The following is a 72,089-nucleotide window of genomic DNA, read 5'->3' on the forward strand; positions in this document are numbered from 1 at the left end:
CAACAATCACGAGGAGGCTCACACATTGATGATCTGCCTGGCAGCAGAGGCATCACAGTGGTGTCCTGATGCACAGCTGGTATTCTTCACTCCTGATACTGACGTCTTGGTTCTGGCTGTGGCACATTATGACAGGCTCTGCAAAAAGGCATCTATTTTGATGATATCAAGTGCAGTTGAAATAGAACCAATCTGGAGAGCTTTGGGCAAGGAAAAGGTGCAAGAACTACCTGTATTCCACACATTCATTGGAGCAGACAATGTTGGAAAATTCTCAGGAATAGGCAAAACAAAATGGTTTCAGCAGTATATGAAAGCTGAAATTCACTTAGTCAGAGCACTGATGAAACTACTGGGGGAAGGTGACCTAACACAGGAGGTGAAAGACACTTTGGCCAAATTTGTGTGCTCAACCTACTGTCCCAAGGGTATTCACATTGCAAGTATCCTGATCTAAGATGGTATCTGTTTTGTAAACACCTTGCTGAAAGCAACAACTTACCTCCTACACTCGGTGCACTTGAGGAACACATCCAAGATGTGTGGTTTCAAAGCTGAGTGTGGTGCCAAGCCAATGTTATGCAGCAACAGCCTTTTGACCCCCTGAAATTTGGTTATCATCAGGACAAAAGTGGCCAAATACTGCCAGTCACCACAAAGGTTCCTTCTGTCCCACAAGCCATCATCGAGTTGCTCAGATGCCACTGCAAAGCCAACTGTTCTGCACAGAGATGTTCATGCAGAAGGAATAACTTGCCTTGCACAGAACACAAAAACGATGCAGAATGTAATATTGAATATGACACTGAGAGTGATGAAGATGTGTAATGATGTGTCAAACTGAGGTAAGAAATACATCCATATGTATGATGTTGTCACCAGCAACAATTTGAGTGTGTGAATTTTGGTTTGTATTTTCATGAAGAAGTGCAAACTTCTCCTTTTCTTGGTTTTTGGTGTTCATAATCACTAATTTGACATCAGCTTTGGATTCGTTGGGCCTGGAAACATAGGATTAGAATTTAGAATGAAGTTTCGATGTCAATTACAAGCTGAGATATTCAGAAATTCTTATTTTATGGCGGCCATTTTGAAAATCCAAAATGGCGGCTATGCAGGCATCTGTGCAAATGTAAACATTGATTTTTATATTCCTGATGCCATAAGCTTCTCAAAAATGTCCTGGTTTGCTAATCTCCATAAAATTTGAACGAAAGTGTTTATATTGACATTGTGAACCAGACTCACAGGTGGAGGCCATTCAGCCCATCATGCCTGCGCAAACACCACACTGACCCATCGACACAAGATCCAAGGAAGAAAATACAAAAAAAAAAAGTTTTTAATTTATAAAATAAATTTTTTGTTGTTTTTGTACTTTGTTTTTTGTAATTTTATATTTTTTTGTAATTTTTTTCCTTTTCTTCCCCTCGGGGGAGGGGGCATGGGCTTGGTTAAAAACACACATCAACCACACAACCCCCCTTGACAAGACCCCCACCAACAGCACTCTGTACACAATCACCCATCAATGCTCAAAGTACCTAAAAGTCTTATCAACATTCCCATACCCCTCGATCTCCATAACTTCCAGGTACCTATCTAATTCTAATTTAAACTTATCTACTTTTTCTGCTGCCACTACCTTTCCAGGGAGACCATTCCATGCATGAACTCCTCTGTGAGTGAAAGTCCCCTGCCCAACCACCATCTTCACTCTCCTCTTCTTTACTCCAACCTATGACCCCTGGTTCTATCACTGACTACTCTGTTGAATAATTCATCTTTACTTATTTTATCTCTACCTATTATTGTCTTAAACATCTCTATCATATCTCCTCGTAACCACCTCCTTTCTAGTGTATAAAGTCCTGTCTCCTTCAAACGCTTCTCATAGCTGAGTCTAGCTAGGCCCAGAATCAATCTAGTAGCCCTGCGCTGAACCCTCTCTATGGCATCTCTGTCCTTCTGGAACTGTGGTGACCAAAACTACACACAATATTCTGGATGTGGCCCTCACTAAATTCCTTTACAATGTTAACACTACCTCTTTTAATTTATAATTGATCCCCCTCCTTATACAGCCTAAAACCCTATTTACTTTAACTGTAGCTGCCTGACACTGTGCTGCCTGCTTCCCTCCCGTATCTATCACCACCCCCAGATCCTTCTCCTGTGTGACACACTTCAAAAATTACCCCTTGCATCCTGTAATCTCTATTTTCATTGTTCTTTCCCATTCTCAACATCTTACACTTGCTCAGGTTAAATTACATCTGCCAATCTTTTACCCAATCTATACAAGTATCAATAATTTCGTGTATCTGATCACCACCTCCTCTGCTATCCACCTTACCTCCAAACTTTGTGTCATCTGCAAATTTGGAAAGCTTACTCTTTACCCCATTATCCAAATCGTTGATGTAAATATTCGAGTTTGAATTTCAGGGCGTTTCGTCAATTTTTCAAAGTTATGCCCTTTTTGAACTTTTAAACTCACATTCATTGTTGTACATGGGTCAGTGTTCAGGTGGCCTAACGTCACCCTGCTGCTTCACACCCATTGGCTGGACAGCTGGCCTGATTCCACCCCACTACTTCACACCCATTGGCTGTGCAGCTTGTCCTTGGAGTCATCTATGGGGATAACTTGCATTTTTTCACTACACATCTCCAGAGAGTGGGAAGCTCTAAAGCCAACCTTCACTAATCAGGGGAAGGAGGGGGTGAGGTGGGAGGAAGGGGTAGGGGCAGTTGGGCAACCCTGCCAGTAAAAAAATAAAAAGGCTGATGTTGAAATAAACTTGGACACAGCACAGAAGATACCAAGGACTCGTATTTAAATGGTATTTATGAAATATGTTTTATTGATGATGAAGATGCTTCGACCAGTAATGATTTCATCATTGACAGCAATTACCTTGACGGGAGTGATGATGATTACCTTTGTGATGATAATCGTGAATCTATGTTTGATAGGGAAAATGAATTTGAATTTTTTTGAATTAAAAGTAAATATACGATCTTAGCAAGGACCCACAAATCATCTATCCACATCAGAACATCACAGAACAGAACTTCCAGAACATTGTACTCAATGTACAATGTGACTTCAAGTCCTCAACTCTCCCTTCCCCCCAACCCCCAAACCCCAAGTCCTCAACCTTTACCTCCCAACACCAAGTCCTCATCTTCCCCCTCCCACCCAACAGGCATCAATCTCCTCTCCACTTCAAATGTCCTCACTTCCCCAACTCCTCAACCCCGACCCTCCCTCCCCCACAGAAAGTTCTCAATCCTCCCCCCCTTCCAAAAGCCTCAACCTCCCAACTCTATCCCATCTTTGCTCCTCAACATTACCTCGAACCTCACACTCCTCCCACTTGTAAAAACAAACGAGCATTCCCACATCAATCATTCCATATTTCTTCATCACAAAATCAAAACAGCTGAGTATTTAACTTTTTCCCCTCCCCAACATTGCTATCACCAACTTCACAGAAACCGTGGTTGAAGCAACTCCCCCACATCATGGCCCATCACGGTCGCCTGACAAACTCAATCCCGTGAGATATGCAGAAACCCCATGAAATTGTAACTCTCCAATAGTTGTGCCAATAAACGACCCTAAACAAATCAACTTCTTCCTGATGTACACTTCTGGTCAAAAGTTTTAGAACACCCCCATTTTTCCAGTTTTTACTGAAATTTAAGCAGTTTAATGTTTCAATGTTCTCTGCAATTAAAGCAAAGAACAAATAAACAATTGCAGATAAAAAAAGAAATCACGGAATCGTTTTGTTGAACAATTTTTTGAAAATTGTTGAAAATTTTTAACTCATCAAAGTAGCCACCTTTTGCAGATGCAACAGCCGAACATACTCGTGGCATTCTTTCTAAAATGGAAATCAAATATTGTTCAGAAAGTTCTTCCCAACACTGTTGCAGAAGTTCCCACAAATGTGTTGCACTTGTAGGTTGCTTTGCTTTCACCCATCTGTCCAATTCATCCCAAACCAGCTCGATGGGGTTTAAGTCTGGAGACTGTGCTGGCCATTCCATGATTTGAAGCCTACCGTCTTGTTCTTTTCTTCTGAGGTAGTTCTGATAGAGCCTGGAGGTATGTTTTGGGTCGTTATCTTGCTGTAGGATGAACCTCTGACCAACTAGGCAGAGACCAGACGGTATTGCATGGTGCTGCAAAATGCTGTGGTAGCCCTTTTGGTTCAGGGTGCTAGTCACTCTGTGCAAGCCACCGACTCTGGATCCAACAAAAGAGCCCCAGATCATCACGCTTCCTCCTCCATGTTTGACAGTTGGTGTCGCACACTGAGGAACCACCCTTTTTCCTACTCAGGGGCGTACAAAAACCATGCGTGATGAACCGAATATTTCAAATTTTGATTCATCGGTCCAGAAGACCTTCTTCCAGTTTTCAGGAGTCCACTGGCGGTGCTTTATGGCCCAGGCAAGCCTCTTTTTCTTATTTTGCCATCTTAGCAATGGCTTTCTTACTGCCACTCGACCTGTCAAACCTGCAGCTCGAAGTCTTCTCTTCACAGTTAAAACTGAGACTTCTTTACTTCGACCAGTGTTAAGCTGTGCTTGAAGCTGCTGTCCTGTGAGCTGCCGATCACGCAAGCTGTTGACTCTCAGAAACTTGTCTTCTGATTTTGTTGTGGCCTTGGGTCTGCCAGACCTCTTCCTGTCAGAGTTTCCTCCAGTTTCCAAGTGCATTTTGATGGTGTAGGAAACTGTACTCAGACACCTTGGCTTGCTTTGCAATTTCTCTAAAGGAAAGACCTATACTTTTAAGGGTTATAATAGTCTGTCTGTCTTCCTTTGTTAATTGTCTTTTTCTCACCATTATAATAGCAATAAACTACTTCCTGCAGTGCAATATTGTCCAAATAATGCTTCAGAGGGTGGAGCAACACAGTCTGTTCCAACACTACTTTTACACAGACAGAGGGTTTGCAACTAATCAACAAAAGTTGGGACACCTGTAGGAATTGTTCGCATCAACTTTCAAGGCTTAATTTACTTCCATTGCTGCAGAACAGCTGCAGTTACGAACCCATTACTTGTTCCCTGAAAAGAGGCTTTTTAACAACTCTGAAATCTACATTATTTTTTCAGTTTTGGGTAATCTAAACTTTTTTTAACCTCTGGCAGTTCACCACTTAGCTTTGTACCATTTCAGCTTATTCACTGGACTTGAACTGCTTAAATTTCAGTAAAAACTGAAAAAATGGGGGTGTTCTAAAACTTTTGACTGGTAGTGTACATATACACCATCTAAAATAAATAATGATGGATGTTTTATTTCATAATCTCACGAGATTGCCAAAAGTCAGACAAAGATCTATTTCATGATATGGCTTTACTCACGTAACCTCCACGGTAAAAAGCCCTGCTTGAGAGAATGCCACATAGTTTTTGGGTGGTGTATAAACACACCGCTGCCTCGATCGCTGAGGCCGATACCTACTGTGATCTTCACAAGGCCGTGACGCCCATCGGCCCCAACCTCTCGATATTTAATGATCCTTTTAGCAGTTGCTTTGTTCATTTTACACTGAAGGGAAAACTTATAAGGAGGGCATGGCACTTGTTAATAGGACAGCTCTGAAGATGTCTTTGGCTTGGCATATCACCAACATGGTGGCCGTATGATCTTTCTGGTTGTAATTGTGGGAGGAATCAGGCCTGCTGTCCAACCAACGGGTGTCACGGAAATTTTCCAGAGTAAATTAATTGAAATATTGTTGCTTTACTCATTCTCATCCTCCCGTTATGTTCATCCTTGTTTTAATTCAATCTTTAATTTAATTTATTTTGTCTTCCGAGCTCCGGAGATTTCCTTCCCCAGGGAGAACCCAGCAGCGGCCATGGGACCGGTCGCGGCAGTCCCGCTGGCATTGCACTCAACAAAGTTACACTAAAGTAAACAAAGTTTACAAAGTAACAAAGTTTGGCACATTCCTTCATCTTTTCTTCACTCAACATAATTCTCCAAACAATAGAAAAAGTTAAGTTTAATGCTTTGGAAATTAATTTCACATTTTCTTGTGTAAATATGGAAAAGGAGGGATCACAGCCTTGCTTGCTTAAAGTAAACACGTAAATATGCTTCTTTATAAGAATTGTTAATTTCTCTACCTTTTGAGATTTCACTCCAGATTTCGACACTTAATCAGTGTCCATGCTCCATTCCTCAAATCCGAAGACAGATTTTGATTATTTACTTTAATTAGTCCATGAGAGTACATTGTGGTTCCAAGTGAAGGCATTTTTGAGCAGGCCCAAACAAAATGGTGGCTGAAGACCCCCTTGTGAGGGGAAAACAGGCTGACCAAGGGTAAGGCTTTTTTTGTTTCTTTTCCTGATGAGTACCCCATTAATTATGTTAAAAGGGGGGGGGCGTTTAAATTAACCCAAACACCCAATTTTTCATCCACGCGTTCCCTTGGGGTTCCCTTAATGTGCATGCAAAGTTTTGGGCTACTCGGCTTTATGGTTTTGGATTTATGGAGGACACACACACACACACACACAAACACACACACACACACACACACACACACACACACACACACACACACACACACACACACACACACACACACACACACACACACACACACACACACACATCGATTTTACGTTGATAAGAACCATTGATATTAAAACGTGGAACACGATTGAAACAAATACAAATGGAAACCTGCACACAATAAATGAACAAAATGATGATTGAGTACCCCGTCCGGAAGGAAGCAAAATGCGTTATTTAATTGGTTTAAAGTCCAACACAACAAAAGCAAAATGATAACTTGCAACGAAACGTGAAGCACCTGTTCTGATAATTCAGGTATCGATAAAGCCGATGAGAGGTAAAGGTGGAGTTTCAACAAACCGTGTTTTCCACTCTTGGGAGTGAATGATGGTTTGTTATGCCTTCTGGTATTAATGGGATTATCATTGGGATCAGCTGGGATTCACTCTGCTCTGTAGTGTTTGAGAACGACATTTTAAAATAAGAACAGGTATACGGGGAACGTCACCGACGATGAATCGATATGAAAACGAAACACGTAAACCAAACTCTGTCATCCAGGTGGTGAATCGTTGGTCCCCCACCCCTCGGTCCCAACGGTCCAAGGACAAAGTTCACGAATCCTGGGGATCGATCAATCCATTTCCATGGCAATACCCAAAACAGATTTGTTTACAATGCTCTGCCCTGTGTATTCCATGGTTCCAATATTGTTGGAAAAAAACCACCACTTGGGGTGAAGATCCCTCCAAGTGTGTCCACCTAAATGGGCACACACCTTTGAAGCATCAAATGTGAACCCACACACGTCACGACAAGGTGTAAATTAACCAGCGGTAGAACAAGAAGTTAAGATGCATATTGAAGAAGCGAGAGAGAGAGAGAGAGAGAGAGAGAGAGAGAGAGAGAGAGAGAGAGAGAGAGAGAGAGAGAGAGAGAGAGAGAGAGAGAGAGAGAGAGAGAGAGAGAGAGAGAGAGAGAGAGAGAGAGAGAGAGAGAGAGAGAGAGAGAGAGAGAGAGAGAGAGAGAGAGAGAGAGAGAGAGAGAGAGAGAGAGAGAGAGAGAGAGAGAGAGAGAGAGAGAGAGAGAGAGAGAGAGAGAGAGAGAGAGAGAGAGAGAGAGAGAGAGAGAGAGAGAGAGAGAGAGAGAGAGAGAGAGAGAGAGAGAGAGAGAGAGAGAGAGAGAGAGAGAGAGAGAGAGAGAGAGAGAGAGAGAGAGAGAGAGAGAGAGAGAGAGAGAGAGAGAGAGAGAGAGAGAGAGAGAGAGAGAGAGAGAGAGAGAGAGAGAGAGAGAGAGAGAGAGACAGAGAGAGAGAGAGAGAGAGAGAGAGAGAGAGAGAGAGAGAGAGAGAGAGAGAGAGAGAGAGAGAGAGAGAGAGAGAGAGAGAGAGAGAGAGAGAGAGAGAGAGAGAGAGAGAGACAGAGAGAGACAGAGAGAGACAGAGAGAGACAGAGAGAGACAGAGACAGAGACAGAGAGACGGAGACAGAGACTCGTGAGAGTAAGGTAGACAGAGAGTAAGGTACCAGTGAGAGTACGGATTGGGTAAGGTACGAGTGAGAGTATGGATTGGGTAAGGTACGAGTGAGAGTATGGATTGGGTAAGGTACGAGTGGGAGTATGGATTGGGTAAGGTACGAGTGGGAGTGTGGATTGGGTAAGGTACGAGTGGGAGTGTGGATTGGGTAAGGTACTAGTGAGAGTACGGATTGGGTAAGGTACGAGTGAGAGTACGGATTGTGTAAGGTACTAGTGAGAGTACGGATTGGGTAAGGTACTAGTGAGAGTATGGATTGGGTAAGGTACTAGTGAGAGTATGGATTGTGTAAGGTAGTAGTGAGAGTATGGATTGGGTAAGGTACTAGTGAGAGTATGGATTGGGTAAGGTACTAGTGAGAGTATGGATTGGGTAAGGTACTAGTGAGAGTATGGATTGTGTAAGGTAGTAGTGAGAGTATGGATTGGGTAAGGTACTAGTGAGAGTATGGATTGGGTAAGGTACTAGTGAGAGTATGGATTGGGTAAGGTACTAGTGAGAGTATGGATTGTGTAAGGTGGTAGTGAGAGTATGGATTGGGTAAGGTACTAGTGAGAGTATGGATTGTGTGAAGTAGTAGTGAGAGTATGGATTGTGTAAGGTGGTAGTGAGAGTATGGATTGTGTAAGGTACTAGTGAGAGTATGGATTGTGTAAGGTACTCGTGAGAGTATGGATTGTGTAAGGTAGTAGTGAGAGTATGGATTGTGTAAGGTAGTAGTGAGAGTATGGATTGTGTAAGGTACTAGTGAGAGTATGGATTGGGTAAGGTACTAGTGAGAGTATGGATTGTGTGAAGTAGTAGTGAGAGTATGGATTGTGTAAGGTACTAGTGAGAGTATGGATTGTGTAAGGTACTAGTGAGAGTATGGATTGTGTGAAGTAGTAGTGAGAGTATGGATTGTGTAAGGTGGTAGTGAGAGTATGGATTGTGTAAGGTACTAGTGAGAGTATGGATTGTGTGAAGTAGTAGTGAGAGTATGGATTGTGTAAGGTACTAGTGAGAGTATGGATTGTGTAAGGTACTCGTGAGAGTATGGATTGTGTAAGGTAGTAGTGAGAGTATGGATTGTGTAAGGTACTAGTGAGAGTATGGATTGTGTAAGGTACTAGTGAGAGTATGGATTTGGTAAGGTATCCACACTAATTTTTTTGAACATTTCTCAGTGCAGGTCATTGTTTGCCCTGAGACTGGATGAATACATTGTTACTCTGCGCTCACGAAGCGAAAATCACGGTTTAGCGATTGGTAACGTAAGTACTTATGTCCACGTTGTACATCGTACGTGTCTGCATTTTGTTTGACTGTGGTTTGTCATCCCGACATTGCAGTTTTGATTGATCATAAATAGTTTGATTCACTCCTCTATCACACAATATAAATGGATCGATAGATATAGATCGATCATTGATCGATATATCGATTAATTATCGCCTTGTGAATAATTTGTACTGAAAGGCCAAATATGAGATATTCACATTTCGTGCTGACAAAGAAACGGTTCTCTGAGGGGAGCAAGACCAGGGTCCACAGTGTACGAGAGACTCCTCCGAATGTAAAGAGCCGTCGCACGACCCTCTGCGATGCTCCACTGTCGAGTTGTGGTCGTTGGTCGCCGTCTATATATTACGTACACAATAAATGTTTCTCCATGAATTGGTTGAAAATTACAGTGTGCTCGACATGTACATGATATTAACGTGTTGACACGTTCCTATGAACATGCAGGCCACCGAAAAGGGCTTTTGAAACCAGGGGTGTGTTCCGTTGGTAAGCTGCTTTCTGGATTCAAAACGCTCAAGCAAGCACTCTCACGGAACGGAGTGCTCGGCACCGCTTCACAACATGGCAGGATCCATTTAAACCTGTTCTGTCTGGACCGTCGTTTGGAGTTTGACTCGATCCTCTTGTGACAACTTCCAAAACGGATTTATTGTGTTGGAAGTGGCAACAAAGTCCGAGGAAGAAGGGAAGAGATTAATAAATGGAGAGTCAGAGGGAGAAACAACTTACCGAACTTGTCTGGGGACCGTACCATTGTGGATTTTGGGGAGGGGATGGTGAATATTTTAAGCCTCCAAACAACCATTTCTATGGACCGTACCATTGTGGATTTTGGGGAGGGGATGGTGAATATTTTAAGCCTCCAAACAACCATTTCTATGGACCGTACCATTGTGGATTTTGGGGAGGGAGCGTTTTCTGTCTGTTACTTCAACAAGGAAATCGAACACAGGTGGAGGCCCTTCAGCCCATCATGCCTGCGCGAACACCACACCACACCAACCCATCCACACGAGATCTAAGGAAGAAAATACAAAAAACAGTTTTTAATTCAAGATATTATCATAAAAAATTTATTTTTTTAATTTCTTTAATTTCTATTTCCTTTTCTTCCCCTCGGGGGAGTAGAGGGGGCATGGGCTTTGTTATAAACATTCAACAACCACACAACCCCCCTTGATAAGACCCCCACCAACAGCACTCCGTACACAATCACCCATCAACACTCAAACGACCTTAAAGTCGATTAAAGTCGAATCAACATCCCCCTCGATCTCCACAACTTCATGAACCGATCTAATTCTAATTTAAACTTTTCTCTTGTTTCTGCTGCCACGATCTTTCCAGGGAGACCATTCCATACATGAACTCCTCTGTGAGTGAAAGTCCCCCTGCCCGACCACCATCTTCACTTATTTTATCTGTACTTTTCATTATCTTGAATAATTCGGATGAAAAGTAGTTCTGAGTCCGACTACGGCGGCCATTTTGGTTGGCATCACGAAGCACCCCTCTTCATTGCTTGCTCCACTTGTCGAGCAGCTAGGCGAGCGGCTTGCAAAGCGGTCGATACGGAATGAATGGCTTGGAAAACGATAGTAAGCCGCTTGCTGGCGGAACACACCCCAAGCAAGGCAATGTTAGCCCCTCGTGTGTTTGGGAGTGTGGTGGTAAATTGACTTGAAGGACACCTGTATATTACACATGGTGAATGTTTTACACTGAACAAACGTCTTCAGGTCCGTATTTCAGGAAAGGATCCGCCGATCCGACAGACACACAGAGTCGAGACGAGTTTGACTCGATGAATTGTAACTGTACTTGAACTCCCCGTTGTGAATGAGACCGGGAGGTGGGGCTCTTGAGTGACGACAACGTTTGACGTCACAATGAGGCGGTCATATCACAACAACGTGTTGTCCTGGCAACCTGTTCTGACTGAGTTCGCTGTGAACGGAAAACCGTGAAGATGTTTGAGAATTCCGAACTTTATCTTCTTCAGGATTAACCAGGGATTTATTTTATCCATCAAGATGTTTCGATTCTTGAGGAAAAGACGACAAAGGTATTTCCCGTGGGTTTTCCCACAACGTTGATTGATTTTATCTTTTCATCACGAGTACAGGCTCAGTGCGCTGGCAGGATGGCCTAGGCCCCGGAGCAGGCGCAAGTTTAGTTTATTTTCACCACCCGAACAACAACAACACTGTAGTTGCTGCTGAATCCCAAGCAGCCTGCAGATGGTGATCCGTTTCTGCGTCTTGTCCGACTCCAAGGGGCTCGAAGAGCCTCAAACCAGGCCCGAGGCAGGGACACCTTGTTGTTTAGTTTTTCCCAATCTCTCAACGGTAAAAATCACTTTAATAATTCTCATCGTCGGATCCGGATCCGGATCTTCACCAAAATCGAATTAATTCGTCCTTCTCACTCACCCAACTCATTCACCTCGTTTCGTCCGAATCCGGCCACAACGTTTTGAGATATCGTGTTCACAGACAACAACAGGGGTGAAAACACAATGTCCGCTCACCTTGGGTGGAAACACTTGGTGAGAGGGTTAAACCTCACCCTGGTTGGGGGGTTTGGGGGTTACCTTTGAATCTTAACCCTGATGTAAATGGTCATGTTGGACCCTGTTGATTTACCTGAGGGGTGATAGATCAATTTAAGGGCCGTCCAATCAAAGGACATCATACTAATGAATCATTGGCCAGTGCTGGGAGCCTCATTAATTAAATTAATCAATTTATTTATTTATTATCCACACGCTTTTTTGTAATCGGCTCTGTCTGTCTCTCTTTCTGTCTGTCTGTCTGTCCGTCCATCACTCTATCTCCTAAATGGTTGGAAAAAAATTCACCAAACTTGGTCGTTATGATCATCACTTGGCAAGAAGCTGTGAGTACAGTATCATTTTTAGCTCTACCCTGATGAGGTGAGAAGGTCAAACACCAAAAAATTCAACCACGGGAACATTTTAAACATTTCTTCATGAAACTTTGTCCATGTGATCAACATTGGGGGACGTATTGTTGTGGGCCGGGGTTCGGTGGCGATAAACGACTGGTGGGTGGAGCAGTAGAGTCGTCTCCCACCGAACATCCGGAATTTCGGTCGTGTCTCTCAGATAAGTCCGAAAGGTCACGGGTCACTTAAAGACCTTGACCGCCAATTCTCTGACGGCGTGGGGTCGGGTCAAGAGCCAAATTTCAATATACTTAAGTATCCACATCGTCAAATTACGGGGGAAGTCACACCCTCAACGGACTCTGTCGATCCGGATCGCTCTCGCGACCTCGGTCCAGTGTAACTGGGCGAAATTACCAGAGTGTCGGACGCAATGACAAGTTACGGCACCGACGGTCTCACTATTTCTCAAACCCGCACCATGCTTGGCCAATGAAAGAAAACACGGACAACGAACTGGAACATTTAACACGGGGGTTTATTTATAAACAATAATCGGGGAAGGGAGCACACAAAGAGCAGAGTTATCCGAAGAAAAGAAATGCAGGCAATGTACAGTGAGCGGAAATCACTTAACACTACTTAAAAGACTGGCACGCCACACACACACACACACACACACACACACACACACACACACACACACACACACACACACACACACACACACACACACACACACACACACACACACACACACACACACACACACACACACACAGAAATGGTGGCCGCGGCTTTTAGTTGTCCCTTGAGCTCGGGAGGGAAAGGCGAGCTGAGGGTAGGAGCCTATTCTTACACCTGTCCGCCTCGTGCGGTCTGGTCGAGCTTGTCTGGTGGCAGGACTCGAACCCACTGCCACAACGCAGCACCAGGGACCAGGAATGCCGCAACGGAAGCCAGCCAGCACGGGAACGGACCAGACGAGACGAGCACCTGTGGGTAGATGAGAATGCCAGCAGGCAAGACGAGGTTTCTTCTCCTTCTCCTTCTTCCCCTTCTTTCACGACGGGGCGAACCTTCCCTTCTCCTTCTTCCCCTTTTTATGACGACGAACCTTCCCTTCTCCTTTCCCTTCCCCACGGGTGGAGGGTACCGCTCTGAGGACTCGCCCCCAGATTGGACGATGGGTTGTCGGGCGACTAGTGGCCGCGACTCATTGGTCGGGCCGAACACTCCATCTGGCTAAGGCGGAGCCAGCCCTGAGGTGGTCAGCCTCCTGATGGGACGAGGCGTCTCGGAGGGTGGATCAAGGCTTCTCGGAGCCCCCCCCCCCGAAGAGACTCCGTCGTAGCTTTCGGCACGCTGGCCTCCCATTGGCTGGGGCACGCGTGTGATGCTCGCCCTTCGCTCATTGGCTGGAGGAAACGCTCTGTGCCCTTCCTCGGAGCGGAGTCTCGATCTGAGGCGATGGAGGGTCCTCCTACGCCCCCAGCCAAAAACACGTGGACAATGGCGACCAGGTTGAGTGAGGGACGGTGCTGCTGTTGTTGTTGTTGTTGTTGTTGTTGTTGTTGTTGTTGTAGTAGATGTATTAAACCTGACTATAAAATAACTCACAGCACGCACACGAAATTCCGATTAGACACAGGGGATGGATTCTAACTGTACACGTACTTATCGAAATAACTGAATGACGGGGACTCAGGCTGTTTGTGTACAAAAGGTTTCCAAATCCGAAACAGTATGAAGTATGGAGGAAGGACTTGGGGTCACAGGAGTCAAAATAGAAAATTTTTAAACTCAGAATTTGATATCTGGTCAATCTTGGTGGAACGTTTTCCCAAATTTAAAACTTGATTTAGGTGTGAAGCGTTGGGATTTACGATGGTGTACCACATCAACCTCGCTCTCGTGTTTTGTTGTTTTATGTCGTGTTGGGTGAAGGATCCATTGTCGTGCAAGTGATTTGAAGGGAATGTTTGTATAAATGGAGATTGTGTATAATATCTGGTTTATCACATTTGGACTCACTGAGTTGTGGATAAGAGTATTGTTCTTTTTCAGGGAAACAATGAGGATTCAGTGTCACGTTCCCTCCCCTCACACCCCCTCCCCTCACAACTCCTCCCCTTTCACTCCTTTTTCCCTCTCCTCACACTTCCTCCCCTTTTCCTCCCCTCACACTCCCTCCCCTTTCCCTCCTCTTTCCCTCCCCTCACACTGCCTCCCCTTTACCTCCTCTCACACTCCCTCCCCTTTCCCTCCCCTCACATTCCCTCCCCTTTCCCTCTCCTCACATTGCCTCCCCTTTACCTCCTCTCACACTCGCTCCCCTTTCCCTCCCCTCACACTCGCTCCCCTTTCCCTCCCCTCACACTCCCTCCCCTCTCCCTCCCCTCTCCCTCCCCTCACACTCCCTCCCCTCTCCCTCCCCTCACACTCCCTCCCCTCTCCCTCCCCTCACACTCCCTCCCCTTTCCCTCCTCTTTCCCTCCCCTCAAACTCCCTCCCCTTTCCCTCCCCTCAAACTCCCTCCCTTTCCCTCCCCTCAAACTCCCTCCCCTTTCCCTCCCCTCAAACTCCCTCCCCTTTCCCTCCCCTCAAACTCCCTCCCCTTTCCCTCCCCTCAAACACCCCCTTTCCCTCCCCTCACACTCCCTCCCCTTTCCCTCCCCTCACACTCCCTCCCCTTTCCCTCCCCTCACACTCCCTCCCCTCTCCCTCCCCTTCATGTCCATGTTTCAGTGAAGGATTCGTTGATTATGCCCAGATCCTCGCTACGTCATGACGTCATACAACACAACGCTGCACTGAACACACCGTCAGGTTTAACGGTGAAATATGAAGATTTTTTGAAATAAATGAGAGATTCGATCATCCAAGGGAACACACCAGACACACAGAGTCATCATCAGGACGTTGATAATGGAAGTTTTACATTTAATAAAATATTTCATGAAGAGGGTTTAATCACGATCACGTGTGTCCCGCCCCGAGGGAAACAATCACGGATCGAACGTTCTGGTGTTTTCTCCTCACCAACACGAGTTCGAATCTACGATAGTTACTGCACTTCAACTCGTCATTGTCATTGAGGAGGGAGGGCGGGTCACCTGCGTGACGACAACGTGTGACGTCACAATGACGCGGCCATATCACAACAACGCGTTGTCTTGGCAACCTGTTCTGACTGAGTTCGCTGTGAACGGAAAACCGTGAAGATGTTTGAGAATTCCGAGCTTTATCTCCTTCAGGATTAACCAGGGATTTATTTTATCCATCAAGATGTTTCGATTGTTCAGTAAAAGACGACAAAGGTATTTCCCGCGGGTTTTCCCACAACGTTGATTGATTTTCTCTTTTCCTCACGAGTACAGGCTCAGTGCGCTGGCAGGATGGCCTAGGCCCGGGAGCAGGCGCGAGTTTAGTTTATTTTCACCACCCGAACAACAACAACAGCAACAACAACATTGTACTTGCTGTTCAATTCCAAGCAGCCTGCAGATGGTGATCCGTTTCTGTGTCTTGTCCGACTCCAAGGGGCTCGAAGAGCCTAAACCAGGCCCGAGGCAGGGACACAGCACGGAGATTTATTGATGTCTGTACTGTATCCCTGAGTGTGGAGTTTCATTGAGTTTTGATCTGTTAACATATCGTTCAATCAGTCCACCTGTGTGAAAGTCGGAAATTGGTAAAGCTGCACACCTGGACTAACCTGAATAAGTTACCACGTGATGGCGGGAGGATAACCTCATTGTGTAAACTTGGAATGACCGTTTCTACAGCCATTTTTCCCTGCTATGCAGGGGTTTGGCTTTTTCTTGAGGCAATGTTTTATGGCCGGATGCCCTTCCTGACGCCAACCCTGGTCGCTTCTTACGACACACAGGGATATGGTACACCTATTCTAACCGGGGCATACACCGGGACCAGTACACTGGCACTCATTTCGCCGACCTCGGAAGGATGACAGGCTGAGTCAACCCCCTGGTGTTAATGCAGCAGCCAACGGGGCTTGAACTCAAGACCCTGGGATCCCAAGCCACCACCCTAACCACTAAGCCAACACCAGGCTATATTGTGTAAACTTGGAATGAACTTTTAATTACGAACAGCACAGTGAACAATGTCACTTTACCTCTGATAACAATGTTTGGATCGAGCGACACGTGCGAACAGGTGTTCTCCACTTACATCACATTTAGAACCACAAGGGCACTCGGTGGAGCGCACACCTCCACCAGATCTGGTAACTCCCCCGACCCCCACCCCTCTCTCTTTTTGTCCCATCCTTACTCGACAACCTCACGTTACTGTGCAGCACTCTCCTCCTACACTTCCCTCCTCTCACGTTACAGTGAAGCACTCTTCTCCCACACCTCTCTTTCTTTTTCTCTCTCTTACATACACATTCTCTTTCTCTCTCTGTCTCACTCTCACACATTCTCTGTCTTTGTCTCTCATTCTCACACACACATTCTCTCTCTCTGTCTCTCATTCTCACACACACATTCTCTCTCTCTCTCTCTCTCTCTCTCTCTCTCTCTCTCTCTCTCTCTCTCTCTCTCTCTCTCTCTCTCTCTCTCTCTATATCGCCCCCTGCTGGCTGTTTGTTCGTTGTATACTGTCATGGCCGCTCCTTGCTTCGTGTCGTGAGTACCCCTCCTCTGCCGTGCTGTTTGGTGTTTCCACTTTCCCCATTTTTCGTTTCCTACTTGTGGACTTTTTCTGTGTTATTTTTCCTTTCTGTCTGGAGAAGAGAGAGAGACAAAGAGAGAGAGCCCACGGTCTCGTGTGGAGAAAATCGTAGGCCGAAGGCCTGTCATGGCCGCCGGAGGAGGTTTTTCTCGTTCACTGCGACCGTGTTCTTTTGTTAATTCTCAACTTTAATCGTTGATTTCCTGGTGTTTGTGAAAACGCCTTTTTTTTTCTCGACAAAGTTTACTAAATTGTGGAGTTAGAATGGTGGGTGAACGTTTCCGTGTCGAGATGTTCGAGTCACGAACTCGTAAAAACGCTGTTTTTTTTTATTTATTCCCTCCCAGTGAGGTGGAACTTAACGATGTGCTTTCCGCCATTGGTAACATCGTCGGTTTACATAATATTCGTGCTGCTTCTCGCATGAATAAGAAGTTTGTGTCGGAGGAACACGTGGTCGTCACGGTGGTTGAGCATGGCCTGTTCATCGAACCGAACACTTACCTCTCTGTGTTCGCTTTACAGGCCCCAACAGTTAAAGTTAATATTAATAATATTCCACCATTTATAAGGAACCAAGACTAGTGTAACCAGTTAAACAGGTAAGGTTGTGTGGAGGATCTCAATGGTGCCGATGCGTCATGTTAGCGATAACCTTAAACACGTCATGCCCTTTAAAAGAGTGGTTTATATGATACTACCTGAAAATGGAAAAACACTGAATGTTGTACTCAGTGTAAAAATCGATGGGTTTGAATACAAAATGTATGCCAACTCAGAGGTTATGACTTGTTTTGGGTGTGGAGCTTACGGGAACGTGAAGAGTGTTTGTCCCAATGCGGTTACACCGCAAAAAAGTGAAGGTGTGGTGAGGAACGATTCTTCTTCACCACAAACAAAATGGGGAGAAGGTGAATCGGGAGCCGAGCCCTTGGTGGTACCGGAGTCATGTGCGGATGTGGAAACTTCGCTTGTTCCACTGGCCGACTCCGAGCGGGACACAGAGAACGGTGAGGTATCTCAGGATGTTTTAAGTGTTTGTCCTGTTAGCCAAACTTGTTCAGACGAGTTAACAGCTATGTCTGACAGTGATGGAGAAATGGATAAAGGGGAAAATCCCTGTAAGTTGAATATCAACCCCTCCCTCACAGATGATGATGTAAGGGTTGTAGAGGGGAAGGACATGGACAAGGGAAATTCGGAGGGGTCCGTAAACAGAGCAAAACTTTCTGTTGAGCCAAAAGTATATGTTCCACAAGTAATAGGAGAGGTTATAGATGAAGCACTTGATTCAGATGAAACCTCTTCTACCCCACATTTTAGTGCTTTAATCTCTCAAGAGGATGAATGGGGAAACAAGACAACCTTAGTGTCTCAAGAAAATGTGATTAAATTCCTGGATGAGACATTCAGGAAAAGAAACGTAAAAATCAAAGATTACTTCCCGAATTTACATGATTTCATTAAAATGGCAAGTAGTATGATTCGTGATCCTTCTCAGGCTAACATGTCAGAGCCTCATTTCCAAAGGTTAAGGAAATGTGTTACTCGGGCTGGTAAAGAGCTTCAAGAATAACGAACAGAATGGAGATAAAAGTAGCATCTCTGAACATCAATGGGGGCCGCAGTTGTGTGCGTCGCCTCCAGGTATTCCAGCTCTTCCAAAATGAAAAAAAATTGATGTGTTAATGCTACAGGAGACTCATGCAAATCAGTCTACTGAGGATGAGTGGTGTAAAATCTTTAAAGGTCTTTTTTTCTCGAGTGCACTTGTTGAGGCCAAGGCTGGTGTGGCAATGGTGTTGCATCCTCGACTTCAGCCTTCGGAGATAACTTGCGAGGAAATTTGCAAAGGTTACTTACTGTCTGTGCAATTTGTCAGTAGTAACCTAAAGATTTGCATGACAAATGTTTACTGTCCTCGTGCTAACTCTGAAAGGTGCCTTTCTGTACAAGTTGGCAGAGTTTGTAAGCACCATTGACTGAACCATGTTGTGTCTGGGGGGTGACGACAACTGCACCCTCGACCCACAACTTGATCGGAACACTTGTGAGCCTCATCCACCCAGTGCAAGGCCTTTGGCACAGCTAGTCAAAAAGTTTAAACTGGTGGATGTGTGGCGGGTACAAAACCGTAATATCCATCAGTATACATGGGTTTGTGCATCAAGAAATGTTTTGACGATGGCTCGCCTCGACAGATTTTATGTTAATCATGAAATGGTAAACATTGTTAAGAACTCGAATATAAGGCCGTCCAGTTTTTCCAATCATCACATGATTTTTATGGTGTGTGGCTTTCCTCATCATGTCTGTGGAAGTGCATGTTGGACTTTTAATTTGAAGCTTTTAAAATGGTATGGGGAAAATGTGAGTCACAAAAGGGTTCATATTTGAACTTAAGACAATGGTGGGACTGCACAAAGTCCCAAATCAAATGTTTTTGCCAACAATATTTCTCTTACAGCACATACAATACTTTTGGTGTGATATGTGCTTTAAAAAACGATATACTGTACTTGTATATATGTGAGCAGAAAGCTGGATTGTCTAGCGTGAATGTCCAGCAGTTGTCGGAGAAAAGGACCCTTCTGGCTGAAATGGTGAAAGAGCGGGCGGCCGGTGCTTTCGTCCGACTGCGGAACGAAAAAATCCAACTTGACACACCAAACAAAGGGTTCTTCAATTTGGAAAAAAAATGGTCAAGACCTCTCAACAAATCCATGCTTTGCGCTCTTCTGGTGGTGATTTGTTGACCTCCCAGAGTGACATCAAGCATGAACTACAAGACTATTTTTCTAAACTCTTCGCAAAAAGAGTTGTGAATGAAGAGAATAGGAATGCGATGCTTGAACAGCTCCCTTCTCTGTCTGAAGACCAACAGCAATTGCTTGAGCCTGGCATTTCTCTTGGAGAACTTACTGCTGCGCTCAAGGATAGCAAGGATGGGAAAGCCCCTGGACTAGACGGCCTTCCGGCTGAATTTTATAAGGCTTTCTGGGACATTCTAGGCCCTACTCTTCTTGAGGTCTTTCAGGAGAGTGTTGAACAAGGTGAATTGCCATTGAGCTGCCGGAGGGCAGTTTTGTGTCTCCTTCCGAAGAAAGGAAACCTGCATGAGACCGCAAATCGGCGGCCTGTGTCACTCCTCAACACGGACTATAAAATATTGTCAAACGCACTTGCAACCCGTCTCAAGGAAGTCATCTTCTTGATTGGCACTGATCAATCATACTGTGTTCCAGAACGTTCCAGATACGATAATATTTTTTTGGTGAGAGACTTGATCATTCTTGGTCGAACTACATCTCCTGGTTTTGGTTTATTACTTTTAGATCAAGAAAAAGCTTTTGACAGTGTTAACCATTCTTTTTTGTTTGATGTATTAAGGAGAACAGGGTTTGGGGAAAAATTTATTGCTTATGTTAAGTTATTGTACAAAAATGCATCTTGCCTGCTGAAGGTTAATAATAGTCTTTGTTACCCCTTCCCCTTTCAGCGAGGAATCCGTCAGGGCTGTGCGCTATCAGGCATGCTCTAAAATCTATCCGTTGAACCTTTATTAGTTTTACTTGAACTCGGTGTTAGGAGTCTCTCTTTCACAAAACTCCAAAGTCGTCGTTTCACCTTATTCTGATTATATTTGTATTGCTATTGCAAATCAAAAAGATGTTTCTGAGGTCTCTCGTTGCCTTACCCAGTTTGAGCTTGCTTCTACTGCAAGGGTAAATTGGAAAAAAAGTGTAGCTTTCTGGGTGGGCCCCAGATTGCCTTCCTCGTCCCTGCCTGTTTTTACCAGGAGGAATACAGTGGAGTAGTGAGGGGTTTAAATATTTAGGCTTATTTCTAGGAATTGAAGCATATGAACAAAAAAATTTGGAGAACTTCCTGGAAAAAATTAAATTGAAACTGGCAAGGTGGAGAAGATTGTACCAACTTCTCTCGCTTAAGACACTGGTATCAATCATAAACAACCTGGTGGTTCCATTTATTTGGCATAGAGTTATCCCACTTGAACCTCCGAGATACTTGATCAGTCATTCAGAGGGTTCTGACTTTTTTGGGGGGGGTTGGCCACCATTGGCTGGGCCCAGATGTGGTCTGCAGACCCCGAAATATGGGTGGTCAAAATCTGATGCATATCCCAAGTCGGATAATGGCATTCCGGATTTCCACGATCAAGCGCCTACTGTACAGTGAGTGTGTTCCTTGGCGACCTCTCACAAACGCCTGTTTGCAGAAAGTGGAAGGTCTGAAATATGACCGTGAACTTTTCCTCATCAACCTGCAACACGTTGACATGTCTCAGCTCCCAAGTTTTCATCAGAGCCTTTTGAATGCTTGGTAAGTCCTCGGAGTGCAACATTTAGAGGTATCATACGATGCCCAAAAGTTTGTACATGAGCCATTAGTTCGGAATCCTTTATTCTCTAGAATTTCAACCTCCAGGTCGTTTATGCATTGTTTCACCAGTGTTGGAATAAACAGAGTGCGAGACCTGTTGCATCCATCCTTGAATGCCTGGCTTCCTGCAAGCTCACTTTCATCAAAAACTGGTGTTCGTTCTGCTCGTATTGTGGAAAATGTCTTGAAAGCAGTAATTCAAACCTTTCATAGACTAAACATCGGGTGGACTGCGGTGGATGAAGTGGTTGACTCACGCCTCTATTTCCTGAACTTCAAATTGCCTCAAAAAAACAAGAGGGTGTGTTCTCAAACTTGGAGGAAATTGGTGTTTCATGTCATGGGGAAAACGGCTATCCACAACATATGTCTGGAAGCATGTATACCTTCTTTTACAAAACTGGTGAAAAATCGGTGGAATGAGACCTTACCTGCTGGAGCTTTTTAACTCCAGTGTGGAACAAAATGTATAGTTCTCCAACTCTTGGGCGAACTGGAGACCTGAATTGGAGACTAGCGCATCAAGCCCTCGTCACACAGACATTACTCAATAAGTTTAATTCTTCTGTTCCAATTTCTTGTCCTTTTTGTGATTTTATTGAAAATGTTGCCCACGTTTTTATTGAATGTAAGAGATTGGTACCCCTCTTTCTCTTCCTTCAACAGCTTTTCTATAAATTTAATTTTGTTTTTTCCTTTCCAGTCTTTCTTTATGGAATCGGGGGGAATTATAAAAGTAAACCAGTCCTCTCATTTTCGTCTTTTCTGTTGGGCATTGCTAAACTGGCAATTTATAAAACCAGGAAAGCAAAATTGAAGGGGGAAAATGCAAATGTGCTTTTGTGCTTTAAAGGTATGGTTTTGGCACGAGTAAAAATAGAGCAGGCTTACCTTTCGAGCCTGGATATTGTGGGTGATCAGTGGTACACTGATGAGGTTTTGAGTTTCTTTTCGTGAGGAATCTGTTTGTAAAAGTGTAAAGTACTTACTTTTTTGCATATATGTATTATTCTATGGTGTGTTTGACATGAACAGACACCCTTGCTTTTGTTGAATTTATTTTTGCTGTAAAATTGTTTGGATTTGTTATTATGGAGTGTGCTTTTTCTGGTGTGTTTTTTGTTACTTTTATAATAAAAGCATACAAAAGTTTCTCTTTTTTTTTTCTTTCTCCTTTCTCCTTTCTTCTTTCTCTTTCTCCCTCCCCCACCCTTCGTATTTCCCTCGGTGAAGCGATGGATGGTATTTGCTGGTATAATTATTGGCAGTGTACCCACCCTCTCTGTGGGTTGAGTTTGCACGTGACTTTCTCAAGAAAGCATTGTGAGGGTTTTGCAAAAAGACTAGACGTTTGTGTGGTGTGCATCTAAAAGGTTCTGTATGGTCTAAAGCGTATTTTCCAATCGCCCTTGGGGTCCAAACTCCAAAGGGTATAATCTCAAAAGGATGTAAATGTTTAAGGGTTCTGAAGTGTCGAAGTGGTCTCAAGGGTCAAAAGCAAAATGGTGAAAAGCAAAAGCTTCACCAAATGGTGAAGGGTCCAATCAGTCTAAAAGGATTTTAAGATTGTCTAGCATGTCTAAAGGGAATGAAGAGTGGGTGACCAGGTCAAAGGGGTCAAATGGGAGTCGAGGGACTTGGGTATAAAGGTCTAAAGGTTCTAGGAGTCTGAAAAGGGGTCTAGATGGTACAAAGGACAGATGGAGTATGAAGGACTTCTCTCTCCCTCATAAACAGTTGTGCATCACTCCACCAAACTTGATAGTTCTGATCACCCCATCGCAAGAATCTGCAAGAGCACGATCATTTTTGGCCCCTGAGCCCCTGGGTTGGGGTCAAAAGGTGAAATAAAAAAGGCAATGTCATGTCATGTTGGACATGCAATCAACATTGGGGACTCATAAAACACGTAATTATTTTTGGATTTGACCACTGGTTCATGCCCCAGGTGGTGGGTCCTTCGGGTCACAGGAGTCAAAACAGAAACATTTTAACTCTTTGAACCCTGAGCTCCTTGGATTTTCGGCTTCCCCATCCTTGGCTCCCTGAAGAAAAATCCGCCCACTCGGGTGCATGGACGTTTGAAGAGTGGCTGGTAAACCCACTGCTGGGGTCTACGGAGGTTTGAATAGTGGCCGCTATACCCACCGCTTGGCTGTCTGGAGGTTTGAATAGTGGCCGGTATACCCACCGCTTGGCTGTATGGAGGTTTGAATAGTGGCCGGTATACCCACAGCTTGGCTGTATGGAGGTTTGAATCGTGACCGGTATACCCGCCACTCGGTTGCATTGAGGTTTGAATAGTGGCCGGTATACCCAACGCTTGGCTGTCTGGAGGTTTGACTTGTGGCCGCTATACCCACCGCTTGGCTGTCTGGAGGTTTGAATCGTGGCCACTATACCCACCGCTCAGCTGTATGGAGGTTTGAATCGTGGCCGGTATACCTGCCACTCGGTTGCATGGAGGTAGAAACACGGCTGGTAAAACGGCCACTCGGGTTCAAAGGGTTAAACGGAAAATTTGACATCAATCTTGGTGGAACGTTTTCCCATCTTTCAACTTTGCTTTCGGTGGGAAGTGTGGGGATTTACGATGGCGTGCCATCAACCTCGCTCTCGTGTTTTATTGTTTTATGTCGTGTTGAGTGAAGGAATGATCTATTGGAGTGCAAATGAGGTTGAAGGAAAGATTTGTATAAATGGAGAATGTGTATGATATCTGGTTTAGCAAATTTGTACTCACTTGTGGATTGAAGAGTTTTGTTCTTTTTTTTAGGGAAGCGCTGATTACTCGGTCTCAAGAGTCATCAGATGTATCTGTGAACGAGCGATTGGGTTCATCAGATGTTGCGATGAATGAGCCAACACCGTGGACTCCATCACAGAAAGTCTCATTGTGGAAGCGCCTAAAGTAAATACGTTACATTGAAGATCGTTTTTTGCATGTTATCTTCTTCACAAAGTGTGTAACAAATTGACTTTTCAATCCTTTTCTCATTAGGAATGGGTGCAGAAAACTTAAAAGGATGGGGAAGCGTCGGGCTGCTGAACGTTCCACGTAAGTAATGGAAAAATATCCCTTCAGGATGTCATGAGGTGAAATGCACAAACAAGGAAAATGATTTTCCTTTTCGAGAGAAGGATTAAACCTTACTCTGTTGTATCTCAATCACATTTTGCTCATTTATTGTTTTCTGTACCAGGGTCATTCCATGTCAAATCATCAAAGAATCTGCCGTCATCTCTCAGATTTTTGTAAAACTTTGGGAACCAATTGGGACCCATGAAAATAGGCAAGAACTCAAATATTTTTGCTAACAGCCTCTTAATTAGTGAGATACAGACTAACGAACTTTAGACTAATTAGCACGACGTCACGAATTCAAATGGCCATATCTCTAAAAGTATAACACCGAGAGAGCTGGTTTTGGTGTAATTTTAAAGGTATTTTCATGCCCTATGAATTTGTCTGGGCAACTTTTTCCTACCTCCAACCAGAAAAAAGTTATCACAAAATATAAACTTCAATCGTGAATCCCCAAAAAATGTATCCTTCAAATTTCCTCAAATTCATCCCAGAGGTACCTTATGATGTCAAGAAGCTTCCACATAAATTTTGTGATGGGCACTCCAATAGTTTCTGAGATATGAGCAATAATGTACATGTACGTATGGCATATAGGTTCGAAAATCAGCATTTGTAATGTATTATACAATCATTCTAACCTAGCCATGACAGGGAACACAGGGAATGACCATCAATTGCTTTGAAGTATCATATACTTTCATTTTCAACTGGGCCTGAGGGGAAGAAACAAGTGCTGCTGTTGATGCATTGAAGAGGAAATTGAAAGCCGAAGTCAGGTTAGTGAACACTGTGTACTTGAACTCACTTATTGATTGTATAATACATTACAAATGCTGATTCTCGAACCTATATGCCATACGTACATGTACATTATTGCTCATATCTCAGAAACTATTGGAGTGCCCATTCTTTCCGATTTTCTTGCCGATTTTCATGGGTCCCAATTGGTTCCCAAAGTTTTACAAAAATCTGAGAGATCATGGCAGATTCTTTGATGATTTGACATGGAATGACCCACCATCGATTTGGGGTTGTGGGGTTGGGGTACCTCGAGGTGCTTGCACTCTCCTCTGACCTGTCTGGACCCAGATATAAACGGTCATCCTGGTGCTTTACGTGAAAGTTCATAGACCAATGTGAGTGACTTTCATGGAAAACAACCGTAAAGCTCGAGGACCACTTGTTTTTAGTTTGTGCATTTACTTCTTGGGAAGAGAGCAAGTGTGATGAGGTTTGTTGGGTGAATGATGAACAGATCTCGAGAGCACATTGACGAGCCTGGCCCACATGTGCATGCAATGTCCATGTACCCCTCGATCAAGCAAGCACTCCAACGGAACGGAGTGCTTGGCACCGCTTCACAACATGGCAGTATCCATTTAAACCAGTCGTGTCTGGGCCGTCGTTTTGAATTCTACCCGATCCTCTTGTGACAACTTCGGAAAAGGATTTATTGTGTAAGAAGCGGCTACAAAGTACGAGGAAGAGGGAAAGAGGTAAATTAGAAGGGCACTCGGGAGGACTCGTACCTCCGCCACATAATACCTGATCCACGAGAACATATTGGGCCCAATACACGTTTGAAATATCATGCTATACAGAACTATATCGTTTTTGGCCCGATCTCTCAATGGTGAAGAATCACTTTAGAAATTAAATAACTCTCGTATCCAGATCCGGATTTGGATCTTCACCAAAATCGAATCATTTCTTCCTTGTCACACACCCAAACTGCCCACCAAGTTTCATCCGAATCCGTCCACAACTTTTCGAGATATCATGCTGTATATCAGTTTAGCCCTATCTCTCAATGGTGAAATCACTGAAATAATTCTCATCGTCGGATCTGGATCTTCATCAAAATCGAATCATCACACACCCAACTCATCCACCTCGTTTCTTCCGAATCCGGCCACAACCTTTTGAGATATCGTATTCACAGACAGCAACAGAGGTGAAAACACAACGTCCGCCCACCTTCGGTGGAAACACTTGGTGAGAGAGGGTTAAACCTCACCCTGCTTGGGGGGTTGACCTTTGAATCTTGACCCCAATAGAAATGGTCATGTTGGACATTGTTGATTTGCCTGAAGGGTTATGGATCAATTTCAGGGCCGTCCAATCAAAGGACATCATGTTAATAAATAATTTGCCAGCGCTGCGAGCCGCATTAATTAAATTCATCAATTTATTTACTTATTATCCACACGCTTTTTTATAATCGACTCCGTCTGTCTTTCTATCCATCTGTCTTTCTGTCTGTTCGTCCATCAATCTTTCTCCTAAACGGTTAGAAAGAAATTCACCAAACTTGGTAGTTATGATCATCGCATGGCAAGAAGCTGTGAGAGCAGTATCATTCTTCGCACTACCTGGTGAGGTGAGAATGTCAAACACCAAAAAATTCAATTACGGGAACATTTTAAACATTTCTTCATGAAACTTTGTACATGTGATCAACATTGGGGGACGTATGAAGTATGGAGGAAGGACTTGGGGTCACGGGTCAAAATGGAAATTTTTTTAACTCGGTATTTGATATTGGGTCAATCTTGGTGGAATGTTTTCCCAAATTTAAACCATGATTTAGGTGGGAAGTGCGGGGATTTACGATGGCGTGCCACATCGACTTAACTCTTGAATTTTGTTGTTTTATGTAGTGTGGGGTGAAGGATCCATTGTCGTGCAAGTGATTTGAAGGGAATGTTTGTATAAATGGAGATTGTGTATGATATCTGGTTTAGCACATTTGCACTCACTCAGTTGTGGATTAAAGAGTATTGTTCTTTGTCAGGGAAGCAAAGAGGAATCTGTCTCCTGTTCCCTCCCCTTTTCCTCATGCTTCCTCACCACCACCCCTGTTGCTTCCCCTCTCATTGAAAGACCCTTCATGCTGCCTCCCCCCCTCACTATGTGTCCCCTCGCACTGCCTCCCCCTCCCCTCACCTCATGCTACCTTCCCATCCCCTCTCCTGTCCCTCATGCTGCCTCCCCCCCAACGCTGCCTCACCCCCCCCCCCACTTTTCCTCCCCATGCTGCCTTCCCTCCACATTCCTCACGCTGTCCTTGAGTCATTCCACCACATATCACCGGAGGCCTCCCAGTTGACCCCCTCAGATTTACTTTAAACTCTCATAAAATAGTTCCCAGGTATCAAAATGAATCTGCGTAAAATTTTAGGTGCATAGATGCGGTCAACTCCGAGATATTGAGGGTTGAAAATGTGGTTGTGGCCCTATTTTTATGGTCGTTGCGAGCATCACAAAATGAACGGCTACTTTTAAACTCCCACAACTTTTTAAATATTAATGCTGGAGCCTTGAAATTTTCAGAGATTAATCTTCTATAACTGCTCTGTAAGACACAAACATAAAATGGAGTACTGTATACCTCTTAATTTTTATAACCTGATCAGTTGAAATCCAGAAAAAATGTTGGTTCTGTATGAAGACCCAACTTTGAGACCCCATATATTTTTATTGACCCATCCCAGAAGCTTGATCAGTTGAAATCCCAGATATTTGAAACTTTTGTAAACTTGAATATGCTCTTTCCAATGGTGAACAAATTGAAGTGGTAAACCTTGTCATATATTTGCAATCCTCACCTGAATTTCGGGGAAAAATGAAAATTTTCAATTTTTGAGGGATCATGACTATTATATATGACTGATTAAGAAAAGTAAACATGTATTTGAATACTACGACCATACAGTTATTACCTGAAAAAATTTCAAGCTTCTTGGATGGGTCAATAAAAATATAAGGGGTCTCAAAGTTGGGTCTTCATACAAAACCAACATTTTTTTTTCTGGATTTCAACTGATCAGGTCATAAAAATAAAGAGAGGTATACTCCATTTTATGTTTGTGTCTTCTAGAGCAGTTATAGAAGATTAATCTCTGAAAATTTCAAGGCTCTAGCATTAATGTTTAAAAGTAGCCGTTCATTTTGTGAAGCTTGCAATGACCATAAAAATAGGGCCACAACCACATTTTCAACCCTTAATATCTCGGAGTTGACCGCATATATGCACCTAAAATTTTACGCAGCTTCATTTTGAGAACTGGGAACTATTTTATGAAAGTATAAAGTAAATCTGAGGGGGTCAACTGGGAACATTTTCTTAAATTTGGTGATTTCAGATGTAATGACTCCCTCCCCTTTCCCTCCCCTCACGCTGCCTCCCCTTTCCCTCCCCTCACGCTGCCTCCCCTTTCCCTCCCCTCACGCTGCCTCCCCTTTCCCTCCCCTCACGCTGCCTCCCCTTTCCCTCCCCTCACGCTGCCTCCCCTTTCCCTCCCCTCACGCTACCTCCCCTTTCCCTCCCCTCACGCTGCCTCCCCTTTCCCTCCCCTCACGCTGCCTCCCCTTTCCCTCCCCTCACGCTGCCTCCCCTTTCCCTCCCCTCATGCTGCTTCCCCTTTCCCTTCCCTCATGCTGCCTCCCCTTTCCCTCCCCTCACGCTGCCTCCCCTTTCCCTCCCCTCACGCCGCCTCCCCTTTCCCTCCCCCACGCCGCCTCCCCTTTCCCTCCCCTCACGCCGCCTCCCCTTTCCCTCCCCTCACGCCGCCTCCCCTTTCCCTCCCCTCACGCCCCCTCCCCTTTCCCTCCCCTCACGCCGCCTCCCCTTTCCCTCCCCTCACGCCGCCTCCCCTTTTCCTCCCCTCACGCCGCCTCCCTTTCCCTCCCCTCACGCCGCCTCCCCTTTCCCTCCCCTCACGCCGCCTCCCCTTTCCCTCCCCTCACGCCGCCTCTTTTCCCTCCCCTCACGCCGCCTCCCCTTTCCCTCCCCTCACGCCGCCTCCCCTTTCCCTCCCCTCACGCCGCCTCCTCTTTCCCTCCCCTCACGCCGCCTCCCCTTTCCCTCCCCTCGCGCCGCCTCCTTTCCCTCCCCTCGCGCCGCCTCCCCTTTCCCTCCCCTCGCGCCGCCTCCTTTCCCTCCCCTCGCGCCGCCTCCCTTTCCCTCCCCTCGCGCCGCCTCCCCTTTCCCTCCTCCCGCCCCTCACATTTCCCTCCCCTCACGCCGCCTCATTTCCTCCCCTCACGCCGCCTCATTTCCCTCCCCTCACGCCGCCTCACATTCTCTCCCCTCACGCCGCCTCACATTTCCCTCCCCTCACGCCGCCTCACATTTCCCTCCCCTCACGCCGCCTCACATTTCCCTCCCCTCACGCCGCCTCACATTTCCCTCCCCTCACGCCGCCTCACATTTCCCTCCCCTCACGCCGCCTCACATTTCCCTCCCCTCACGCCCCTCACATTTCCCTCCCCTCACGCCGCCTCACATTTCCCTCCCCTCACGCCGCCTCACATTTCCCTCCCCTCACGCCGCCTCACATTTCCCTCCCCTCACGCCGCCTCACATTCCCCCTTGCCCCCCTCACGCCGCCTCACATTCCCCCTGCCCCCTCACGCCGCCTCACATTCCCCCTGCCCCCCTCACGCCGCCTCACATTCCCCCCTGCCCCCCTCACGCCGCCTCACATTCCCCCCTGCCCCCTCACACCGCCTCACATTCCCCCCTGCCCCCCTCACGCCGCCTCACATTCCCCCTTGCCCCCTCACGCCGCCTCACATTCCCCCTTGCCCCCCTCACGCCGCCTCACATTCCCCCTTGCCCCCCTCACGCCGCCTCACATTCCCCCTTGCCCCCCTCACACCGCCTCACATTCCCCCCTGCCCCCCTCACGCCCCTCACATTCCCCCCTGCCCCCCTCATGCCGCCTCACATTCCCCCCTGCCCCCCTCATGCCACCTCACATTCCCCCCTGCCCCCCTCACGCCGCCTCACATTCCCCTCTGCCCCCCTCACGCCGCCTCACATTCCCCCTGCCCCCCTCACGCCGCCTCACATTCCCCCCTGCCCCCTCACGCCGCCTCACATTCCCCCCTGCCCCCCTCACGCCGCCTCACATTCCCCCTTGCCCCCCTCATGCCGTCTCACATTCCCCCTGCCCTCCTCACGCTTGCTTCTCTTCCCCTTCCCTCACACTTACTTCCTCCCAAAGCTCCTCCACACCGATCGGACGTCTCTGGGCAGTGTCAGTGCATTGCTTATTTTGACCCGTTTGAACGTGCTGTTTTAACGAATCAATTTCATTCAATCCTGCAATGCTCGTATAATGGGATCGTCCCCCTCTCCCCACTGCTTTCCCTCAAGTCATCCTGTCAAACGCATGTCCAGAACACCCTTTTTCCCTCCCCACGACGCTGTCCCTATCTCCACCCTCTCCCTCCCATCTCCCCTTCTCCTCCCTTCCCCCCTCCCTGTTTAATATTGCCATCAGTGAACCAACAGGTTGTATTTGCTTGTGTCAAATATTTGATCCATAATATGCTGGGTAACAACTGCTTTGTGTAATGTTATCTCCACTAATAATTGTGTGTGTGTGTGTGTGTGTGTGTGTGTGTGTGTGTGTGTGTGTGTGTGTGTGTGTGTGTGTGTGTGTGTGTGTTCATTCATGAAGCATAACATGTTCTATCTTATCTCCCCTATAGTCAGGTGGCTTAACAAAATTTTGGGGACACGCCGGATAAAAGCACCAAACTTTTTCCATGTGCTATCCATTGCCTTGGATTTAAATTTTTGGTAGGACCCACATCCTCAAGATCATGAGGTCCACATCCTGGATTCCAAGATGGCCACCATGTAAAAACCTTTTCGTGCCATTATCTCAGCTTCTATGCCACTTAGGATAGCAATCTTGTTGTCTAAACACATATTTTCTGGGACAAGGAATGCAATTATACCATTATTAATATTGATAAATGAGTTATTTATTGAAAGTATGTGTTTACATGAAAAAGAATACACTAGTTAGTGGTTATTTGTTGATTTCTGAGACATTATTCAATGCAGTAAGTAAACATGAACAGTACTCTTGTAAACATACATAAGATGACATAAAAAGCATAATCACAATCCTTATATTCTGTTACTACTTAGTCATGAAATAATACTACAAATACTACATTACTCTATGACCAATAAACTCATAGTTCTCATCTTCTAATTTGCATATATGCCGTTTGCATGATGGTTCATTGTTCCCTTAAAAACATTTAGCAACTTGATGGGGACACACCGGATAAAAGCACCAATTTTTATGTTACTAGCTTGATGTATAAACTTTCATTATTTGGTAGGACTCATGTGATCGAAGCTATAAGACACCATTATATACCATTTTAGTGTATTATGCCATATTTTGCCAAATATGCATACAGAATGATAAGATATTCTGTATTCTTTCATAAATTACTTTAAAATAGTTGATCTTCTGAAAAAATATTATATCTCATTTGTAAAATCACATGAAATGTTTTTTTTTTAATATTTAATTCTGAGTCTTGTAAGTCTGTTGCCATACTCCTTTCAGTATTATCTGCCCAAAAGAGTCTGAAATTTATGAAGCTGTCCAGATTCTTTTTGGCAGAAGATACACAAGTCATTGTCTTGGGATAGTCGTTTTCGACATCGTTTCTCATTTGTGGTTCTGTTTCCCTCTGTTATCCCTGTGCCTATTTTTTTTTTGGGCGAGTTGCAGGTTATATGTGCTAAATTTATTACGGCAGGTTTTATGCCACTGAGCTTGGTTTTCAACAGTCATTCACAGTGATGTCATCTCTAAAACTGAGTGGCACTGGTGGTTTGTTAAGTTTTTTTTTTTTTTTTTTTTTTTTTGAATTCAGTAACATTGTTGAGGAAACAACTGTATGGTTCTGATTTGTCTCCTGGGCCCATTGCATTTAATGGACACTTTGGAATCTCACCAGTGGGTAACTGGCAAATAGCACATCATGTCCAGTCCATTTTATCTGCAAAAAGAAGAAAATATTAGTTAACCATATGTCACACATGTTCACCATGTCATGATAACTTGTGTTATATTAATGAACTCATGATTTTCCAGTTCATTTCACATTCAGTCAGTAGCAACTGATTTAAACTTGTCACAAAAAGGCATGAATATGTTAACTGTTTGACAGGAGGACAGGGTTGGTGAACATTTCTTAATTCATTGTATGGTGTATGTACCAAGGGGGTGGAAATTAATTTTAAACAAAAATATCAACCCCCTTTAAGCAATAAATTTAGTTCTTTCATATGGATAGAGGTGAATCCAAAGGAGGGCACTCGGCACATGCCTCCTGTTATCCTACCCATGTATATATTTTGGTCTGAAAGGGAATTTTCTGAGCTTTTCATGGAATTTTTTTTTTTTTTTAATCAGATACATATTAGGATAGTTGCCAGCCAAAACACATCGTATAGTTCTATAGGCTTTTCAGTATGCTCTGACTGTTTAGTTTCACATTACAAAGTAACCATTTGGGATGAGAATATGGATACATACCCTGGATACATACACTTTCTAAATCATGAGGCCTGCACTGTTGGTCATTCCTTTAATAGTTTAATGCTCAGCTCTTATATAGGAATATAGGTCATGACCTGATGTAATAATTCTAGGACATGGCCTGATGATGTCAACAGGGATTACTATTGTTAAAAACAGCAGCAACTTAACCCTGCGTTGGTACCATGGTTTTTTTTACGCCGTTAGTACCCTGGGGTGTTTGAGCACCCCAACTTTTAAATTTTTTAAATGAAGCATGAAAGCAAAACTAGCATGAAGTTCAACTCGTTTATTTAGTGAACGTATGCAGAATTATACATATAATTATATTTCAGTTTGATTTCATAGTACATGAGTACATAAATACATCAAGACAATAATAGAAAACAAAATTTATCAAAACTCATTAGCTACAGCAGAAACATCCTCATCACTCACTTTCATCACCTGATATATTTATTTTGGCACTCAATGCAACTGACAGTCAACTTGCTGTGTTCTTTACACGCATGTTTACCACACTGGTTACACACTGTTTTCACTTTATGATCACGTGACCTGGGACAGAATGCACATCTCTTTGACCCTGTGACGAGTGGGGTTGTGGGGGCATTGGGCATGCATGGAACCTTCTTTTTGATAATTTCTGGTTTATTCTTACGTCCAGAATTTGGGTCAATTTTGTCATCATAATGCATGCTGCTGACGAGAACATTGTTCTCCTTCTTACTCTGCGGGATGTATGAAACTAGTGTTATTTTGTCTGTGAAACCAAATATGCTGTCACAATTACATCTGTTCTTTGTCTCTAAGAATTCCTTAGGAATTTCAGGCTTATTTTTTCAGTCCCTTGTTAGTACCCTGAGGTATTGTCTCTCTGGCCACTGAGAAATGACGTCTACCTCTCACAAGAGTTCCCACAGGACCATTAAAAATTTTGAGCGCACTCAACACATAGAATTGTGAAGCTACTGTGGAGAAAATGGATATTAGTGCGCACATCTATAGAAAACGGGACATTTTAAAAAATTGGGGTTTCCAAACACCCCAGGGTACGAACGCAGGGTTAAAGACAGCAGCAATCCAGCTAACTCTTCCCTGTCATCTGTTATGGTGGTGAAGGATATTGTATGGTATCGACATCATATTCTATAAAATGTTCAAAGGCTTTTAAGTAGAAATTGTATTACAATTACCTGATCAAACATCCAAATCTTCACAGCAAAACCCATTGCAGTCCCATGTCACAGTAGTATCAGGAAATTCCCAGCAAAAATACTGTAGCACCGATCTCTGAAGCCCCCCCCCCCCCTCTTACCTTGAGGATCACCATGTGACAGACTTCTACAGTGTTGATAAACCTGTTCTATGCACCTAATCTAATTACTTTATCGCAAACATTAATAATATTGTTACGGCTGTGGAAATTCGCATTACACCATAAAGGGTCCTCAGGTGAGATATATCGGTAAGTCCATGTGTAGTTAGCCCAAACCCGTTGTATAGAGGGAATATATGTGATCCATTCGGGCTGCGATTCTTCAGTTAGCTGTTTTTCTTTTGCTGTCGTTATTTTGGTGCAAGAACAACAACGAACATCGCCACAACCAACATCTCAATTATCACGCCATTCACTACACAATGCCAACAATCACGCCATTCACACCACGACGCCACCTTGCACAACTACGCTACCACCATCTTCGCCACTCGCCATTCAATGAGCACTGTGCGGTCACGATCTCCGTGGGACGGATGAAAGGAGCGGAGTGGCAGCAGCAACAAGGGTTCAAAGGGGCATCTCCCGCCCAAAACTCCCGCTTAAATATTTCCCGCCAAGATCTCCCGCCCAAAACTCCCACTTAAATATCTCCCGCCAAGATCTTCCGCCCAAAATGCCCGCGCAAATATCTCCCGCCCGAATCTTCCTTCCCTCGTCGTCCTAAGTGAGAAAGGGGGAGGGGGTAGCGCGTCCTCTCCCGATTGGCGGATGCGCGGTGTGACGCGGCCAGGGGAGAGGAACGCCCCCCTTCGAGGCATTTCTGGAAGCGTCTCGAAGGAAGGAGGAGCCAGGGGCGGGGCGCGGGGCGGAGCGAAGGGCGGAGCCCCACCCTACAAAAGGCGTGGGCGAAGAGAGTCCCTGGTCTGTGGTCGGTTGTCCCTGAATAAGAATTGTCGAGAGTTGTTGGAGAGTCCCTGCTTATGGTTCGTTCGTTCGGAGGAAGAGGTTGAGGTTCTGTTCGTTCGTTCAGGTCTGGTCGTGGTCAGGTGAAGGTCGTCGAATTGCCACGGGTCGTCGAACCTGGTCCCTGGTGATTGTTCCTGGTCGGAGGGTTGATCGGAGCCGGTGCAGTCCCGAGACCCCGCTAGTGGGACGGAGCGCCTGCCATTTCCCCCCCACCCCCATCCGCACCGAGATAGCGGCGAAAACCAGGCCCATTTCCCCAAAACCCCGTCCGAGCTGTCGGGCGGACGACACGTGCAGGCGCGAGGCACGAGCCCAGTGGACCACGCCGGAGGGACTCGGAGTTGCGGTCGCCAAGGGCTGGACGACGCGCTCAGGGAAGTCGCGACTTCCTTTTCTTTTGGGGTTTTGTGTAAATGTCTGTGGGTGGCGCCAGTCTTGAGAAGTAGAACTGTTTTAAGTGTTGCCGTGTGAATTGCCTTATTCGATTGTAGATCTGCGTTGGTTCTTTGCTTGTGTTTCTTTACGGTGATTGTAAATACGTGTACTGCTTTTATTGTATCCCTGTGACTGTAATATACGTGCCTTCCATGCTCCCATATTAAATGTGCTTGTCCGATTGTTCCCCGTTTTGCTTCGTCTTTTCCTTTTATTGAATCTCCATCTTGCATCACGTAAGGGATTGGTAGTGGGTTTAAAACGCCCGGTAAATAATCTGAACCGTCAAGTTTGACGATAACTCCGCTCGATTATCCTTGCAGCACGGAACGAGCCGCTTAAGCGGTTCATGTCTGGAGTCGACCTGTGGCGTGGTACAATCTCTCGGTAATCTACCCGCGCGAATAATTAGGTAAATCGATTATTCGGCGATCGGACCCTGTAGCGCGTGGGTAGAGTACGGACAAGGTTGTGGTGTGCTTGGAACACACCCGTGACTCGTTTTTGGCGTTGATCCGGAAAGTCACGACTGAATTGCACGTTCGACTGAATTGCACGTTCGGTGGGCGAAGCGGCCGCTATTGGTTACACGCGGTCGTTCGCACGCCGGCGGGGCGCGAATTCACAACAATATATATAAACTGAATAGTTAAATGGGTTATCGAGAAATAACTATCAAAATTCGATAAATGAATAGTAATAAAATATATAAATTATCACAATTTGACCTAGTTTTGGCCATAAATATAGGTCAAGGTTATCTGAGATTATAATAGTTATACCCTGTGGTAATATACAAATTTACAAGAAGATAGATGTTCTTAGTTATGTTCTTTCAGGGCAGTAACCATTTGAATCGCAATAAAAATGGCTGATCTGATGGGCAGACAGACAGACAGACAAATTAACTGATTAAATATCCTCAGCATGCTCTGATTAGATGGGTCCTACCAAAATATCATAACTAATGCATCAAGGAACAAGTGGAAAAAATTTGGTGCTTTTATCCGGTCTGTCCCCATAAAGTGAAAATTTGTCTCTAAGCCACCTGACTACTACCCCCACCCCTCTCTTTTTATCCGATCCTTGCTCTACCCCCACCCATTCAGTGCAGCACCCTCCTCCCACATCTCTCTCTCCCCTTCCCTCTCTCTCTGTCTATCTGTTTGTCTATGTCTTTAGACATATCCAGACAGTGGTTACTTCTGACGTGTCCGATCCGTGTTTGTCTTCGGACACGTCTAGGTTATGTTGGACTCTGGATGCGTCCGGGTGGTGTTTGATTCTGGACGGGAGTTTATCTCTGGAAGTGTCCAGATGGGAGTTTGTCTCCAAACAGCTTGACTCCGGATGTGTCCGGGAAGTGTTTGTCTCTGAACGTGTCCTGGAGGTATTTATGTCTGGGCGGTGTTTATCTCCGGGCAGCTTGGCTCTGGATGCGTCCGGATAGGAGTTTGTCTCCAGACCATGTTTATAGTATGACTGTTAGAAAATGTATTTCAGATGTTATTTTGTTTCAATCTTCACTGTTATTCTGTTCAGAATCATTTTGATGAAACAGTATGAATCATAATTAATGCTCTACCACATGTCTGCCTTCCCTTCCTCTCACCTCACAGTCTTCCCTTCCCCACCCATCCTTGCTCCCACACCCCTCCTCGCTCCCAAACACCTCTTTCCTTTCCCCTCCACCTCTTCACTCTGCCCCCACTCTCCACTCTCCTCTCTCCTTCTCCCTCTCCTTCTCTCTCTCCTCTCTCTCCTCCCTCTCCTTCTCTCTCTCCTCCCTCTCCTTCTCTCTCTCCTCCCTCTCCTTCTCTCTCTCCTCCCTCTCCTTCTCTCTCTCTCCTCCCTCTCTTTCTCTCTTTCTCTCTCTCTCCTCTCTCTCGTGTGCATCTCTCTCCCTCTCACACGTTTGTGTGGTGTGCGTCAAAAACGTTTCACATGGTCTGAAGGGTACGTTCCAATAGTAGTTCGGGTCTAAAGGATGTAAATGTCTAAGGGGTCCAAAGGGATCTGAAGTGTTCAAAAAGGTCGAAGTGGTCTCAAGGGTCAAAAGCGCAAAATGGTTAAGGGTCCAATCAGTCTAAAAGGGGTTTAAGGCTGTCTAAAGGGTATGAAGAGTGGGTGATAAGGTTAAAGGGAGTCAAGGGACTTCAGGGGAAAAAGGTCTAAAGGTTCTAGGAGTCTGAAAAGGGGTCTAGATGGTATAAAGGACAGACGGAGTATGAAGGACTTTTCTCTCCTCATAAACAGTTGTGCATAACTCCACCAAACTTGATAGTTCTGATCACCACATGGCAAGAATTTGCAAGAGCACGATCATTTTTGGCCCCTGAGCCCCTGGGGTGGAGTCAAAAGGTGAAATTACAAAAAATGCAATGATGGGCACATTTCTAAACATCTTTGTCATGTCACGTGCAATCATGTCTCTAAGCATAGGACATGCAATCAACATTGGGGACTCATGAAATATGTAACGATTTTTACATTTGCCCAGGTGTTTTACATTTTACATTTGCCCAGAGAGGTGTTCATGCCCCAGGGGGTGGGGACTTAGGGTCGCAGGCATCAAAACAGAAACATTTTATCCCTTTGAACCCTGAGCTCCTTGGATTTTCGGCTTCCCCATCCTGGGCTCCCTGTAGAAAAATCCGGCCACTCGGGTCAACGCAGGTTTGAAGGCGTGGCTGGTAAACCCACTGCTTTTGTGGAGGTTTGAATAGTGGCCGGTATACCCGCCACTCAGCTGTATGGAGGTTTGAATCGTGGCCGGTATACCCGCCACTTGGCTGTATGGAGGTTTTGACTAGTAGCTGGTAAACCCGCCACTTGGGTGTATGGAGGTTTGAATGGTGGCCGGTAAACCCCCCACTCGGGTGTATGGAGGTTTGAATAGTGGCCAGTAAACCCCCCACTTGGCTGTATGGAGGTTTTGACTAGTAGCTGGTAAACCCGCCACTCGGGTGTGTGGAGGTTTGAATAGTGGCCGGTAAACCCGCCACTTGGGTGTATGGAGGTTTGAATGGTGGCCGGTAAACCCCCCACTCGGGTGTATGGAGGTTTGAATCGTGGCCGGTATACCCGTCACTCAGCTGTATGGAGGTTTTGAATAGTGGCCGGTAAACCCCCCACTTGGCTGTATGGAGGTTTTGACTAGTAGCTGGTAAACCCGCCACTCGGGTGTGTGGAGGTTTGAATAGTGGCCGGTAAACCCGCCACTTGGGTGTATGGAGGTTTGAATGGTGGCCGGTAAACCCCCCACTCGGGTGTATGGAGGTTTGAATCGTGGCCGGTATACCCGCCACTTGGCTGTATGGAGGTTTTGACTAGTAGCTGGTAAACCCGCCACTTGGGTGTATGGAGGTTTGAATGGTGGCCGGTAAACCCCCCACTCGGGTGTATGGAGGTTTGAATAGTGGCCGGTAAACCCGCCACTCGGGTGTATGGAGGTTTGAATAGTGGCCGATAAACCCCCCACTCGGGTGTATGGAGGTTTGAATCGTGGCCGGTATACCCGCCACTCGGGTGTATGGAGGTTTGAATGGTGGCCGGTAAACCCCCCACTCGGGTGTATGGAGGTTTGAATCGTGGCCGGTATACCCGCCACTTGGCTGTATTGAGGTTTTGACTAGTAGCTGGTAAACCCGCCACTTGGGTGTATGGAGGTTTGAATGGTGGCCGGTAAACCCCCCACTCGGGTGTATGGAGGTTTGAATAGTGGCCGGTAAACCCGCCACTCGGGTGTATGGAGGTTTGAATAGTGGCCGATAAACCCGCCACTCGGGTGTATGGAGGTTTGAATAGTGGCCGGTAAACCCGCCACTTGGGTGTATGGAGGTTTGAATGGTGGCCGGTAAACCCGCCGCTCGGGTGTATGGAGGTTTGAATCATGGCCGGAAAACCCACCACTCGGCTGTATGGAGGTTTGAATAATGGCCGGTAAACCCGCCACTCGGGTGGATGGAGGATTGAATCGTGGCCGGTAAACCCACCGCTCGGGTGTATGGAGGTTTCAATAGTGGCCGGTATACCCCCCACTCGACTGTATGGAGGTTTGAATAGTGGCCGGTAAACCCCCTACTCAGCTGAATGGAGGTTTTAATCACGGCTGGTAAAACGGCCGCTAGGGTTCAAAGGGTTAAACGGAAAATTTGACATCAATCTTGATGGAATGTTTTTGCCATCTTTCAACCTTGCTTTCGGTGGGAAGCATGGGGATTTGCGATGGCGTGCCATCAACCTCGCTCTTGTGTTTTATTGTTTTATGTCGTGTTGAGTGAAGGAATGATCCATTGGAGTGCAAATGAGTTTAAGGAAAGATTTGTTTCAATGGAGAATGTGTTTGATATCTGCTTTGGCAAATTTGTACTCAGTTGTGGATTGAAGAGTTTTGTTCTTTTTCAGGGAAGCAAAGATGAAGTGGTCTCACGATTCACGAGATGTTGCTGTGAAGGACCCAACACCGTCGACTCAATCAAAGAAAGTTTCCTTTTGGAATTGGCTCAAGTAAATACATTACATTGAAGCTCATTTTTTTGGATGTATCTTATTCACAAAGTGTGTAACAAATTGACTTTTCAATCGTTTTCTCCTTAGAAAAAAGTTCAGAAGATTTAAAAGGATGTGGAAACGTGGCGCTGCCAGACATTCCACGTAAGTAATGGTAAAAATATCCCTTCAGGATGTCATGACGTGAAACACACAAACAAGAAAAATGATATTCCTTTGAAAGAGAAGAATTAAACCTCACCCCGTCGTATCTCAATCACATTTTACTCATGTATTGTTTTCTGTACGATGGATTAGTGGTTGTGGGGTTGGAGTACCTCAAGGTGTGAGCACTCTCCTCTGACCTGTCGAGCCTGGATTGGAATCTGGAACCATATATAAACAATCATCCTGGTGCTTTACATGAAGAGTGATAGATCAATGAGTGCCTTTTTTATTTATTTATATTTTTTATTTCATAAAGTCGAGTGTCGTGGAAGAGCTGGAATATAGAACAGGAGGAACAGTTAAAAGAGGAGGAAAGGCCAACAGCAGGGTTGAGGGACAAATTTGAGAGAGTCTTCGGTGTGGGGAGGAATGGTGGGTTTAGGAGGACGTACGTGGTGGAGATGGAAACAGATGCAAGTTCGAAGGATAGAAAAACTGGAAACTTAGAGACGGACTTGGAGCAGATGAATGGGGAAGAAAAGAGCATAGGTTTGGATGGGGGTGGGGGGGGGTAATCTGAGATGGTGCTGAACAGCTTGACATCAAATTGTAACTTTGAAAAGCAAGGGAAAACATTTAACAAAATAATTATTACACTGCATTTTAAAATTTTCTTCAAAACTGAACTGCACAATGCATCATCAGGTACATTTGTCAAGTTACAATCAGCAGGTGCATGACATCACTCCCAAAAAATAAATAAATAAAAATAAACATCCATATGCACTTTACACCGTGAAAACGACCAGCCCAAAGTTCTCATGAAGATGCAACAAGCACTTCAAAATGATCTTTGGGGCTTCGTGTTCGTGCCATGAGGCCTCGAGATGCATCTTGATTTGAATCCACCTCGACTGACCATCAGTCTGAGTGAATCATCTCCATGGATCATCTTCCATGCTTTATCGTCAACGTGACGATAAACATGGAACTCTCCACTCCCAGCAACCGCACTCGATCCCATGATATCTCTCACAAACTCTGGGCGAGGTTTTGGAGTCCATTCCTTCATTCGTTCTGGGATGACAACTGGTCACTCCGAGAACGTAAAGCTTGAGGATCACTTGTTTTTTAGTTTGTGTGTTTACTTCTTGGGGACAGCGTAATGATGACGTTTGTTGGGTGAACGATGAACAGATCTCGACATCACATTCACTAGCCTAGCCCACATGTGCAGCCAATGTCCATGTACCCCTCGATCCCAAATGATTCCTGGAATTGAGTGCAGTACTGTCTTTGAAATTTACATTTTGGCGAAACCTTGATCTGTTTCACCAACCCATTTGAGCACTTCCCTCTTGATGCTTGGATCCAAAAGTTTTGAAACTTCAGGCAAGTTTTGAAGCTTCTTGAAGCCCCCCACCCCAAACCTTCCCCCACCAACCTGCTCCTCCCAGGCGTGATGCCGCTGCGATGCGGCTCCGCCAATCAGGTGCGGCCACGTCGAAGGAGAAGTTGCTCCACAACAGCCAGGACAGGAGGTGGTTGGGGGGTAGGGAATATAAGGAGAGATGCGCAAGCCATTCAAAGCCTTTTCCCTTGGAGCTTTTTCCATGTTTCATCTTTTCCACTTGAATGCGTCAACCGAGAGTTTTTCCCTTCCACTCGCTTTGACTTTCATTCCGCTTTGCCCTTTTGTTGCATTCTTCCACACTTTAAACCTCTCCACTCAATACATTTCCATGTACGCGCTTTCCCATGGGCCGCAACGTGTGTTCTCCTTTGCTTTTCTTTGTTTGTACTTTCTGTGGCTTTTTCTGACACACTTACGGACTCGCTGCATCTATTTCACACCAAGTCTATTGCCACGCTGCCACGTTTGCCCTCGCACCAACAAAACGAGATTTTCCGGAGCCACCCAGGTCATTGCGTTGGAGCGAATGAACCTCCCTCAGTTTCCCCACATGACCGGGCACTGCCACAGGAGGGAGAGAGGAACCGTGAGGGAGGCAAGCACGAATCTCCGAGCAGTGTGCACAGTCACCTTCAAGGTTGCTGACGGTGTGCCAGAGCACGTAATAGACCCCGCACTTATCTTTCACACTCTATATTTCTTCCTTGGACAATTGTTCTGAGTAGGGAATTGTAACGGTAGTCCATGGAGAGCGGCGTGTGGCGTTGGTTCGCTCGGCCAATTACGTAGCCACCACGTAGTTTCCTGCACGAGTCCCTATCTGCTTCGTTCATCTCACAGGTATGGTAAACCGACCCTGGGCACGAAGATCCAGCCAGAAGTGAGTGTTGTTGATGGCGTCGCTGGTCTTTTTTATAGACATGTTGGGTTTGGAATTATCTGCCTGCGTGCCCATCACAAACTGATGCGGTTTGATGATCACTGACTGTATTTTCATTCTGCCATTGCATTTTATTTGTAACATTTTTGGAAGTGCAGTTTTACAAAATCTCTTTTTTCATTATTTTCTTTAGGAATTCAAAGACCCAAGTGGGAAAAGCATCTTTTCAGGAAGAACCACCAACAGGTTAGGTGTGAGAGTTGTTGAGGATTAAATGCTTTTCACAAAATGAATGCCGTGTCTCAGTTATGCATATTTTGCATGTGTTGGGATATTTAAGGACCTGTAAGAGGTTGTTGGTGTTTTTTAAAATATATTTTAACTTGCCAGTGGTGTCTGCTCGGTTCGTGGCTTCCTGATCACGGTGACCTTTGACTTTCCTCTCACCACAGCAACCTTTCTCGTGCACTCTCCAAACATTTTGTTTTGATACTCAAGCAATGCCATGGTGATGTTTTAACTGCTTTTCACCTCCTTCCTTCACAATCGCAGCTTTAATAGTTTAGTTTGCAGGGTTCCATTTTGCGCTTGCAATTTTACAGTTTTGCGCAGGAATCATGAATCGTTAGGGATTACGGCAATAACTTCTATTCTCTTGGTCGAAACACATGTGTCTTTAACGTACCATCAGAAGTCAATGCCAATCATTTCCTTTTGAACTTTTTGTGTAGTCTTGGTAAAGCAACTTATTACCTTCTCCACTGAAAGTTATGGATGGAGGTAATGTCTTCACCACAATCTGTTTGTTTGTCTGTCTGTCTGTAAGCAGGATATCTCATAAAGTTGTTGATGGATTCGGGAAGCATTTGGTGGACAGGTTAAGTGTGTGGCAAGGACGAATTGATTAGACTTTGGTGAAGATCCAGATCCGGGTATTAGAATTTTTAAAAGTGATTCTTCACCTTCGAGAGATTGGGGCAAAAACGATGTACAGCACGATGTCTCAAAAAGTTGTGGACAAGTCATGACAAAACTTGGTGGATGAGTTGGTAGGTGACAAGAACAAGCCGATTAGACTTTGGTTCAGGCTTGGAACCAGATCCGACCTATCGGTGGGATACAAAATGTAAACTGTTCATCCTGACGGAGGTATGCGCTCCACTGAGTGCTGTTCTTTCTGAATAAATTTCCTCTTCGGGTTTGGGTTCGTGAGGAAACCAATTTTTTGCAACCAAATGTTGAAAGATATTCGGAATCATTTCTGCTTTTCACGTAACACAAAACACACCAACACAAACAGACTTTCAAACTCACAGCACATTCAAACTGACACGTGTAACTTACTTCCAGAACATGATAACAAGCTTGTCTCCCCAACCTCGTCATCGATTGAGGTCCCTGGAGTCATTTGTCATTTTGCTCCTTCACTATGCTAACCATAGTGGGAAATAAGCTGAAGGGATGTTTCAGGCATTGGCCCTTTTAATTTGAAGTGTCTGAAACGCCACTTCCCCTTCCCTCCCACGGCGATACGTATACTACTCTCAATATTTGGTGAAGAATATTTCACTATTCTTATTTTTCTCTCGACACAGACCTGTTATTGTCGTAATAAGGACAAGTTTTTCATTTGTGAGACAGCTATTGTGAGTTGTTTTTGATTCTCCCCAGTCCTTGCATTTCATGTCACATTGAATTACTGCAAGATTGGAGCAAGTTCAGAACCATGAGTTAAATGAGCCAGTTAATGAAGATTCTTCCAACTGTGACCCACAAACAAATGAAATAGAAGATGATGATATCACATCGTAGAACAGTATGGTTTTAGAAAAGGAAAACACACCTTCTTACATGTTATTGCCAAGAAGAACGATTGCAATAAGTTGTAAAGAATGAAAATTGACTGAGCACGTGCAGTATGTACATTGGCTGGTGTAATTATAGCAAAGAGGCGTCCGATCTGTAATATTTGGCCATTTGAGTGTCTCCCCAACCTCCAAAACACAATACTGCCGGACCCTGACGTTCGCAGGGTATGTTCCTGGAAAATGCTTCGAATGTCGAATACGCGAATGTCGGGGCATTGTTTCAATGGGAAAAAGGGAGATAGGTTCCCAGCGGTTCGTGATTCATGTTGGATCCACGAATGTCGCAGCATTGTTTGAATGGAAAAAGGAGGGATAGGTTCCCGGCGGTTTCTGATTCGTTAGGCCGAGGTCACATTTGCCACGGTGGCCGTGGGTCTCCAAAATCTACGGCCACTAGCAATTATATGGCGGCTGCAGTATTTCCACGTTCACACAATGTAGCATCACATCTGTTTTTATTTTTCGGGGAACCGCACGGCGTATTTAGGCCTAAGTCACATTTTCCACGGCGGCCGTGGGGTCTACAAAATCTACGGCCACTAGTAATTATACGGCGGCCGCAGTATTTCCACGGTCACACAATGTAGCAGTCACATATGTTTTTATTTTTCGGGGAGCTGCACGGCGTATTTATAAATTGTGGAGACCGAAAACGTGGGGTTGCCGTACGGTCTTTGATTTGATGTCGCACGGTGACCTTAGGGCGTTCCTGCGGCGGCCACAGAATTTTCAAGGCAGACGCAAGGTGCCCGCAAGGTGACCGCAGGTGGACCGCAGGGGGGCCCTAAGGCGAACGTGCGGCCAGACGGACGGTAACGAATGGGTTAATTTATTTATTTATTTTTTACCAGGTTTCTTTTTTCAGCTTGTCGAATTGCTATGGCGAACATAGAAATGAAAAAAAGTTATAACTCGGCGTTATAATTCCACGGCGACCTTACGGCCTGTAAAAGATAGCCAAACGGCGTAGGGCCACCCTGAGGCCACCACAGAAACTCTGCGGCCGCCGCACGTTTCTGTCAATTCAGAGGGTGTACGGCCGTCGTATCCTCGCCGTGGAGCAAATGTGACTTAGGCCTAAGCGAGAATTTTAAAATTGTAAAATACTTTTGACCGCGAATGCACATGATTAGGTTCATAAAAAATGCTTCCAAAGAAAAAACAAACAAACGACAACACTGGGTACCATTTTCATTGTTTTTATTGAAGGAATCAAATTACAGTTTATTAAAAGTGCTTCACAAACCACACCATCAGAGTAAAAAAGCACAAGAGGTACCGTTTCAAATTTTTATTTCTACGAACACAACTTTTCAAATGATGATAATTAATTAAAATCTAGTGAACTCATTGAACACCTCTGAAGTCGATGCAGGTGAGTGTGCCGATGAGTCTTGCACCGAAAGGAATGTAGGTGAGGGTACTGAAGCCGATGCAGGTGAGGTTTTGATGTCGCTCCTTGTATGGGAGCATCACATCATGCAACCCACTCTTAAACTTGAGGTAACGCTCCATGACCGCATCGGCGTCTTTCAGCCTGTCAGCAATTGCCCGCGTGTTCCACAGTACCTCACCTAGGCACTTGACCATTGGGTTGGACCTCAACACCTCTTCCTCCTCATCACTGTCCTCCTCCTCCTCCTCCTCCTCTGAAACCTTGGTCATGGCGTCCAACTCCTCATCAGTGAGCTCTTCTGCATGCGAGGCGATAAGATCATCCAACTCCTCAGGATCCATGTCGTCAAAGCCTTCCTCTCCCACTTGCCATGCCAACCCAGGAATTTAATGCCTCTCCTCCGTGTTGGTGCCAAAGTTTGTGAAGTTATTCACTGCCTGTCGCCACAAGTTTTGCCAACAAGCGTTGATGATGGAGGCTCTCACCTTGTTCAGCAACTCTTTGATGGCGCTGATGCAGTGGGCTGTGTTGAACTGTTTCCAACACTGCTCCACTGTGAGCTCTGGGTCACAGTCCATCGCATACAAAAGGTGGTGAAAGGTGCGGTGGGTAAAGTATGCTTTGAAAGTGGAGATTACCCCTTAGTCGAGTAAGTGGATCATGGAGGTGGTGTTGGGTGGCAGGAATATCACCTTGATGTTCGGGAGAGCCACCTTCAGGTCCCTGGAGTGGCCATTAGCATTATCGACAAGCAAGAGAACCTTGAACACAAGGTGTTTATTTCCTGTCAGATACCTCTCCACGTGAGAGACGAAACAGTTGTGGAATTGTTGCATTAAAATTGTTGCAGTTACCCACACCTTCCAGTTGCCATGCCCCCCCCCCCCAAAAAAAAACACAGGCAGCATGTGTTTATTCTGGCTCTTGTGAGCATCATGGGCTTCGTTATACAGTCCTGTTTTGCGTTTGTGCAGAAGAGAAGAGATACCTGGTCCTTTGCTGCCTTGAACCCCAATGCTGTCCCCTCGTGCTTCGAGATACAAGTTTGAATTGGCATCTTTTTCAAAACCAGGCCAGTCTCATCATCATTGAACATCTGCTCTGGCAGGTACCCCTTCTCGATGAGTTGCGAGAGTTGAGCAAGGAACGTTTTGGCCGCCTCGTGCTCCACAGAGGCATGCTCTCCTGCAGTTTGGCATTGTGGAGACTGTAACGCTTCTTGACGTGGTCAAACCATCCCCTGCGCGCACAGAATTGACTGGGGCCACTCGTACCCGCAGTGCTCAGCGCATCAGTCGTAGCCGCACCCGTATCACTCGTGCTCGCGCCACTCGTTTTTCCAAAAATTGATGTGCCCATGATAATCCCTGAAAGTGTGAAGCACAAGGCCATTAATGTAGAAGCAGGTAATACGTGCTGCTCATGGAAGATATGTTTTTTTGCATTAGCGCAGTTGCTGTATGCGTGACTGGTGGACGATGTGTTTTTTGCATCCGCAATAACTTCCAATACGCGAAGCACGTGGTCGCAAATGTAGAAACAGGTCGCTGCAAATACGGGGGCTCCACGAATGGCAAATCCACGAATGTCGGGGTCCGACAGCACTGACTGATTGGATTGATTGAAGAAGAGGAAGGCAAGTAATAAAATGAACACACAAGATGATGGAATAGGTGAGCTGCTTTGGGGGACTCAATAAATATTTGAATGCGGCGCCATAATAGCCAACATCTGGATCGGTGATGGCACCTGCCAATATGATGGTGAGAGATGATGATGGTGAGAGATGATTATGGTGATAAATGATGATGATGAGAGAGCATGCAGGAATTTTAATCTTTTTGTTCTTCGTTCATTTGCAGCACAAGGCTGTGGGTGGGGCTGTGCCCCTGAAACAGTGCCCTCTGTTGGTTAGAGCAGTAATTCGTACTTTGTTCAAGGTGCCAATGATAGCTCGCAACTCTTCACAAAAGCCACCGTGAGGTCTTTCACGTCCACCAACAAATGCTGACACCCGTTTAACATCCATCCAAGGATAAATCTACCTGCGAAACATCCAGATGACGTTTCCAGCTCGGTCGGGATTCAAACCCAGGCAAGACAGCTAAGAGGAGAGTCTGCGTACCTGTAGTCCAGGCCATCCTGTCAGACCGAGGAATTTTCATGAAAATGTAGTACGAGGTAATAAAATGCAGCAGAAATCACGCCTCGTCGAGTGGATCAAAAGTGTTACTGTTCTTATGAGAGACAGCAATTCTTTTCTGAAGACAACACCATTGTTACGATCACAGGATGAAAGAGTATCTGCTGCAGAAATGGATGCAGATGGAAGGAGAGACCAGTCTACGTGGCACATTCTGGGTGAAACAAATGTATCTGCAGAAGACAGAAGACATGAGATTATTAATGATTGTATTACATGCTCCATTTAATATGCCAGCCACTAACCTGTTCCATATCAGCAGAGAGTGATGCAGCTGTATTTTCTTATTATCAGTGGTGGTTCACACTATTGCTCTTTTTATATCTCACCTTAACCATTTGCATGTTTATTATTGCTCCCAAATTGATTGTTTTTGTGATTCCACAGATGAAAAGGTGAAGGCAAACCTTGCCTCTTACCCTGATGTGCTGAAAGAGTGCTGTGCCTCTCACCCTGATGTGCTGAAAGAGTGCTGTGCCTCTTACCCTGATGTGCTGAAAGAGTGCTGTGCCTCTCACCCTGATGTGCTGAAAGAGTGCTGTGCCTCTCAACCTGATGTACTGCATGAATATATGTATCAAAACATGAGCTTCGAGACGTTTAAGCGCTTCCTCGCTGAGAAGGAAGGTGAGTCCGGAGTGCAGATTGTGAAGCTGCGGGTCAATTGTCTTGGGATGGAGTGGGCGATTACCACGATGGAGGTTTTCTGTCAACTGAACAATATTTGTTTTTTTTGATATATATTTTTCTTATTATCTCCAATGTAACATCTTCCTCTACTTCCTTTTCATCCTCATCCTCCTCTTCCTCATTCCTAATCGTCCCCTCCTTCTCTCATTCCCCCCGACTCCTCTCCACGTCTTCGCATCCTCTTCTCATCCTCTTCCTCCTCTCTTCTTCTTCTCTCTGTCTCGTCATTCAAACCTGTCCTGAAAACTTTTAGATTGTTCTTTGATGAGCCTTCTCCAAAGCAGCTCATTCCTTCCAATGATGTGATCAAAACAGAATTACATATCATGAGATCGAGTATAACACGGTTTTTATAATATGCTTGCCCTGTTGTGTCTGGTTCTAAAATATCCTCTTTAATACCCATCCACAAACTTGCTTGATTTATTGTTGTCCAATACAGTGTGAGGTGCATTTGTTCTGTCCACAATTTTTTTGTCAAATTACTGGTTTAATTGGAGAGGACCAGAGGTTTGGTGTCGGTCCGTCCGTCCCACCTGTGGTTTTTCAGAATTTTTTTCACACACCCTTTAACATATCCAACTGAAACTTGGAACATGTATTTATGATGACAAGTTACAGAAGAAGTTATTTTAATTTTTTTTAATTTTTGTCTGCAATGTCGAGGCTCGTATGACAGCTAACACACAACGCACAGCAAGGGGGCATGAGACAAGAGGGGTGAGAGTGGGAAGGACAAAACAGTGGGGAACAGAGACATGAGGAGATCTGGGGAAGGTAGAGGGATGGGGTGGGGAACATTCGGGTATACAAGATGGACACCACAGGGACTTTCAGGAAGGAAAGCAGGGAATTTGAAGGTGGTGGGTTTGCGATGGATTAACAGGAGTAGAAACGATCGAGGTTTTGGATGGGGAAAGATAAGAGGTGGTGACGAACAGCTGTTTTGAAGGCCTGGGGGGAAGCCTGGAGGGGACAACAAGCAAGTTTGAGTTTCAGGGCGTTTCGTCAATTTTTCACAGAATTATGTCCTTTTAGGATTTAGAAAATGTCACAGCACGAGGGTATATGTATTGCAAAGCAATTCTCGCTCTTGGTCCTTTATCCTTTTCCTGAACAGAATCCCCCAATTCGTAAATTTATCTTTATCACTGTTGTTTCTATGTGTGTCCGACAGGGGAGTATAGAGGTAGCGAATATACCTCTGAGCTGTCCAGTCTGGGTTTGATTTTCATCCTGATAATACACTGTTGAATGACCAATGAATCTTTCCAGTAAGGGCTGGTGTAGATTTTGTCCGACTCTTTTGGCTTTGATGAAGGGTTAACACCCGAAACGTCAGCTTCTTCTCACTTTCAATCACGGATATATCACCTCGATCAATGTTCTGTCGATTCCATCCATGTTTATTGAACTCGGATTGGTGCTTCGCAGGTAGGGCATTGCATCACAACCGTGCTGTTCCTCAGCTGGACGTTACGTTGGGTGTTCCGTCTGGTAGCATTAGTTGGGGGGGCTCGTTAAATATCACTCGGTGTCTTTCACTAAGAGTTACTAAGTTATCGCCAGCACCCTGGACAAATTCTTGCCTTCACCAACTCCAATCATGTCAGGCCTGGCCAACCCGTTCTTCAAAGACTTGGGCTAATCTTACATGCTCTACGAGCCCTTCACCCTTCACACAAAGACATGGTACAAGAGGAACTGGTTGGTCAAGAAGAAGAACAAGCCGGTAATTGATGAAACTGAAGACATAATTTCCACAGGGTACACATCTGAACACGATGTTGTTCTTTCGATTGATGATTGTCTGTCACAATATCTGTTTAATGTGGATATCATCTCATCTTTGCAGGATGTCGTCTCAGTGTTATTCAAGAGGAGGACAATGAAGAAGTGAAAGAATGTGTGGAGATGAAGGATAATCAGCTGAACGAAAACGAGGGCATTGAGACTGATGAAAATGAAGAGGAGAGTGATGGGTTGATTAATATTGACGAGATGAGCCTGGTAAGGAACACATTGGATTACATATCCTGTGTATGTCTGTATTATACAAATTACTTCCTCCTTTTTAGCTCCAATGAGATTTTTTGCAATTATTGAGAGGAAATATTCATTTAAATACAACATCATTCTTTCTGGCATTGCCAGGCTGGGTGAGCTTTTCCTGGTGGTGGTTTCAAGTCATGTTGGGCATTGAAAAGTTATGCAAGTGTTGGCCTCGTGGTTACCTTTTGCTTGCTGGCCGACGGCAGCACTGCCTGATCCTCACATCCAAATATACACTAATAGCGGCCTTTGGTGGCTTCAAGATGGACGTCAAGGTCCACTTTTGGCACCTTAAAACCTTGCCCATTTTCTGAAGTGCCTCCTCCCAAAATTTAGGGTCTTTAGGTGCTCCAGTTTGATTGTGAAAGAATAACGCACAAACAAATACTCAGACACTTGAGAATATGTAAATAGATAGATATAATGAGGGAAATCAAATTATTGGTGAGATGTCAATGGCTCTTGATATTTATATGTAAACTGTGATGGGCATTGCACGTGGTACGTGCTTGGGAGCCTCCTCGGTGCATGTTTCTGTCTCTGTTTTTGCTGATTATTTGCCAGTAAGTGATGAAATCGGTCCGGCTGCTGTGTCGCATTGGGATTCTCATGCTCGGCTCTCCATACAGGCCGGCAGTGTGCATACACCTGTTTCAAGCAGTACAGCCAACTATTTTTGTACATTAACTTTTAAATGAATTGATGCTTGTCATGACATCGTTATCAAAATCTGATGTCAAACTTCAGAGTTTGCCGGGTTCACAGGGCATCGGTATATTACGCTTCTTCCGATTGCCTCATTGGGCACATGTATGCATTTAGAGAATGCAGGACAACTGAGTTGGAGTTCGTCCGATTTCCGCTAACAGCACATGTCGCTCGTAAACTGGGCCAAGTACCTGACTTTCATTGGCAAACAAAATGAAGCTCGCTCGGCAAATTAGTTTAGCGTAAAGTGGCAACAACAGTTACTGCAGGTAGTGATATGGGGCTTCAGCTGGAACTCAAAAGGTTCAATTTATCGTTCGTTTGTGATCCCTTTTCTTAAAAATTAGATGGTCATATTATATATATATAATTTGGTGTGCGTGGTGTGTGATGTGCGTTTGACTTGTATGCAATCTTCAACCGAAGGACAGAATGAGCTGAAATTTAATGGTTGTACTTCAGGTGCGCCCAGGACAGTTTTCGGCATTTAAATAATTCCATAGCGTGGAGGATCGGGGTGGGTGGGGAGAATGGAGTGGGGGGGGGGGGTAGTGTCACGCCACTCCTGGTGGAAGAGTATATTAAAAGTCCCAGCAGTTTCCATTATTAGAATGGTATCTTTGTATGTAAACCTGATAGAATCGAAAACTTTTGGCTAATTTACATACATTCTCCATATTTTATGCACTCCGAACCCACTGTACGAAATAAGTTGAAAAGTGGTGGTTATACTTCGGGTCCAATTGGTAACGTTCTTCTAAGTTGGGATGGCCACCTCTAACTTGGATTTTTTTGTACTTTTAAGTTGAAATGAAGAATTTTCATCAGAAGTGAGTGAATGATCAAACATGTGCAAATGCGCTGCCACGTCAATGGACAGAATACCTTGAAAAGTGGATGTTATTGTCAAACAATCAATCAATCTCCCAGAAGGTGTACAAATCATTCTAAAATATGCCAGTTCTCTGTGTTATCGCATCATGAAAACGATAATTGTCATGTGTGCGTGCGCGCGTGCACGCGTTTGTAGGAAGAGATGAGTTGAAACTTGGCGGTTGTACTCAGGGTGTTCATGGGAATGTTCTTCGTTGGGATGACCATCAAAGGAAGAACAGTTGTGCCGAATAGAATGGTCGTGTTTTGTTGTTGTATGTGAATACTAAAAAGCTGAAATTGAGAAAACTAGTTTCGTCAATAAACGAGACGGTATTCATAGAATACCTCCCTCGCACAGTCTTGAGAAGGACTTGGTACGAGCCAACTCTTGTGGCGGCAATGTTGTCATTACATCAATCCACACTTCCGAGGTAAATGTGTGCAAATTATACTTTGAAAAGTTTACTCCACAGTATATTCATAAACCTTTACAAAGTAGCTTTTATTCTCGTTCTCGGGTGTTTTCATAATATAATTACCAAGGCTGATAAAGACGCAAGAATAGATCGATAATGTCAATCGGGAGATCGTTGAAACGTCAAACTGGTGCTCTTCTTCTTCTTCGTCTTCTTCTTCTTCTTCTTCACTGTTTTTCACCAGCTGAGCACAATAAAGGCTGAAGCGATTACAATGGTTCTAATTTTTAACACGAAGAAGTGACATTGTCTTTGGGCATTTGTTGTGGGTGTTCTCCTCCTCTTCCCTTTATAAGCGGTGAGGTCAGATGGCACCAAGCTTCTGTCCGGCCTTGACCACGATACTACTCCACCACCCGCTGTTCTCAGCCAACTCCCTTCACTCTCGAACCACCTTGACCTTACGGATATCCCTCCTTTCAGCACAATCCACCAATGTCAACCTCATTTCCTCCAATCTTTCTCCCTCGATCTATCCACTCTCTTTGCCATTCTCTCTTCCCCCATCCACACCAATTGTCCAGCCCATCTCAGCCAGCATTTCACCTATCTCCCCATCAAGATCATCTACACTCCATGTTCATCCATCCTCCTTCTATCCACCTTCTTTACCCCTGCAATCCTCGTGACCCAGTTGTTCTCACAAACCTGCAGCCTCTGTTGTTGACTCTGTCAGTGCCACTGTCTCCAGGCCGTAAAGGAAGGCCGGCATGACACACAACATCAGAACCTTCCCTTTCAATTTTCTTGATATTGTTACGGCTGTGGAAATTCGCATTACAACATAAAGGGCCCTCAGGTGAGATATATCGATAGGTACATGTGTAGTTAGCCCAAACCCATTGTATAGAGGGAATTTATGTGATCCATTCAGGCTGCGATCCTCCAGTTAGTCGTTTTTCTTTCTCTATCTTTTATTTCAAACAAACAAAAACCGCCAACGATGCTGGTGGGTTTTTTCCCACCATTCTTCCCCACGCTTGGTGTGAGGGAAGGGGGAGGGCAGCTCGCCGCCAATTGGTGAATGAACAGCGTGAGGCGGTCAGGGTGAGGAACGCCCCTTTTTGAGAACCCTCTCGAAGGAAGGTGGAGCCGAAAACGGGGCGGAACGAAGGGCGGAGCCCCGCGCTATAAAAGTCGGACACGGGCAGGGCGCGTTCTCTCCCTCTTCCTGCGTTCTCTCCCTCTTCCTGCGCCCTCCCTCTTCCTCTCGCTCTCTCCCTGACTCGTGAAACTCGCCTCCGTCTGGAGTCGTGGTTGGGTCATCGCCGAGCTGTGTCGTCGTGGTCGAGTGTCTGCGTCGGTGTGGAGCCCGAGGAGCTCGTTGAAGTCGAGCTGTGTCGTCGTCGAGTCTGGTGGAGGATGGCGAAGGAGACGGAGCTCGGAGTGGAGGTCGTGGGAGGAGGACTCGACGGCCGCACCAAGGGAAGTCCTTTCTTTTCTTTGGGTTTGTGTAAATGACTGGGGTGGCGCCTGTCCGACAAGTAGAACTGTTTAAGTGTTGTCGTGTGTGCGCGTATTCGGTTTTAACTCTTGCTTTCGCTTTATATGTGCATTTTGATTATTGTGACTGTAAATACGTGCCTTCCGTGCTGGTCTGTGTGAACTTCTTCCCCGTTTTGCTGCGTCCTTTCCTTTGTTTGACTCTCCATCCTGCTTCACGTAAGGGGTTCGTAGTGGGTGCAACATCCCGGTAATTAATCGGAACCGTCAAGGCCGACGATAACACCGCTCGGTTATCACTGTAGCACGGAACGGACCGCTTAAGCAGTTCGTGTCCGGAGTCGGCCTGTGGCGTGGTACCATCGCACGGTTGACCATTCGCGCAGGTACTTAGGTAGATCAAATTTGGCGAGCAACCCTATCCTGCGCAGGTGGGCAATTGTGGTGAGGTTAAACCCCCACCCGTGACTAGCTCCCGGCGTTGTTCCGAGAGGGTCACGACTGAATTGTCCGTTCCGGTGGGCGAGGCGGCCGCCATTCGAGTCGAGCGGCCAATCGCACGCCGGCAGGCGCGAATTCGCAACAATATATTTGTCTGCGATTACTCCCTCCATCCTCCTCCACCAATTCACACCCACCTACCTGAATCCTCCTCTGCATTACACTTTATTTAATTCACCATGTTAGTACTGAGGGGGGTTTACATCATCCAAGTAATATGCACCATATTGATCGGTCATGAAACATGCGCTAAAGTTTCAATTTCATCCGTTGAATGGTTTTCGATGTACGCTCTTAACACGAGAACTGGCACTTTATAACTGCTGGTCGTGACGACCGGGTACCAAGATGTACTGCTTTGATTGGACACCTGACCCATTACATCCTGTTTCATTGAATGCAGAACTGATCAGACCAAGGGGATCCGTTTGTGCACCTTTTTCATGGAATTTCCCAGGTGGATATAGGAGACCACTCCTGAAGTGTTCAAAAAAAAAATGCAAATACGCAAAGCTCGAATGTAGAAGCAGGTCACACTTTTCGATCCGCGACTTGCGGGACCAGGAATGTCGGGGTCCAGCAGTACCGGACACATACAAACATGAAGTGGAACTGGAGGGGAAGCCATAACCAGAGGCATTTCTGCGTGTGTGGGGGAGTGCGAGCAGTGCATATGGAGTGAGGAATAGAGTTTTTGATGAAGAGAGCAACTCCGCCACCAGGACGAGGTTCAGGTCTGTCATACAGGAGGAGGGAGTAACCGGGGAGAGATACCAAAGAATCAGAGATGTCTTAAAGAAGGAAAGTTTCTCTTCAGCAGATTATGTCTGGTTTTTCAATTTTTCACATTGTTTGAAGGCAATTTCAAAAGTAGACGAACTTCAATGTTTCCCGAAACCTGCAAGCTTGGTTAAAGCAGGGATTGATGCACCATCTGTCTGTGTTGCGAATGAGGAAACGGTGAAAGCTGGTGCAGATGAACGTCCCAGACTTGCTTGTGGAGACAGCGATGTCGAAGCCAGAGATTGGAAAAAATACAAACGTCAAATGTTCCAGGAGACCAGTTATTTACTCATCTCTGTCTTGAATTACTATTGATTTGATGTGCTATACTGGACTGTCGTGTCCAGGGCCGGTTAACACCAGCCTGGACGGATATTCAAATGATTTAAACTCGGAGGCAAACAGCCGAGAAGCTTTTGGCGATTATGGTGCGCGTGGGATGGGAAGCAGCAGAGGCGCCCACGAGAACAAAAGCACCCGGGTTTATTCTCAAACCCACAACAAATAAACGAACACAAGAAAATTCAACAAATAATGGTTTCATGAACATGCATCAAAGGGTGATGATGAAGACAAATCAGAGTGAGTTATTGAAAAGTGAGGTAAAACTAGATCCAAATTTGAGACATCACCACTCAGTCACAAAAACAGACAAACGTAAAGGTAAAAATATAAAATAATTCCCTCTTTCTGCCGGCACTCAGCTTTGCATCCAGAGATGAACGTTTTGAGCCTGGTAGTCATCGAGCCTCGAAGTCACCGTGCAGAAACGTACCAGACTGCATGAAGACGCTCTCCGTGGCCACGTACGTGAGATGATTCGTGCGGGCGTCCTCAACGCCAAAAGCCGACAAGCTGCCGTTACAGTTCCTTCTCATGATTGAAATTGCCAACACCGATCCTTCTCAATACCACGTCCACTAACAGCAAATGGCAGGGCGTTCCTCTTCGATCCTCCAACAAGGGATCCTGCCGAGTTCGACCTGAGAGAGACACTCGTCTCCTTCGCTTCCTCTCCTCCTAAAGTGCACAAACTTCGCAACTCAGTCGAAGAGACAATGGCTACTGTCTTGTTCCAGCACGCGGGCAAATTCGCACCAGCAAGGACAAAGAGAGCAAGCGGGAGAGAGACCCCTTCTGTTCCAGCTGTGTTCCTCACTCGATCCTCTTCCCGATAATCTATCTATAATTCCAGCAATCTCTGTGTGTCTGTGTGTGTGTCTGTGACCGCTGTTTCTCGACAACCACTCGTCCGATCTAATTGAAACTTGCCAGGTATATTGCTGGGGACCTGAGTATGTGCCTTTTCAAGGTTTGATATTAATCGGACAAGTGGTTCCCACGTTATGGCCATTTATTTACCAAACCAATGACAGGACTCGTTGCTGCGTATGTGTGGCCACATTCCCCATTACGGTTTACAACGTACAGACTTCCGGATAGTGATGACTTACTGTATTCTAATAATTTCTCGATTTCTTAGGTGCATTTATAGAGAAACACAATGCCCCAATCCAGTTGTCGTTTACGAGAGCGAAGGAACGGCCTTTGTGGTTGTTTGAAAGTTTTTTTTGCACGTACGGGCACACGAGAGCGAAGGAATGGTGTGTGTGTGGTTGTTTCTGGCACGCGGTTTGAAAGTTTTTTTTTATTTTAGTTTTTAAAAAACATTTTGCACGTACAGCCACGCACGTACGGGCATGCACTAGTACTCCCAATGACGACATCCTGACCAATCATGAACGTCGGGGACGTGGCCTACTGGTTGCGATTCCTGGGAGGCGGGTTTTTAGTCGGCCGGTTGTTGTTGCTGTAAGAACGTGGTTCTTTTTTATGGCTCTCCTTATAAATGTAAAAATGTAGGAAAAGGTCACAGGGGGCAATCACATCCTGGGAGAAACAAGCCTGAGACCCCACCTTGTGAACACAACACCACCCCCCGTGTGGTGACACGTAAACATTATTCAGCGTTCATTTTTCCTCAAGTAAAATTGCATCGAGACGTCTCCTACTCATCCACGGACCATGCTACACCATACAATTCTGTCTTCCTTTGAGATTCCAACATCTACCCCCACAAACGTAACAGTACTTCCCGTTGTATTTTGTGAGCCAATAATTCATTGTTTCCGTCTATACTACATTGGTTCTGTATTTCATGGCTCCGTACAGTGCTTCATTGTTTCCGTACAGTGCTTCATTCTTTCTGTATGATTGCACAGAATATGTAAATATTAGTTTGTTTATAATAAAATGTGTTTTCATGCCTGTTTCTCTTCATTTCTAGTGACAATGAAAGTTCATTTCTCCTCATGTACATGATTGCTGGAGTTTCATGTGGTTAAGACTGTTGAGATTGTTATGTGTCCGCTCCACAAAGTTACAAACGTACAAACACGTTTTCACGTTGCTGAGCGTGAAAATTTACACTTTTACAGTGAGGGTATATAAAGCTTGTTGTTATTATGTGTGCAAATAGGATGCACCGCAGCATCTGCTCGCAGTTTGTAAGCATGCCCCACGAGTAATCCGAAGCGCTTTTGTTTCACTCCATGTTTTTGCCTTTATCAAATTTGGGACTGGGAGATCATCTCCAGACCGAGAGAAGGACGCTTTGGAATCGTATTCAAAGGAAGGATCATTAACTCTGCAGAAAAGGTGCAAGCTTGTGGTATATGTACTTCCTTTTCTTTCCTTTCAGCTTCTGGGAGCTCGAGCAAAGCTCGAAGAAGAGCGAAAATGCAGAACAAACAAGAAAAAGAGCAATCAGAGATAACGACCCTCGCCAGGACTTTTGTCTGGTGTTTGTGCCGTTTTTTGTGTTGTTTTGTTGTGGTGTATTTTGTGTGGTATTCATGTACTGGTGTGTTGCGTAATTAATGAGAGACATAACCCGAACAAGCAAAAAGCAAGGATGACGTCATCAGGAAGAACCTGGATAGGATTCACATTTCATCTGCTATTCCTTCACCCTCAAACCCATCAAGACAGCCAAGAGAGCCTTATTCCAAAAAAAAAATCAAAAAATCGACAAGAACCCAGATCAAAAAATTTAAATAATTCTGCCTGCCAGACCATGCATCTGATCAGGTTGAAATTTAAAACAAATATTCCCCATCATGACGAGATCTTAATTTTGAAGTTTCATGTCAATTGCTGAAGCGGTTCCAGAGATAACATTATTTAATATTTTCTTCAATCCAATATGGCTGCCAAACCATGTGATCTATCAATTATTCCTGAAGTAGCTTGCACAAACATGGCTTGGGGAACATTTGTGTGAAGTTTCCTCTCGATCTGTCCAGCCATTCTGGAGAAGAAGATTTTTTATAGCTTTCAGGGTAAATCCAATATGGCTGCTAAACCATGTGACCGATGACATTAATTTTCTTTCTGTGGACCATTTCATCCCAAGATGACCCTCAAAAATTTTCATACTGATCAGATGTAGCATTCTACATATGCAATTGTGACGTCATTAAAAAATCACAATCATTCCCCATGAGGAGTACTTGCCATGTGCCAAGTTTCATTTTTTTCCTTGGTGTGGTTTCATAGATACAGAGGTACAAAGCTTCTCCATTTTTTTCAATATAGGGCTGCCACACCACGGGGCCTCTGATGTCATCATTTCATGAAAACATTCTACACGAGTAGTCACACCAATGGTGAAAATGTCGTCTCAATCCGACAAGCGGTTGCAGAGAAAAACATGAAAGTTCTGTGCGGACAAACAAACGGACCAAAATGCAATACCCTCTCTTCTGGCGAGGGGAATCGGAACAGTACAGAAAGAAAACAGTGGAAAGCAAGGAAACGCAGACAGCACGATAGAGGGATACAACAGAGTGAAACTTGGAAGAAGAACGACAGCAAAGGGAGTTGAAGATTCCTCTGCATCTTCATATGGCTCCTTCATTTCTGTTTAGATGAAGAATGCGTTTCATGAGATGTACAGGCCCCACAATGTTGCTGTGGAAGATTCCATTTTATAAGTACATGGAATGACAATGGACAAGTAATGTGTATTGTGTAATGAAGATGGATGGCTGTGTTGGAGAGCTCACTCAAAAATGAAGGGTTAAACTTTTATTCACTTTCAGGCTGTATTGAAGATTGTGCAGGAGGTTTGTACATGATATCGGTTGTAAGTTTGTGTGATTGTTCAGAGAACGGTGTTTAGTCTGCTGAACTAACACAGTTTTGATATTTGTCTGCGATGGAGAATGCTGTCCCACGAGGACGTTGATTCTCTCTCGGTGTGAGTTCCAATTTTGTGGTTGTAATTATGGGTTAAGTTACTTTTGATTCTTCTTTTGCAGGTCTTGTATGAAGCTCCATCACTGAGTGAACCTTTCCAACCAAACAAACGTAAGTGTGGTTTTCATTGAAACTTTCAAACTTTGAAACCTGCAATCATAATTTACAAACTGTACTTTTGTGGCATTCATTTCTCACTTGTCACGAAACTATTCACTTTTTTGAAAGTAAATCAAAATCATCGTTGAAATTTGCAAACACCCGATTGGATTACCTGTTCTTTCAATAGAGATACCACTCTTACTTTTTATGATGCCATCTGTGAACAAAACTGAAAAGTATTTGAAATAAAGTGACCATTCATGTTTCAGACGGACTCCAATAACAAGCCCTGGTGAATCAATTTACATTTTGAGATTAAAATGCAATTTAATTCACCTCATTATTGGTCTTTGAGGTTCGATGGAATGGTGCAGAGGTAGCACACCGACTTTGAGGTGTCCAGTCGAGGTTATTTTCCCAACCCCAACAATAAGACCGCTGGAGTGGTGGTTCACTGAAAGCATGGCAAGTGATGCAAAAGGACACCTGAACAACTAGAACTCGCCTCGCGCACTCATTCTGAAAAAAATACCATCGTTAACCGAACACGCTACTATTGTGGCCCACTGCAGTTATGGCCTATATACCCGTATCATCCATGCATCAAGCCTGGTGTTGGCTCAATGGATAGGGTGGTTGGCTTAAGATCCTAGGGTCTTGAGTTCAAGCGCCTGTTATGCCATTGAATTAAAACCAGGTGGGTTGACCAAGCCTGCCATGCTTCTGAGGTTGGCAAAATGAGTACCAGTTTACTGGGAAGAGGGGGCATTACATCAGCAGCAAAACCATGCCCTGAGAGAATGATGCAGCCATGCAGCCTCAGGCGGCATTCGAATAAATAAAGAAATCCATGCACTTGATTTCATGACATGCATTGCCATTATCCATAGCTTTGTTGATTATTGATTGATGATGATGATATTTAATGACCACTTTTGTGCACATTAAGGCTAAATGGCATCAATGAAGGTCTGAAAGAAATTCAACCTTCAGTCCCCATGGAGTCAATCATACGTATGAAGTTTAGCATTGATTTGTTGTGATTCTGAAGAAAATGATTTTTCGATTAAATTTTTTTTTTCAATCCAATATGGCCACTAGACCACGTGATCGATGACGTCATAAGTTTAATTTTTCACACACATCGGGACGTAGATCACATAAGTGAAGTTTCAGATTTTTTGGGGGAAAAGGATTTTGATTCAACCAATTATGGCTGGAATACCACTTCACTGATGATGTCATTACTATCACCCGATATACTTCATGCGGAGTTGATGACATAAGCTAAGTTTCAATTTTTATTTTTGAGCTGTTTCGGAGAAGATGATGTCCAAATTTTTCCCTTTAATGCAACGTGCCTGCCATACCATATGACCTATGAGGTCAGAGTTATCAATAAAATGTTCCACATGGGGAGTCCCTCCTCTGCTAAAAGTTTTTCGCATCGATCGGCCAAGTGGTTGCAGAGAAAAATAATTTTAAACTGAAAATATATGGACGTGGACAAACACACAGACACACACAATGGGACAATGGGTGTCGGTGTTCACTGCGGAACATGCGTATGAGAGTGAACATCAGCTTGCGGCCTGTGAGCGGCACCGCGAGGTGGACCGAGACACTGGCGCATCTGCCAAAATCCCAGGTTGCTTTGAAGTCTCTACCTGAGCGGCGAATGTCAAGAGAAACACAAACATGGTCCGTTGCCATTTGGATCGACGCTGCAAGGCGGGCCGGACCACCGGTGCGTCCGCTGGGACCTCGGACGATTTTAGAGTCTCTTCGCTGAGGGGCGATATCGAAAGGAGAAGAACGAGGTACACTGCCATGTGGATCGCGTACAAACCAGACTCATGCGCGGGCTACATGGCGGACCCCGAAGGGGAGGGGCCGACAGTGGAGCGGGGAGGATGTCAGTGTTAAGGATGGGAGGGGCTGTGAATGAATTTGTAAATGCGAGTGCCTGCGCAGCACCGCGAACACTGGGTCCGATGCATCATTCGGCGTGTGTTCTTGCATTTATACATATATATTGTTGTGGTTTCGCCGGCACGTCGCCACGAGCACGACCCTCGATGGAGCGGTGGGGCCGTCTCGGCTCGATCGCCCGGAATTACTGATCGCCAGCCCAGAGAAGTCCGAGGTCGGTGGGTCCTGGTTATTTTGGACCAAAATACGCCAATGGGTAGATCACATGGGGTAGGGTTAATTGCCAACTTCAACTTACCTAAGTACCCACGTGATCCAGCTACTGGGGTTTTCACCCTCGGCGGAACTCTTACGGAAGCGATCCGCTTAAGCGAGCCTGTTCCGTGTGCGATGCCGAGCGGTTTTATAATCGCCGAATTCCGCCGGCCCGATTATCCTGTTACTCCGTTACAGCGGCAATGACTGCTCACTTTCCCACACGTACGACACAGCCAGCCAATGGAAGTAATACAAAACGAGCTGAGTACATTCAAACAATGGGGGTATATTTATTTTCAAATGATGGGGGGGGGACTAGGGGAGCACGCAACAACAGAACTAAACCAAATACCAGGCAATGCACGTATGTACAGGCAAAACACTTATGTAATTCACTACTTACGGAGTGGTGCCACAAACGGACACATGCACACGCAGACAGAAATGGACCCCCTGGGTCTTTAATGGGACCTCCAGCCCAGAGGACAGTCGGGCTGAGGGTCAGGGTAGCTCGCTACCTTGCCTCGAGCGCGCGGCTGGGCGTTCCCTTGGTTTGGGACTCCGTGGTTCGTCGATCCGGCACGGCTAACCCAAGCGCGAGGGATGAGGAGCCAGGATCACCACCAGCGACGCGCTAAAGAGCAACCGGCCGAGAGAGAGACAGCCGTCGCGGACTCCATGCCTCGTATCGAGATATGACGTCCCGAGATATGTCTTCTTAGATGTGATCTCCCGAGAGATGTCCTCTCCCAAGCTGTGCGGCCGCGCATCTCTTCGCCCTCGTCGGGCGGGGGCCAAAGGGGGGGGGAGGAAAATGTCTCCGCCCACCTCGTTCACAATCTGAGGTGGCGAAGCCCCTGACTGAGCGAGGAGCCCACTCCTCCCACTCTGGGCGGAGTCCCGCTCTGAGGTGGTGAAAGACCTATAGCAAAGTCCTTTTTTCGAGGAAGATCAGCTTCCCTTCTTATCCTCCTCTGCGCGTTCCACCCCTCCCCCACTTGGGCGCTCCGTCAAGCGAACTGGTGGGTGGGGGCTTAACCCTTCACCCAGTAAGCTCGCGGGGGATGCTGGGAGCTGAGGGGTTGCAGCTGTCGTTTGTTGCAGGAGATGGGGTATTCTAATTACAAATCGCAACGCATTCACACATAATTACCCGCTAGACTAGGGAAAGGGCTATCTATAAACATGTACTTACCGAGATAACTAATCTATAGGAACCTCAATGGTTGAGTGCAATAGCCTTCCAGATCCGCAACAATATATATATATATATATATATATATATATATATATATATATATACATATATACATATACTGTATTTAAAGTACCAATGGAAAGTCTACCGCCCCCCCCCCCCTTTCAGAAGATAAATTAATACAAAACTACAATATCTTCATTGGATAAGTGTCCACCCCCCTGAGTTAATACTTGGTGGAAGCACCTTTGATAACAATTACAGCTGTGAGTGTGTTGGGATAGGTCTCGACCAACTTTACACACCTTGATTGGACAATATTTACCCATTCTCCTGAACAAACATGTTCAAGCTCAGTCAAGTTGCGTGTGAAACATTGATGGACAGCAATCTTCAAGTCATGCCACAGATTTTCGATTGGATTTCGGTCATGGCTCTGACTGAGCCACTCAGGGATATTTATCTTTTTGTTCCTTATCCACTCCAGTGTAACTTTGGCTGTGTGTTTCGGGTCGTTGTCATGCTGAAAGGTGAACTTCCGTCCCAATTTCAGCTTTCATGCAGAGGGCAGCAGGTTTTCCTCTTGAATTTTTCTTTATTTTGCTCCATCCATTCATTGTCCCTTCGATCCTGACAATTGCCTCAGTCCCTGCTGATGAGAAACATCCCCACAACATGATGCTGCCACCACAATGCTCCACAGTCGGGATGGTGTTCTTTGGGTGATGTGCTGTGTTGGGTTTGCATCAAACGTAACGTTTTGCATTTAGGCCAAAAAGTTCCATCTTGGTTTTGTCAGACCACAAAACTTATTGCGACATAGCTTCAGAATCTCCAGAGTGGTTTTTTGCTCACCTTAAACAAGACTTGAGGTGGGCTTTTTGAGTAATACCTTCCTTCTTGCCACCCATCTGTTCAGGCCAGACTTATTGAGAGCTTGGGATATTGTTGCTGCTTGCACACAGTGACCAGTCTTTGCCATAAAGTCGTGTACGAGTGGTGCGTCACACTACTGCTCTGTACATACAGTATCTTACCTTAACCATGTGCATGTTGATTAATTCTCCCAAAATTATTGTGTTTGTGTTTCTCACAAATGAAGTGATGAAGTCATGCCTTTCCTCTCACTTTAATTTGCTGGAAGAGTGCTGTCCCTGTCCACCTTATGCACTGGAAGAGTGCAGTCTCTTTGACAGTCCCAGTCCCCTAACACCAAGTAGGGCATTGCATCACAACCGTGCGGCTCCTCAGCTGGACGTTACGTTGGGTGTCCCATCTGGTAGCATTAGTTTGGGGGCTCGTTAAAGATCACTCGGTGTCTTTCACTTAGAGTTGCTAAGTTATCGCCAGCACCCTGAACAAATTCCTGCCTTCACCAACTCTAATCATGTCAAGCCTGGCCAACCAATTCCTCAAAGACTTGGACTAATCTTGCATGTTCTATAAGCCCTGACCCTTTACTCGAGGACATGGTATAAGAAGAACTAGCTGGGCTAGAAGAAGAACAAGCCGTTAATTGATGAAACTGAAGACATGATTTCCACAGTGTATAAATCTGAACACGATGTTGTTCTCACCATTGATGTTTGTCTGTCACAATATCTGTTTAATGTGGATATCATCTCATCTTTGCAGCATCTTGTCTCAGTGTAATTCCAAAGGAGGACAGTGAAGAATTGAATGAATGGGCGGAGATGAAGGATAATCAGCTGAAGAAAAATACGGGCATTGAGACTGATGAAAAGGAAGAGGATGGTGTCGAGGTGGTTAATGTTGACAAGTGCAAGGTAAGCAAGACAACGGATCATGTATATGTATGTATGTATATGTATATATATATATATATATATATATATATATATATATATATATATATATATATATATATATATATATATATATATATATATATATATATAAACTTACCACCTTTTAAACCTTTAAATATCAACAATAACACTGCGTGTAGTGAATGTGTGAACTTATTTGTGTACAATCGTGTCCTCACTGTCAGACAAAACGGTCACGGATGGTCACTTGAACCTTCAATGGTGACTTCATAGCACAGCTGTTGAACAACTGTTTTGACTGTCAGTGATTAGCCAAGGGGTACGGGATGATTTTAATGAGCTGCACATGATGTCTTGATATTGGCTTTAAAAAGGCCAGTGCAAAATGGGCATTTCAATCAACATGCCACGATTGTCAAGGGATCAACGGCAGTGTGCCTTGGGCATACTGCAAGGGGGATTGAGCTACCGTGAGGTGGCACGTTGCCTTGGCTGTTCACACCAGACGATATCGTCCCTGGTGGACAGAGACACCCTCCACAATTCTGCAGATGACAGACCTCGATCAGGGAGGCCAAGAGTCACCACTGCAAGGCAGGACAGGACTGTGGCGAGATGCGATCGTTCCAATGTTCCCCAAGCCATCAAAAGTAACTTAACCCATCCGACAGATGGTCCTAAGTCGGATGGCTTCAGACATTGAAGACTGAGTGGGACAGAATCCAGCAGCAATCCATCCAAAGACTGCTAGGCAGTATGCGCCGACGATGCACTGCCTGTATCCAAAACAATGGTGGCCACACACGCTATTGAAAGGGGACTGACATTGCACCCTGTGCTGTTGTGTACTGTAGAACAAACTTATGAGATGGTGTATCTTGGTCAAAAACTTGACATGTCATCAATAAAATGCCAATGTTTCAATTAGCAATTGATGGTTTGTTTTATTTTGAACTGTTACAATTTTATTACATTTCAAACAAGTGGTAAGTTTCTTTTGCGTTTCAGTATATATATATATATATATATATATATATATATATATATATATATATATATATATATATATGGATAAACACCACACAAATTACTTCCTCTTTTTTTAGTTCCGATGAGATTTCTTACAATAGTTGAGAGGAAATCATCACTTAAACACGTCATCCTTTCTCTTATCATGTACTCGCAGGGTCTGTCTGGCACTGCCTGGAATGAGGTGGGGGGGGCGGGGGGGTATAGGGTAGGGGAAAACCTAGCAGGCACCCGCTGGATCAGCTTGTCCTGGCGGTGGCTTCAGGACGTGTTGGACATTGAAAAGCGATGGAGTTATTGGCCTCATGGTGGTTACCTTTCGCCTGCGGTCTGACGGCAGCATTGCCTGACCCCTGTTCGCAATATCCACTTTATAGCAGCCTTTGTTGGTTTCAAAACGGATGTCAAGGCCAACGTTTGGCACCTTAAAACCTTGCCCATATTCTGAAGTGCCCCCCCAAAATTTGAGCCTTTCGGTGCTCCAGTTTGGCTGTGAAAGGGTAACATACAAACAAACACACAATCACTTGAGAATATGTACACAGGTAGATAGATAGATAGATATGATGAGAAAAATCCAATTATTGGAAAAAGACGTGATTGGGTCTTGATATGTACATGTAATCCGTGATGGGCATTGCATGTGGTTCCTGCATGGGAGCCTCTGTGGTGCATATTTCTGCCTTGGCTGTGGCTGATGATTCTCCAATAGGTGATTAAACCGGTCCAGCGGCTGAAAGGGGGTGTATCGCATTGGGATTCAGTAATACTTGTGAATGTCTGCAGCTGTGGAGGAACCCAGGTCGGGTTTGAAAAAGCAAAGGGCTGACCTTTATCCTGTTTCCTAGTTTCTTTATGCAGCTTTGTGGCAGAAGAACATGGCAGTTAATATATTTGAAAATCCTAGTCACCTGGGGTGATTGATTACCTGAGAGCTGAGTATTGACTCCCTCCAATTATGGGTGAGAGACATGATTGGGTTCTTGTTATTATGTCTACATATAGCTCTTTCTAATCACCGACTGACGCACTGCTATAAAGCTGAGTGCTTGTACAGTTCCTTCTGAAATTTTGCAAGCTGAAAGAACTAAAAGCCCATATTGCAGGACAGGTCACAAAACTGTCTGTAAATGTCTGTCAATTAAAATATCCGTAAACAAGTCAGCCAGTGTGGATTTCTTCCTGCTCACGGAGGGTCAGTTGACTGAAGACAATGGTACATCATGTGAGACCCGCACAATCATTCCTCAACGGAGCTAGTACTGTATTTATTGGTTTATAGCACTGTACGATTAAAGAAGTGTTTGTGGGTTTTTGTCATTTACGGACGATGGACAGTGGGAGAAAGTCATAAACATTCTTCGGTTAGGAACCTGTAAAGGGAACCTGTGTTGGGATTGTAAAAGGGCACACATTCTTCATTGCATCATCCACTGAAAGTGTCAAATTACTGTTGTGCTGTTCTGTGTTTATTGTTTACTCAGGAATTGAACTCAGACCAGACAGAGAATTGCTATCTCTGATGGCAGCCTATTACAATATATATATATATATATATATATATATATATATATATATATATATATGTATATATATATATGTATATATATATATATATATATATATATATATATATATATATGTATATGTATATGTATATATATATATATATATGTATATGTATATATATATTGTTGCGAATTCGCACCCGCCGGCGTGCGAACGGCCACGTAACTCGAATCACGGTACGTCGCCCACCGGATGGACAATTCTGTTGTGACCCTCTCGGACTAACGCCGGGAGCTAGTCACGGGTGGGCCTTTCGGCCTCACCACGATCGTGCCAATCGGCCCCCCGCGTGGGATAGGGTTGTTCGCCAAACTCGACCTACCTAATTACCCACGCGGAGGGTACACCGGGCGATCGCACCTCGCCGCAGGTCGACTCCGGACACTGGCCACTTAAGCGACCCGTTCCGTACTATCGGGATAACCGAGCGTTGTTATCGTTGGCCTCGACGGTTCCGATTAATTATCGGGCATATTAAGCTCACTACCAACCCCTTACTTGAAGCAAGATGGAGATTCAATTAAAGAACAGACGAAGTGAAACGGGAAAACAGTTCAACATGATGCACATTTATTCCGCGGCACACGGAGAGCACACGTATACAATTAAACAGAATGCACATATATCAAATGCTACAAAAGAAACACAACAATGCATATCTACATCCGACTACGCGAGCACACAGCAACACTTACACAGTTTTACTTTACAGACGGCGCCAACAACACATTTACTCAAAAGCAAAAGAAAAGGGCCACCCTCAGACAAGGGGGGCAGACGGGGCCTGTGGGCCAATATTTGCGCGGGACCTGAAAGAGCGGTCAGGTCCGCGAGACCGGGTGGATCCTACCCGTGTCTTTGTGATGAGCCGCAAATGTGGCGGCGCAGCGGTGCCCCGACTTCGTGCTCCTTCGCGGGTTTCGTTGGCACTGCTTGGAGTGGGGTGGGAACGGGGCCCCCTTTTCACACTATCTCAGCGCGGGGGGGAAAAAGGAGGGGGAATTGTTGATGCTCTGGGGAAAGAGGATAGCTGGCTTGCTTGGGTCCCGTGACGAGCGATTCCACCGCGACCTCGTCGCCGACCGCCGTCTTCCTTGCCTCGGACCCGAGCTACTCGGACTCTTCCCCAATTCTCCTCAGCCGACTGCAGCAAACCACCTGTACGCCCTCGCCTCCCGACTCCACTCCGCGCTCCAACCCGACTCTGCCCCAAAACTCTCTTCGCCCTCCCCAGGCCGACTCCCCGCTCCTCCAAGGCCGACTCTGTGCTCCAACCGACTCGACCGCGCTCCAAGCTCCAGGCTTCCTCTCTCTGCAGCTCCCCGACAGACTCTGAACCCCGACAGACTGCTGCTGCCACACTCTGCCGCTGCCACACTCTGCTCTCCAAAACTGACTGCCCTCTCTTCCAAAACCGGTTCTTCGAGATTCGCCCCGCGCTCGGCGCTTTATAGTTCGGCAGGAGAACCCATATGCAAATTTCTGGATCAGAACGAGCTCGGGGGTGGAGCCACGCTCGCCCATTGGACGGAGAAAAAGGGACATTGGACTAATCTAAATTCAATAAACGTATCAAAAAAGAAAGGTGCTAACTTCACATGTCAAGTTGAATTGGCTGACTGTAACTGCAATTATTGGCTGATGGTAACTCGAGTCGGCTGTTAACAACGTGTGACGTGGAAACAGCGACAAGAATATCGCAATCACATTTTGTCTTCAACTTTGAATCATGAACTCTGTCTCTCAGCGTCGCCAAGCAAACCATTTGAGTTACATATTTTGACCTTTGCATTTACATGAAAAATGATTCTACCATTCCTGTAAACTGTGAAACAGAGCTCATTCTGATTACTCATTCTTCATTCACTTGATTCATTTCGCTGCTTGCAGAATGCAAGTGCATTCCACTTCATCAAATGGTGTGAAAGTGGAAATTTTTGCGGCACATCAATATCCGGCATTTCACATGACAATGGAGAAGCACAAATTTAACAACGTGCGAATATATTTGTTTTTTGCGTTTTTTTCTCGATAGATTATCAGATAACAGTACCAGATGGTACAAAGAATGCATGTGCTGTACATGTGCAGTTAACAGTCGTGCTGCATTGAGTAGCAAGCAATGCACTTCGCCAGCACGTGGAGGGTAGGTCGACGCGTTTCTCAACGACACTATTGTACTTCAGCGTCCACAAATCAACATAAAAGTCGCTTCGTCGTTTGAAGCAAGTTAAAAAAGCAGGGAATTTCAATATTTCTCGAAACCTTCAAGCTTGGTTAAAGCAGTGCTGCCTTGGTTCCATACAGTTCTTTCATAGCCTGGTGTTGGCTTAAGGGTTAGGGCGGCAGGCTTTGGATTCTTGGGTCCTGAGTTCAAATCCCGCTCAGCTGTTGAATTATCACCAGGTGGGGTTAACTCGGCCTGTCATCCTTCCGAGGTCAGAAAAATGAGTGCCAGCATGCTGGTATATTGTGTCGGAGTGGAGACCCGTCCAGGATTGTACCCAATAGCCAAGGAGACTGCTTCGGCAGCACCAACGCTCTGCACAGAGTCTGGTTCCAATCTCCTCCTCCTTCATTCATTCCGTATGATTGATACAGAGGATGTAAATCTTTATTTTTTAATAAAGTGTGTTCTCTTGCCTGTTTCTCTTTATTTCTGGTTTCATTGAAAGTTATTTTCTCCCAATGTAAGCATTCGCTGTGGTTTCTTGTGGTTAAGATCATTGAGGTTGTGTCTTCTGCCCTCTCCGCAAAATGTCAAATGTCACAAACACATTTTCACTTTGCTCATCGCGAAAATTTCCACTTTTACAGTCTGGTATATAGAGCTTATAGTTATGATGTGTGCACATAGGATGCACCACATAATCTGCTTGCAGTCTGTAAGCATGGCACAAGAGTCATCCATAAGCACTGTTGTGAAACTCCATGTTTTTGCTTTTGTTATCAGATTACAGACTGGAATGTTATCTCCAAACTTGGAAAAGGACGGTTTGGAATCATATTGGAAGCAAGGAACGTTCATTCTGATGAAAAGGTACAAGCACACACTTCCTGTTCTTTCTTTTCGGTTTCTTCGAGCTCGACCACAGCTCGTGGAAGAGCGTAAACACAGAACAAATCAGAACAGTTCAGAAAGAACACAATGGAAAGCAAGAAAACACAGACAGCATGATAGAGGGAGACTTGGAAGAAGAACGATAGTAAAGGGAGTTGAAGATTCTCCTGCATCTCCAAGTGTCAGCTTTATTTCTGTTTTGATGAAGGATGCTTATCTCGACGTACAGGCTCCACATTATTGCTGTGGAAGATTCCATGATAGGAGTACATCGAATGACAATGGACAAGTAATGTGTATTGTGTGATAAAGAGGGATGGCTGTGTGCTGGATAGCTGACTCAAAAATTGAAGGGTTAAACTCTTCTTCTCTTTCAGGTTGCGTTGAAGATTGCGCAGGAGACGTACACGAAAACATTTGTAAGTTTATCTGATTGTTTAGATAACGGTGTTTCGTCTGCTGAATTTTTACAGTTTAGATATTTGTCTGTGATTGAGAATGCTGTTCCCCGAGGATATTGAGTCTCTCTCGGTGTGAGTTACCATTTTGTGGTTGTCATTGTGGGTTAAGTTAACCTTTATTCAGCTTATTGAATGAGTTTGTTTCCTTAATCATTACTTTTGATTCTTCTTTTGCAGCTCTTTTATGAAGCTTTTTTACTGAGTCAACTGGTCCATCCAAACATTCGTAAGTGTGGTTTTCATTGAAACTTCTTGTAGTTTTTACAAAAGAAGTTACTAATTGCACTTTTGTGGCATTCATTTCTCACTTATCACTCAACTATTCACTTTTTTTTTGAAGGACTGTCGGACCCAAACGTTTGTGGGTGGACCCCGTGTATTCGCGGTTCATAAAATGTATCATGGGCCGAGTCATCGTTTTTTCATGGGATTTTTGATTTTCCCTTCTTAATCATGAACCGCCAGGAACCTATCCCTCCTTTTCCATTGAAACAATGCCCTGACATTCGCGGATTCGACATTCGCGGCATTTTTCAAGAACGTATCCCCCACGAATGTCAGGGTCTTACTCCACAGCAAACCAAAATCATTGTTTGAGTTTGCAAACACCCGATTGGATTGCTTCTTCCTTCATAGAGACACCACTCATACTTTTTATGATGCCATCTGTGAACAAAACTGAAAAGTATATGAAATAAAGTGACCATTCATGTTTCAGACAGACTCTAATAACGAGCCCTGGAGAATTAATTTACATTTTGAGATTAAAATGCAATTTAATTCACCTCATTATTGGTCTTTGAGGTTCGATGGGAAGGTGCAGAGGTAGCACACTGACTTTGAGCTCTCTGGTCGAGGTTCTAATGCCATCCTCGGCAATAACACCATCAGAATAGTGCTTTACTGAATGTTCATGGTAAGGGCCATAACAGGACACTTGAACAACTTGAACTCTCCTCACATGCTCATTCTGAACAAAAATACCCATCGTTAACTGAACATGCTACGATTATGG

The 72,089-nt window shown here is 45.1% G+C and overlaps 1 protein-coding gene and 1 long non-coding RNA gene across 2 annotated transcripts in view; both read left to right on the forward strand.

Annotated features, from left to right (window-relative positions):
• The first annotated feature begins 15,488 nt into the window (after positions 1-15,488).
• LOC147009266 (uncharacterized) lies at positions 15,489-24,498 on the forward strand. Its single transcript, XR_015052643.1, has 3 exons — positions 15,489-15,606; positions 24,168-24,302; positions 24,393-24,498. It is a non-coding gene; the product is annotated as an uncharacterized LOC147009266 (long non-coding RNA).
• Positions 24,499-47,039: 22,541 nt separating this feature from the next.
• The window catches only part of LOC147009267 (uncharacterized), a 43,753-nt gene continuing 18,703 nt past the window's right edge, over positions 47,040-72,089 (forward strand). The window contains exons 1-8 of the mRNA XM_085863020.1: positions 47,040-47,088; positions 48,273-48,512; positions 50,431-50,585; positions 59,737-59,785; positions 64,800-64,951; positions 70,506-70,592; positions 70,991-71,032; positions 71,252-71,300. Of these exons, the coding sequence (XP_085719146.1) occupies positions 47,040-47,088; positions 48,273-48,512; positions 50,431-50,585; positions 59,737-59,785; positions 64,800-64,951; positions 70,506-70,592; positions 70,991-71,032; positions 71,252-71,300 (823 nt within the window). The remainder of the gene's footprint in view (positions 47,089-48,272; positions 48,513-50,430; positions 50,586-59,736; positions 59,786-64,799; positions 64,952-70,505; positions 70,593-70,990; positions 71,033-71,251; positions 71,301-72,089) is intronic.

The sequence above is a fragment of the Eptatretus burgeri genome, chromosome 17, assembly GCF_056783735.1.
Source record: "Eptatretus burgeri isolate ZD-2024b chromosome 17, Ebu_testis_v1, whole genome shotgun sequence".
NCBI classification, from domain to species: Eukaryota; Metazoa; Chordata; class Myxini; order Myxiniformes; family Myxinidae; genus Eptatretus; species Eptatretus burgeri.